The 72089-nt window shown below is 38.7% G+C and overlaps 2 protein-coding genes and 1 long non-coding RNA gene across 3 annotated transcripts; 2 read left to right on the top strand and 1 right to left on the bottom strand.

The window, feature by feature from the left end:
• The first annotated feature begins 18321 nt into the window (after window positions 1-18321).
• LOC125177590 lies at window positions 18322-27236 on the top strand. The gene is made up of 8 exons (XM_047879582.1): window positions 18322-18392; window positions 20732-20791; window positions 20970-21194; window positions 23917-23976; window positions 24152-24376; window positions 26220-26279; window positions 26455-26679; window positions 27222-27236. The coding sequence occupies exons 2-8, from the start codon at window positions 20783-20785 to the stop codon at window positions 27234-27236; spliced, it is 819 nt and encodes a 272-aa protein (XP_047735538.1). The 5' UTR covers window positions 18322-18392; window positions 20732-20782.
• LOC108667479 lies at window positions 26508-60849 on the top strand. Its single transcript, XM_018154514.2, has 17 exons — window positions 26508-26679; window positions 27365-27424; window positions 27600-27825; window positions 31892-31951; window positions 32655-32879; window positions 38190-38249; window positions 38425-38649; window positions 40524-40583; window positions 40772-40996; window positions 43462-43521; window positions 43697-43921; window positions 44955-45014; window positions 45192-45416; window positions 51335-51394; window positions 51569-51793; window positions 57255-57314; window positions 60111-60849. Exons 2-17 carry the CDS (start codon window positions 27390-27392, stop codon window positions 60258-60260), a joined length of 2181 nt encoding a protein of 726 aa, XP_018010003.2. The 5' UTR covers window positions 26508-26679; window positions 27365-27389; the 3' UTR covers window positions 60261-60849.
• A 9649-nt stretch (window positions 60850-70498) lies between these two features.
• On the bottom strand, window positions 70499-71630 carry LOC108667480. Its single transcript, XR_001930557.2, has 2 exons — window positions 71536-71630; window positions 70499-71013 (listed from the first exon to the last, which is right to left on the bottom strand). It is a non-coding gene; the product is annotated as an uncharacterized LOC108667480 (long non-coding RNA).
• Between the last annotated feature and the right edge of the window lie 459 nt (window positions 71631-72089).

The following is a 72089-nucleotide window of genomic DNA, read 5'->3' as shown; positions in this document are numbered from 1 at the left end:
TATTTTCCTAATTTTTATTTCCATGTAAATATTTAATTTTGCGTTAAGTTGAATTTCAATTTGCTAATCCAGGACGATTTACGCGGTGACCTATGACCTTACCGCCAAAAATAAAATTTCCGATCCACATGCCATTGAAGATGCTAGCTAGTGGAGTGCAGCGCCCGCATAGGATCTTTAAAGTAGCTTATGCAATTCCAACCAAATCATCGGCGCTATTTGCCTCCATCATTCACCCAAAACGCTGAATGATAACGCTGCTTCATTTCAATTTTTTAATGACGAGCTGCCTCAGCTAACCTCCCGCCTTCTGCTGCTCACTGCAACTTTGGTTTAGAGTTTTGGGCGTTGGTGTTCATAGCGGGGAGGAACAGCTGAGTTCCGTTAACATGTTACTCTTTTGAGGTACCCGTGGGTATGAAAGTATCGTACGATTGAAAGAATATTTATTACCTCGAATACCAACACGTATAATCAGCAAGACATCAAAGAACTTAGGCAACCGCAATGCTTTGGAATCACATTGGAATCTCAAATAACTTATGGAATCGCAAAAAATAAAACGAATATATTTTTTTTATTTTAAACTAAAGAATATATGTAAAGAATGATTGAAGTTACATAGCTTTACGAGAATATTTCTCAGAAAACTATTAAGTCAAATCTTATCAAAAGCTCGGCCTGCGTCGCGCTACCAGTTGAGGGCTGCGTTTGATGCCAGTATGGAGTGGCTTACCTCTACATAATATCACTGCAGAAACGTTATTTGCCGATATATACCAGAATTTTCATCACTCGTTGCAGGTTTCGAACCCCCTACCTCGCTGCTCCAATCTTGCGAATTCGGCAAATGTTATACCAAGGAGACTGCCCATTACTACTCCGTTAATTTTCTACACCAGCAAGAAATTTCGTTCGGCTTATTGAAAAAAGTCCACTTTACAGGACTTTATTTAATTATTATTTAAAAAATTATTTGCTACCATGCTTTCATAGTAATTACCGAAAACACGAAAATATTGCACATTCAGAAATTATTATTTGCATTTTAGGCGTATCAGTAACGACCACCATTCTTTTGTTGCTCGCACACCCTCTAATTGGGTTATCTGCTCCGATATTGTCATCTTCTACCTCCCCAATGCTATTGCCTTAATTGCTATTATTTTCCTGTACAATGTTAATCTACAGCTATTTATACATGTAAAGCTTCATGACAATCTAGTTTGATTACAGTAGCAGTCTATTAACTCTACAAAAAATATGTAGCTATCTAAGGTTTCATTGTTTTTATGAGAGTAGCAATACAATGCCCGAACGTGTGCTCATGATACCCTTTAATTCTCAAGATATTTGAAAATACTTCAATAACTGTGGACTAAAAAATTGACCGATGAAAGTGAATGAAGTTGAAATCATAATGAGCAAATTTTTTTCAGAGATTGAAGAACTTTTCGGGACCTATGTTCAGAAGGACAACAACATGGCGATGGACGAGGTAGGATGGAGGTCCAGATTGTACTGCACATTTGTAGGTTGCGCTGATGTTTGGACTCAAATTACGATGAACTAATCAATCTACCATGCTTAGATAAACATTCTACGAGAGCTTTCAACTATTAAATTTTGCGAGAAAAACTTACTTATAACATTTCCTTTTCATGTGATGGAGCACGTCAAAATTGATGCGACCAGCAAGAAGGCATATGAGCTTTACAAAAGTAAAATGGATTCAAAAATCAAGCCCCAGCGGAGATCTCTTGAAGATTCCCTTCTAAACATCTGGCACTCGAAGTTGAAAAGAGAGGCTATTGCAGCTTACGACAAGGACAACCAATACGCCAGAAACGACAATTCGTTTGTAATTGCTGCTGAAGTTAGGAAAAGCCTTGAAATGGTGAGTCAAAGCCAGCGAAAGAGCAATAGTGTACTCGTAATAACGCTGACCGATCACTTGTGGTATTTGGGCCGTTTATATCCGCGGCCATAATGTGGACAGTTATGATGATTGGGCTTACACAATCAAATGCATGCATTGCCTTATTAGCAGGGTTGCACTGGGTACCTGTCCGGGAAGCTGTCCATCCACCCACCCGGGTTGGGTTTTTAAACGTAAAAAACCCAGGTTTTTTGAAAAATAAAAAGTGGGTTTTAAAAAATTTAAGAATTCATCAAAATAAGACCATGTTTGAATTTCAGAATGCAATAATACTTGATAGAAGCTACAAAAAATACATCTATTAAGCCGTTTTGTGCAAATTCAGTCATCCTATATATAAATAGTGTGAGCCTCTAAAAATACTCAAGTTAAAAATCAATCTAGAAGCAAAGAGAACGCCAAGTAAATCGACCATATCTATATTGAAAATACTTCGGAGTTCAGCTCCATCGTCAGTTTGAAAATCCATAAAAAATTCATACAGTTCTTATCCTCTTGAAATTGTGAATCGTTACGCTTTTATTTTCTAGTGTTTATTCTCTGATGGTCCGCGAGTGTTTGTTTTCGATTTTAGGGTTGATTTGTCTCTTATATGTCAATTTTAGGTAATAATGTCTGACTTTGGAGTTTGAATTATAATGATTGTTTTCATTCTTTCTAGATTTTCGAATCGACAATTAAGCAAGACTCCGAAAAGTTTTCAATATAGATATGGTCAATATACTTGGCGTTCTCTTTGCTTATAAATTCTTTGTTAACTTGCGTTTTAAGCAGAATAAGGATATAAGTACTAAAAGACTCGTATCGATTAGAGTCCTAAAACATACCCAACCATTTTAAAGTTACCGAAATATTAACTGGTTCCCGTAACTTGCTCTAAAGTCATTCAAGACCTATCGCAATGACATGAAATAAAAATAAGTGACCACCAGATATCTCCTTAATATCATAGTGTATTCTGTGACTTTTGCAATTTTGTTTAATTTCGAGCTGCTTATTTAGCAATTTATGCCACACCATTGATAGACAAACTTCACACGGTTTTTTTGTAACAATTTTATATTAATTTATCTTAACTGTGGGTTTAATATCAATTTAAACTAATGTTTTAATTTAATTCATATACTTTAGTTTCTCAATGCGAAGTATAAAAAACCTACATTATTCATAAAAAAGGTTGTTTTTATAATGATAATTACATATTCACTTGTTATGCTATGTACGAACTATTACTTCATGATTGATTTTTTTTTTTTTGTGTTAACCAACTCAAAAGTCCATTAAACAAGTTGCAAGAAAAATTAGTAATTAATAAAAGCCTACAGTCTTGACTGTGGAATAAGGGGATCATAATACATTCACTTGTGACTGTTTTGTCATTTAGCCCCAAAAAAGGACTTAAATCTTGACAAATCTTGATAAATGAAGACTTGACAAATGAAAGGCTGGTGATCAAAAGAGACGATCAAATCCTCTAGGTATGTTTTATTAAAGACATAATGAGAGAGAATTTTTGTAAGAGGTTTTTTTAATATTTTGTAGAATACTAGGTTTTTTTAAGAACATGTGAATTTTTTAATTTTGCAAATTTTGCTTCCTAGATAAAAAAACTAGCAATACAATCCCGTCAATTTGTGAGCACACACAATAGTAGAAGCTTAAAGGATTAGTTCAAACTCCAAAGTGCTTAGTCTACTTATTAAATAATTATAAGGAAGAAACTGAAAATGTTTTTTTTAAGCTTGCACTATTTGAGTTTTGAGAAACAAAAACTCATCTATAAACTGAGTTAATTATATCAATACATATTTCTCCCGTTGATTCGTAGTCTCTGACAGAGATGTATCACTGTTTTATTAATATTGATACATCAAATTAATGATGCATCATTAATTAACTCACTGTTTAAAAATTGGCAATCATGGGATTAAAAGTAATGGCATTTGTAATAATAGAAGTTGGAACTCCTTAGCATCAAATTTTCAGTAATCAATATAAATGATAAATACTTTGAGAATAAGTATGAATGATAGAAGTGAAAAAAATATAAATATTACTCATTTTGCCCGGTTTTTTTAATAATACCCTGGGTTTTTTATAAAACCGGGGTGGGCTGGGGAAATTAAAAAAAACTATGGGTTTTTGAAACCCTGCTTATTAGGCCTGGAGCAATGGGCAATAATTTCCATAATTTCATATATTGGCACAACCGGTTTGAAAAAATTATTTGCTCCATAGCTTGTATTGTTATTACCAAAAAATATGAAAATAATGCACATTAAGAAATTATTATTCTTATTCGCATTTTAGGCGTATCAGTAACGACCCCCATTCTTCAGTCGCTAACACACCGTGTACTTGGGTTATCTACTCCGACATTGTCATCCTTTACCTCCACAATGCTGTCTCCTCGCCATCATTGACTTCCATAATACCGTTGCCTCGACATCATTTTCCTCTACAATGCCAAACTATAGCAGAATTATGCGTGAAAAGCTTCATGACAATCTGGTTCGATTAGGAGTCTATTAACTCTTCCATATATTTTGAGCTATCTAAATTTTCATTGTTTTCATAGAAGTAGCTTTGCAAAGCCAGAACGTGTGCCCAGGAATAATAACACTTCAATTTTCACCATATTTCAAAATATTTAAATAATTGTGAACTGCAAATTTGCTGAAGGAAATGAGTAAAACAGCAATAATTTTGAGCATTTTTTTCAGAAAATTGAAGAACTCTTCGGGACCTATGTTGAGAAGAACAACAACATGGCGATGGACGAGGTAGGATTGAGGTCCTGATTGTACCGCACATGTGGAGGTTTGGCGAATGTTTAGCGTCAATTTAAGATGAACTATTCAGATATACCATATTTAGATAAACAATTTACGTAAGATTTCTGCTGTTAAAATTCGCATGAACAACTCACATACATTTCCTTTTCATGTGATGAAGCGCCTCGAAATCGATGAGACCAGCAAGAAGGCGTATGAGTTTTACAAAAGTAAAATGAATTTAAAAATTGAATCCAAGCGAACATCTCTTGAAGATTTTTTTCTTAAAAGCTGTCTCTCGGAGTCAAAAAGACAAGCTATTGCAGCTTACGACAAGAAAAACCAATACACCAGGATCAACGCTTCGTTCGTAATTGCAGCCGAAGTTAGGAGAAGCCTTGAAAGGGTGAGTCAACGCCAGCGAAAGTGCAATCATGAACTCATAATATCGCTGACTGGACACTCTGCGTAATTGGGCTGTGTATATCCGCGGCCAGATTGTGGACCGATATGATGATTGTGCTTACACAATCAAATGCATGCATTGCCTCATTAGGCATCGAGCACAGAGGCAATAATTTTTATCAATAAATATTACTGATTTGTTTGAATGGGTGGCAGATATGGTGCTACATGGCTGTGTATATCCGCGGCCAGATTGTGGACCGATATGATGATTGTGCTTACACAATCAAATGCATGCATTGCCTCATTAGGCATCGAGCTCAGAGGCGATAATTTTTATCGATAAATATTGCCGATGTGTTTGAATAGGTGGCAGATATGTGATGCACTGGCGTTAAATGAGCATGCAGGCGCGCGTGATCGGTGATACCAGCCGACGCATAAATTGCATATACCAGGTTGCAAATCCATGATATCGAGTGATTCATGAATGTGTAGTCCACGATGTCCGACGGTGTGTAATCCATGATGTATATCGACTTTTAATCCATGAGCGATTTACGTCCTATATGTGAGATGGGCGATGAACGCGACAATCAAATATCAATGTCGAGTAGAAGACGAAAAGTCTAGTTCGTACTATAATTTAACTATTGAACGACCAAGAAATGAATGCAGATCATTACAAGTTAGATGGATTACAGATCACTACAAGTTTAATACTTCTTTTGAACTTTTACGTAAAATGTTAGTGCGGGGACTTAATACTGAAGCTCATACTTTCATAACAGTTCAGCATTAGTTTCAACGTCTTGGACAAAATGCGTTCTGAGGTAACGGGAAAGTAAATGATTAAATTCTATGTTTGCTTCTGGTATTTATACAATGAGATACAATCTAATTTGGATAATTGGTAAGTTTTCACCGACAGTCATAAAAAATAGGTGATTCACTATATGATTGCAATTTTATGATGCGCAATCTTTATAGGAAAAATGACAACTTTCTCGAAATACTGCATGTAGATGGCAGAATTTGGCAGTTTCGAATAACCAAGCATGATCTAGTGTATGTTACAATTTGTGAAATGAATATGAGAAAGTACGCAGTTGCCACATCTATGCATACACCACGCTTCTGAGTGGAATTTACTGTACGTGTAATTGAAAAAAATAATATCCGTAGAATGTCAAAACCCGAGGACGAGTTAAACTGCCCGTCCAGAAGGAATATGGTAAAATTTAAGTCTCATCAATCATCATCAATAATTCATCACATAAATATTACACATAGCATCACTGTCGTGATTATCCAAATTTTTCCTTGGTTATAGTTAAAAGATAGTTAAACCTCGGAAAGCAACGATGATATAATTTTGGATTCAAACTCTGAATCACCTTCTTCTCAGCCGATATATTGGCACAGCGCACTGAAAAAAATTATTTGCTCACATGCTTGTATTGTTAGTACCAAAAATATGAAAATAATGCCATTCAGAAATTATATATGTATTTTAGGTGTATCGGTAACGACCCCCATTCTTCTGTTGCTAACACACGTGTACTTGGGTTATCTGCTCCGACATTGTCATCCTTTACCTCCACAATGCTGTCTCCTCGCCATAATTTTCCTCTACAATGCCAATCTACAGCTAAATTTTACATAAACAGCTTCATGACAATCTAGTTTGATTAGCAGTCTATTAACTCTCTATATTTGTAGCTATATAAGGTTTCATTGTTATCATGAGAGTAGCATTGTAATGCCTGAACATGTGCACATGAATAATAACCCTTCAATTTCACGATATTTCATGATGCTTCATGAACTGCGGCCTAAAAAATTGACTGAAGGAAATGAATAAAGTTGCATTTATAACGAGCAACATTTTTTTCAGAATATTGATGAACACTTCCGGACATATTTTCAGAGGAACGACAATATGCAGGTGGATGAGATTAGGTTGAAGTCAAAATGTACTGCGCGTTGAGCTTGACAAAATTATTGCCGAAATAACATGTCTTCTAATAATTTGGGACTTAAAACTTAAATGCGATTTATGTGCATTCAATTTATGATAAACTATTGAAATATACCATGTTCAAATAAGCATTTTACGAGAGCTTTCAACTGTTAAATTTATCGGGAACAACTTACTTACAACCTCTCCTTTTTCAGAAAATGAGGCGGTACAGATGCGGTGAAGCGCGCAAGAAGGCATTTGAGCTCTACAAAAGAACGATGGATTCAAAAATCGAATCCCATGGAAGATCTCTTGACGATTCTCTTTTAAACCGCTGTCACTCAGATTCAAAAAGAGAAGCTATTGCAGCTTACAATAAAGGAAGTCAATACGTCAGAAACAACGCTTCGTTTGTTATTACAGAAGTTAGGAAAAGCCTTGAAAGGGTGAGTCAAAGCCTGTGAAATGGCAATCATGTACTCATAATATCGCTGACCGAACACTCTGAGTAATTGGGCTGTGTATATTCACGACCAGATTGTGGACATTTATGATGATTGTGCTTACAAAATCAAATGCATGCATTGCATTATTAGGCATGGTGCCCAGCAGTAATAATTTTTATCCATAAATATTATCGCTTTGTTTGCATATGTGGCAAATATGTGCTGCAATGGCGTTAAATGAGCATGCAGGCGCGCGTGATCGGTGATAACTGACGCATAAATTGTATATACCAGGTTACAAATCCAAGATATCGAATATTTCATAGATGTGTAATCCATGATGTCCAATGGTGTTTATTCCGTGATATTAGTCGACTTGTCATCCATGATGACAGACAAATTATAATCTATGATGTCATTAGATTCAAGGGTTAATAATCCAAGAGGTACATGCATAGGTTTCTATTACAAGAGCGATTCAGGTCCTGTGAGAGCTGGGCGACAATCGCGGCGATCGAACATCAATGTTGAGTAGAAGACAAAATGTCCAATTCGTACTATGATTTAAATATTGAATGCCCAAGAAGAGAATGCAGATCATTACAAGTCTAATATTCTTCAGAATTTTTACATGAAATGTTAGTACATGGACTTAATACTGAAGCACATGCTATCATAACAGTTCAGCATTAGTTTCACCATTTTGGGCAAAATGCGTTCTGAGGTCATTGAAAATGCGTTCCTTGGATCATTGAAAATTTTCCACTGACATTCATAAAAAATATAACTCAGTGCTCACTGCAGTGAATGACAGAGAGCGCATTTTCTCGTCGACGATAACGTGAAGTCACGGACAGACGGTCGGACGGACATGACGAGCACAATAGCGCCTTTTTTCCATAAATGAGAAAATGCATTAAAAATAGGTGATTAACTATGATTGGAATTGTATGATACTCAATCATGAGAGGAAAAATGACAACTTTTTCGAGACAATGTAGATGGAATAATTTAACAGTTTCAAATGACCAAGCATGATCTAGTTTCTAGTACATGCTACAACGTGTTCAACAAACATGAAAAAGTACACAGATGCCACATCCATACACCCGCGGTAGCATAACGCTATGTGAGCGAAGCTTGAATATATAGTGATCACTGTGCTTCAAAGTTGTTCTGGATTCACATTTCTAAAAAAGTACATGACAAATATTCATCAATTTGAGCAAAATAGACCAGTAACTACTATAATTTGCCGACAATGATGTGACATCGCAACTGAATCTTTAAATACCCATGAACGGTTTTAAATATCTAAATATCATCAGCATAACGCATAAACCGGTTTAACCACCAACGTCGTTTAACTACACTATAATTATTGTGTGAATTTTGACCGTCAACGCTTGTCGATGTCATTTTAGCCACTCTCTGAAACGCATTTATTAATTATTAAGATTTGTCAACAATTTGTGGTTGATCGCTGATTGGTTTAGTGAAGCTATTTACTGTTTTGATGAACTCGATGAACAGAAAGCTTCCTGTGGTTTTCATCGCACAAGCCTGCATGCAAGGTCCACGTCTAGATTCACGACAGTTCCAATTGAGGGATGATCGAACATTAATTTTTTTTAGGGCTGAAGATTTTTACGTTGAGGAATCGAATTTCATCGGATTTGGATTTATGACTTATTTTAGCCTCCCCGTAAAATTGATCGTATAACTGAACCAAATAATCTTCGTAGCATTTTAAGCCCGAGGACGAGTTAAACTGCCCGTCCAGAAATAATATGACGATACTTTAGTCTCATCAATCATCATCAAAAATTACTCGCAAAAATCTTACTCATGGCACCACTGCCGTGATTATCCTTATTTTTGTCATGGTTATAGTTAAGTGATGGGTTAAACCTCGAAAAGCAACGATGATATAATTATTTAGATTCAAACTCTGAACCACCTTCTTCTCCGCCGCATATTTTGGCACAGCCGCACTGAAAAAATTATTTGCTCTCATGCTTCTATTATTATTACCAAAAATATGAAAATAGTGCACATACAGAACCTATTATTTGCAGTTTAGGCGTATCAGTAACGACCCCATTCTTCAGTCGCTAACACACCGTGTACTTGGGTTATCTGCTCCGACATTGTCATCCTTTCCCTCCATAATGCTGTTGCCTCGCTATCATTGACCTCCATAATACCGTTGCCTCGACATCATTTTCCTCTACTATGCCAATCTACAGTAGAATTATACGTGAAAAGCTTCATGATATAATCTAGTTCGATTAGGAGTCTATTAACTCTTCCATATATATGTAGCTATCTGAGGTTTCATTGTTTATGTGAGAGTGGCATTGCAATGCCTGGACGTGCATGTGCTCATGAACAATAATCTTTCAATTTCCACGATTTTTCAAAATACTTCCCTTCAATAACTGTGGACTAAATACTTGACCGAAGGAAGCGAACGAAGTTATAATCATAATGAGCAATATTTTTTTTTTCAGAAGATTGAAGAACTCTTTAGGATCTATGCTGAGGAGAACAACAACATGGCGATGAACGAGGTAGGATGAAGGCCCAAATTGTACTACATTTTTTGGAGGTTTGGCGAATGTTTAGAATAAATTTACGAAGAACTATTCTGATATACCATATTTAGATGAACATTTAACGAGAGCTTCCAACTGTTGAAGTTGGCGAGAACAACTTACTTACAACATTTCTTTTTCATGTGATGGAGCGTGTCGAAATCGAAGATACCAGCAAGAAGGCATACAAGCTTTACAAAAGTAAAATGGATTCAAAAATCGAATCCCAGCGAAAATCTCTGGAAGATTCTTATCTAAACAGCCATAATTCAGTGACAAAAAGCGAAGCTATTGCAGCTTACGACAAGAAAATCCAATACACCAGAAACGATGCTTCGTTTGCAACAGCAGCTGAAGTTAGGAAACGCCTTGAAAGGGTGAGTCAAAGCCAGGGAAAGTGCAATCATGTAGCTACTCATAATACCGCTGACTGTACTCTATGAGTAATTGGGCTGTGTAAATTCGCGGCCAGATTGTGGACAGTTATGATGATTGTGCTTACACAATCAAACGCATGCATGACCTTATTAGGCATGGAGCAAAGAGCTAATAATTTTTATCAATGAATATTATGACTTTGTTTGAATAGATTAAAGATATGTGCTGCAATGGCGTCAAATGAGCATGCAGGCGTGCGTGATCGGTGATACCAGCCATCGCTTAAACTGTATATACCAGGTTACAAATCCATGATATTGAATGTTTCAAAGATTTGCAATCCATGATGTCTGACTGAGTGTAATACATGATGTCAGACAATTTGCAATCTGTAATGTTAAACGATTCTAGGGTTTCTAATCCTTGATATGCATGGATTTGTTCTCTACAAGAGATCCACGTCAAATGTGAGCCGGGCGAAAAACAGGGCGATCAAACATCAATGGCGAGTAGAAGACGTAAGGTACAATTTGTACTATAATTTAAAAATTGAACGGCCAAGAAGAGAATGTAGATCATTAAAAACTGGATGGCATGCAGATCATTACCTCGATTATGCCAAAGCAGTGTCCCACATGAGCGGCTGTTGCGTAAATTGAAGTCTTTGTGAATTGAGAGTAATGTACTCAAATGGATCAGAGATTTTCGAGTAGGGAGACCCGTGTCAGTATTAATGGGACCGTATCAGACTGGGCTTCATGTGCAGCGTTGTGCCACAAGGAAGCGTTCTCGGACCTGTTTCATTCGTTGCGCATTTAAACGATCTGCCAGAGGCTGTGTCTAGCGTGTGCTCAATGTATATTGACGACACAAAAGTATATACTGCAGCGAGGAATACAAAAATACAAAAATTACAGATGCAAGGTATACTTGACAGTTTTAGGTTGTCTGGGCTGATAAGTGGCAGCTGCGTTTTAATGCTGACTATGTAAAGTAATCAACCTTTGCATGAATAATGAACAGAAAGATTACAGTATGAGAAGACCTGGTTGCAACGACAGAGTGATGATGGCTAAGTCGACAATGGAAAAAGATTTAGGAGTTAATGTCGACACTGAGTTGAAATTTTCTAAGCATATTGAAGGTCAAGTTAATAAAGCCAATCAACGACTTCGACTGATCAGACGCTCTTACGAAAACATAGATGAAGAAGCGATGAAACTGTTGTTTGTCACAGTCTTGCGTCCGAACCAAGAGTTTGGAAACTCAGTGTGGTCACCAAAGCTATAAACGGACAAAAATTTAGTCGAGAGTGTTCAAAGACGTGCATCATGGATAATTCCGGGATTAAAAGGCAAGCCTTATGAAGAAAGATTAAAAATTATGAAGCTTCCAAGCCACCGTTATCGACGTCTGCGTGGTGACCTCATTGAAATATAAAAGTATACACACGGTTTATACAAGGTCCAAGAAGGATTACTGGAATTTGGAACAAGAACCAACACCAGGGGCTACGGCTATAAACTAAAAAAACTGCGTTGTAACACATCCATGCGACAACATTTCTTCTCGTTTCGAGTCACCGACATGTGGAACAGCCTTTCTGATAGCATCGTTGACGCTCCGAGTATGAATGCCTTCAAAAACAGACTAGACGAAGCTATGCAGGAGCATATGTTCAGTCTTGAAATGTCAAACACCTTACGAGCCTAGCCATAAGTCCAGCAGCTATTTCAATCATTCGTCCGTTACGGAAAGATCGGGCTCATAAGGCCGGGTCCCTTGTGGAATCATGTCACGAAAAGTACATGAATCGGCAACAGGCCATGGGACTATTTCTTCAGTGCCGACACTTCTATTCTATTACAAATTTATTACTGCTTCAGAATTTTTACATAAAATGTTCGTACGGCGACATAATATTGACGCTCAAACTATCATAACAGTTCATCAATAGTTTCACCGTCTTGGACAAAATGCGTTCAGAGTCAACCCGAAAGTAAATGATTTGATTCTAAGTTGGCTTCAGGGATTTAGACATTGAGATACAATCTAGTTTGAATCATTGGTAATTTTTCATCGACATTCATAAAATAGGTGATTAACTGTGATTTGAATTTTATGATTCTCAATCATTATAGGAAAATGACAACTTTCGAGAGACAGTGTAGATGGAAGAATTTTGCTGTTTCAAATCACCAATGTACATGTTACAATGTGTAAAACGAATGAGAGAGCACACAGATACCACATCCATACACCCGCGGATGCATAGCGCTATGTGAGCGAAGCTAGAATATATAGTGATCACTGTGCTGCAAGGTTATTCTGGATTCAAATTTCTAAAGAAAGTAGAAGATAAAATATTCATCAGGTTGAACAGAAAAAACGGTAACTACTAAAATCTGCCTACGAGGATGTGACCACGCAACTAAATCTTTAAATACTCATAACCGTTCTTAAATATCTTCAGCATCACGCAAAACCGGTCTAATTAACCACCAACGTCGTTTAACTGCACTATAATGTTGTGAATTTTCACCGTTGACGTACGCTTGCCAACTTTACTTTAGCAACTCTCAAGCATATTTAGTTATATACCTAGATTTATCAACAATTTGTAGTTGATCGCTGATTGGTTTAGTGAAGCTACTTATTGTTTTAAAGAATTCGATGGAAAAGAAAGCTTCCTGTGGTTTTCATCGTGCAAGCCTGCATGCAAGGTCCACGTCCAGATTCACGACAGTTCCAATTGAGGGATGAGTTGTAGGGCTGAACTTTTTTGCGTTAAGGAATCGAGTTTCATCGTATTTATAACTTATTTATGCCTACACGTGCCATTAATTGTCTATCAGAATCAAATAATCTCCATAGCAAGTTAAACCCAAGGACGAGTTAAACTGTCCGTCCATAAAAATATATTGTAATTTAATATATATGATTTATTATTTAATATGATAAATCATCATCAAAAATTACTCGCAAAAATCTTACTCATGGCACCACTGCCGTGATTATCCATATTTTTGTCATGGTTATAGTTAAGTGATGGGATTAAACCTCGAAAAGCAACGATGATATAATTAATGGATTTAAACTCTGAACCACCTCCTTCTCCGCCGCATATTTTGGCACAGCCGCACTGAAAAAAATTATTTGCTCACAGGCTTGTATTGTTAATACCAAAAATATCAAAATATTGCACATTCAGAAACTATTATTTGCATTTTAGGCGTATCATTAACGAGTAATTCTTCTGTTGCTAACACACCGTCTACTTGGGTTATCTGCTCCGATATTGTCATCCTTTACAGCCATAATGCTGTCTTCTCGCCATCATTGACCTCCATACCATAATACCTTTGCCTCGACATCATTTTCCTCTACAATGCCAAACTATAGCAGAATTGAACGCAAAAAGCTTCATGATATTCTAGTTCCATTAGGGATCTATTAACTCTTCCATGTATATGTAGCTGTACAGTATCTATATAAGGTTTCATTGCTTATATGGGAGTAGCATTGCAACGCCAGAACGTGTGTTCGTGAATGATAATCCTTTATTTCTCAAAATGCATGAAGTTGCAGTAATAATGGGCGACATTTTTTCAGAAAATTGAAGAACTCTTCAATACCTATGTTGAGGAGAACAACAACATGGCGATGGACGAGGTAGGATGGAGGTCCAGATTGTACTGCACATCTGGAGGTTTGGCGGATGCTTTGACTTAATTTAAAATGAACAATACAAAAAAATCATATTTGAATAAACCTTTAACGAGAGCTTTCAACTGATAAAGATTAAGAGAACAACTTACCTACAACATTTCCTTTTCATGTAATGGAGCGTGCCGAAATCAATGAGACCAGCAAGAAGGCATTTGAGCTTTACAGGAGTGAAATGGATTTAAAAATTGAATCCCAGCGAAGATCTCTTGAAGATTCTTTTCTAACCAGCTACCATTCAGTGTCAAAAAGCGAAGCTATTGCAGCTTACGACAAGAAAATCCAATACACCAGAAACGACGCTTCGTTTGCAACTGCAGCCGAAGTGAGAGAATTCCTTGAAACAGTAAGTCAAAGCCAGCGAAAGTGCAATCATGTACTCATTAAATCGCTGACCGAACACTGGGTATTTGGGCTGTGTATATTCGCGACCAGAGTGTGGACAGATATGATGATTGTGCTTACACAATCAAGTGCATGCATTGCCTCATTAGGCATGGAGCTCAGAGGCATTAATTTCTATCAATAAATATTATCGATATGTTCGAATAGGTGGCAGATATGTGCTGCAATGGCGTTAAATGAGCATGCAGGCGCGCGTGATCGGTGATACCAGCCGACGCATAGATTGTATATACCAGGTTACAAATCCATAAATCCATGATATTGAGTGATTCAAAGATTTGTAATCACTATGTCCGACGGTATTTAATCTATGATGTCACGTCATTTGTAATCCAAGATGTTAGATGATTTGTACATATATTTAAGGGTTTACAATACAGGATGTACATGGAATTCTAATTCAAGAGCGATTCAAATTTTTTGGGAGCTGGGCGATGAACGCAACGATCAAACATCAATGTCGAGTAGAAAATGAAAGGGCAATTCTTAGTACAGTCTAAATATTGAACGGTCAAGTAGAGAATGCAGATCATTACACGTTTAATTCTTTTTAGAATTTTTGCGAAAAATGTTAGAGCCGGGACTTCCTACTGGAGGTTATGCTATCATATAAATTCAGCATTAGTTTCACCATCTTGGGCAAAATGCATTCTGAGGTCACATGAAAGTAAATGATTTAATTCTAAATTGGCTTCAGGGATTTAAACTTTGAGATACACTCTGCTCTGAATCATTGGTAATTTTTTATTACGTCATTCCATTTGACATTCAAAAAATAGGTGATTAACGGTGATTGGAATTTTATGATACTCAATCATTATAGGAAAAATGACAAATTTCGAGAGATAATGTAGATGGAAGAATTTAGCAGTTTCAAATGACCAAGCATGATCTAGTACATGCTACAATGTATTCAACGAACATGAAAGAGTACACAGATGCCACATCCATACACCTGCGGCAGCATAACGCCATGTGAGCGAAGCTTGAATATATAGTGATCACTGTGCTGCAAGGTTGTTCTGGATTCACGTTTCTAAAAAAGTAGATGATAAATATTCATCAAGTTGAAGAAATAAGAGCGGTAACTACTAAAATTTGCCTACGAGGATGTGGCCACGCAACTGAATCTTTAAATACTCATTATCGTTCTTAAATTTATTCAGAATCAAGCATAACTGGGCTCCATCAACGTCGTTTAATTACACTATAATTGTGTGAATTTTGACTGTCAATGCACATTGTGCACATTGACGTTATTTTAGCCACTCTCAAACGAATTTAGGTAATTACTTTGATTTATTAACGATTTGTGGTTGATCGCCCATTGGCTTTGGTGAAGCTACTTATTGTTTTGTACAATTTGATTAAAAGAAAGCTTCCTGTGGTTTTCATCATGTGAGACTGTATGCATGGTCCGCGTCTAGATTCACGACAGTTCCAATTGAGTGATGAGTAGTAGGGCTAAACATTTTTATTGCAAGAAATCGAATTCCATTGTTTTTATGGCTGTTTTATAACTTATTACTGCTTATACATGCAGTTGATCGTATAACAGTATAACCGAATTAAATAATCTTCGTAACAAGTTAAAGCCCAGGACGATTTAAACTGCCTCTTCAGAAAAATATGTTATAATTTGAGTTTCATCAATCATCGTCAAAAATTACTAACAATAATCTTATGCATTGCATCACTGCTGTGATTTTCCATATTCTTGCCTTGGTTATAGTTAAGTAATATCCCTCACAACAGATTCCATCACCTTACAAACAACACTTGTCAGACTGACAGGGCGATAGTTGCCGGGGCTGCTTTTAATTGTCACCTTTTTTGAACAATGGTGATACTTGAGCTTCTTCCCAGTCGGACGGCAGTTTCTTCGTTCAAGGTTTTTTGAAAGAATACTGCCAATGGGCCGGCCAGAACGGTTGCTAATTCTTTGAGCAATCTGGGACGGAAGCCATCTGGTCCATATGACTTGTTGGGATTTAGAGCTACCAAGCGCTTGAGAACCTCTTCTCTGTGTATATTAAAACCCGTTAACTTCGAGCCGACTGGGCGCTCCTCAATATCTGGAATACTGTTCAAGTCCTCATCTGTGAACACACTGCTGAAGAACTGATTAAGAATGTTAGCCTTGCCCTCATAAGAGGAAAACTTTCGTTGGTCTACTTTTAAATCAGATATTCCGTCGTTTGTCTTACACTTCGAACTAGCGTACGAAAAATAGGCTATCGGATTCTTTTCTGCATTTTTAGCAATATTTTTTCGAAATTTTTCACTGCAGTGCGACAGACTTTTTTAGCTCGATTTTGAGCTCTTGCATACAGGTTATAATCAGAATCGCTGCGAGTTCGTAAATAACGCTTGTAGGCTTCTTTCTTGGTCTTTAGCTGAGTCTTAACTGCACTGGTCATCCACTGGGACTTTTGACTCCTCCAAGCGTAATCTTGGGTACACAAGCATCAACTGCAGACATATTTGTGTCTTTGAGAAACGACCATGAATCTGCCACATTATTGTCCTTAATACAGTCCGAAATATTCGCCGCATTCATTTTTTCAATGAGTTTATCATAGTCGCCTTTCGCTAAGTTCAAACGTTCACGCTTCCGAAGAGACTTTTCTGCACAGCACTTAATACTGAAAAACAATGACAGGTGGTGGCTGTTGCCCAATGGAGCCTCGTGGCGAAGCTCATCTATCATTGCTTCTTCACTAGTAAACACTAGATCTAGTATATATAGGGTTTGTTTAACCCTAAAATGGGTTGGCTTGGTGATGTTCTGGATTAAAGATGAGTCTCGCATTGACTCCAAGAACAGGGATGCTGGGTGATTCCCATCTCTTGAAGAAGATTCATCTGCCCAGTCTATTTCTGGATGGTTAAAGTTATCAACGATCAATGCTGTTGCCTTGCCATTATTTTCCTCTACGATGCCAAACTACAGCAAAATTATACGTGAAAAGATTCACGACAATCTGGTTCGATTAGGAGTCTATTACCTCTTCCATATATTTGTAGCTATCTAAAGTTTCATTTTTCATAGGAGAGTAGCATTTCAATGCCTGAACGTGGGCTCGTGAACAATAATCTTGAAATTTTCACGATTTTACAAAATACTTCAATAACTGTGGACCAAATAATTGACCGAAGAAAGTGAATGGAGTTGCAATCATAATGAGCAATATTTTTTCAGAAGATTGAAGAACTCTTTAGGATCTATGCTGAGGAGAACAACAACATGGCGATGAACGAGGTAGGATGATGGTCCAGATTGTACTACATTTTTTTAGGTTCGGCGAATGTTTAGACTAAATTTACGATGAACTATTCTATAATACCATATTTAGATGAACATTTTACGAAAGCTTTCATTTGTTAAAGTTGGAGAGAACAACTTACTAACAACATTTCCTTTTCATGTGATGGAGCGTGTCGAAATCGAAGATACCAGCAAGAAGGCATACGAGCTTTACAGAAGTAAATTGGATTCAAAAATCAAATCCCAGCGAAATTCTCTGGAAGATTCTTATCTAAACAGTTATAACTCAGTGTCAAAAAGCGAAGCTATTGCAGCTTACGACAAGAAAATCCAATACACCAGAAACGACGCTTNTGGAAGATTCTTTTCTAACCAGTTATAACTCAGTGTCAAAAAGCGAAGCTATTGCAGCTTACGACAAGAAAATCCAATACACCAGAAACGACGCTTCGTTTGCAACTGCAGCCGAAGTTAGGAAACGCCTTGAAAGGGTGAGTCACAGGCAGCGAAAGTACTACAATAACGTACTCATAACATCACTGACCGAACACTCTTAGTATTTGGACTGTGTACATTCGCGGCCAGAGTGTGGTCAGATATGATGTTTGTTGTTACAGAATCATATGCATGCATTGGCATATTAGGCATGGAGTGAAGAGGCAATTATTTCTATCAATAAATATTATCGATACGTTTGAATAGGTGGCAGATATGTGCTGCAATGGCGTCAAATCTGAGCATGCAGGCGCGCGTGATCGGTGATACCAGCCGACGCATAAATTGTATATACCAGGTTACAAATCCATGATATTGAGTGATTCAAAGACTTGTAATCCATGATGTCAGACAATTTGTAATCTATGATGTCATAAGATTAAAGAGTTTTTAATCCTTGATATACATGGATTTGTAATCCATGAGCGATTCACGTCTTGTGTGAGCTGGGCGATAAACACGGCGATCAAACATCGATGGCGAGTAGAAGACGTAAGGTACAATTCGTTCTATAGTTTAAATATTGAATGGCCAAGAAGAGAATACAGATCATTAAAATTTTAATGGTATGTAGATCAATATAAGTTCATGACTGCTTTAGAATTTGTACGTAAAATGTTAGTACGGGGACATAATATTGAAGCTCATACTGTCATTACTGTTCAGCTATAGTTTCACCGTCGTGGGCAAAATGCGTTCAGAGGTAACCGGAAAGTAAATGATTTAAGTCTAAGTTGGCTTCAGGGATTTAAACATTGAGATACGATCTAGTTAAAATCATTGGTAATTTTTCATCGACATCCATAAAAATAGGTGATTAACTGTGATTGGAATTTTACGATTCTCAATCATTATAGGAAAAATTACCCCTCCGAGAGATTGAGGAATTTAACAGTTTCAAATGACCAAGCATGATCTAGTACATGTCACAATTAGTGAAACGAACATGAGAAAGTACAAAGAATCCACATCCATACACCCGCGGCAGCATAAAGCTATGTGAGTGAAGCTTGAATATATAGGGATCACTGTGCTGCAAGGATGTTCTGGACTCGCATTTCTGAAAAAGTAGAAGATAAATATTCATCAAGTTGAGCAAAAAAGAGCGGTGACAACTAAAACTTGCCTGCGAGGATGTGACCACGCAACTGAACCTTTAAATGCTCATGATCGTTCTTAAATATCTTCAGCATCACGCATAACCCCTCTACACCACCGTCGTTTAACTACACTAGAAGATAAATATTCTATATATAACTACACTATAATTGTGTGAATTTAGACCGCCGACGCTTGCCGACGTTATTTTATTAGCTCCCAAACACATTCAGTAACATATTTTGATTCATCAACAATTTGTGGTTGATCGCTGATTGGTTTTGGTAAAATCACTTATTGTTTTGAAGAACTCGACGGAAAGAAAGCTTCCTGTGGTTTTCGTCGCGCAAGCCTGCATGCAAGGTCCACGTCCAGATTCACGACAGTTCCAATTGAGGGATGAGTTGTAGGGCTGAACATTTTTGCGTTGAGAAAAGGAATTTCATCGTATTTATAACTTATTTATGCTTACACATGCAATTTATTGTTTATCTGAACCAAATAAGCTCCATAGCAATTTAAACCCGAGAACAAATTAAAATACCTGCCCAAGAAATATGATGAAATTTAAGGCTAATGAATCATGATAAAAAATTACTCATAAAAATCTTACTGATGGCATCACTGTCGTGATTGTCCACATTTTTGCCTGGGTTATAGTTAAGTGATGATTAGACCTCGAAAGCAACGATGATATAATTATTGGATTCAAACTCTGAACCACCTTCTTCTCCCGCCTCATATTGGCACAGCCGCACTGAAAAAAATTATTTGCTCACAGGCTTGTATTGTTAATACCAAAAACATTAAAATATTGCACATTCAGAAATTATTATTTACATTTTAGGGGTATCAGTACCGCCCTCATTCTTCTGTTGCTAACACACCGTCTACTTGGGCTATCTGCTGCGACATTGTCATCATTGACCTCCACAATGCCGTTGCCTCGACATCATTTTCCTCAACAATGCCAAACTACAGCAGAATTATGCGTGAAAAGCTTCATGATAATCTATTTCGATTAGGGATGTATTAACTCTACCATATATTTGTAACTATCTAAGGCTTCATTGTTTTCATGAGGGTAGCATTGCAATGCCAGAACGTGTGCTCGGGAATGATATATACTTTTTTGTTTTCGCGATATTTCAAAATACTTCAAAAACTATGGACTGAAAAATTGACAGAAGGAAGTGAATGAAGTAGCAATCATAATGGGCAAAAATTTTTTCTTCAGAAAATTGAAGAACTCTTCGGGATCTATGCTGAGGAGAACAACAACTTGGCGATGAACGAGGTAGGATGGAGGTCCAGCTTGTTCTGCAGTTTCGGTGGTTTGGCGGTAGTTTTGCCTCAATTTAAAATGAACAATTATTCAAATAAATCATATTTAAATAAACATTTTACGAGAGCTTTCAACTGTTAAAGTTTGCTAGAACAACTTACATACAACATTTCCTTTTCATGTGATGGAGCGCGTCGAAATCAATGAGACCAGCAAGAAGGCATATGAGTTTTACAAAAATAAAATGGATTCGAAAATCGAATCCCAGCGAAGATCTCTTGAAGATTCTCTTCTAACCAGCTATCATTCAGTGTCAAAAAGCGAAGCTATTGCAGCTTACGACAAGAAAATCCAATACACCAGAAACGACGCTTCGTTTGCCACTGCAGCCGAAGTTAGGAAAAGCCTTGAAAGGGTGAGTCAAAGACAGCGAAAGTACAATCATGTACACATAATTTCGCTGACCGAACACTTTTAGTATTTGGACTGTGTATATTCGCGGCCAGATTACGGACAGATATGATGATTGTGCTTACACAATCAAGTGCATGCATTGCCTTATTAGGCATGGAGCGCAGCTACGATAATTTCTATCAATATGTATAATTGATTTGTTCGAATAGGTGGCAGATATGTGCTGCAATGGCGTTAAGTGAGCATGCAGGCGCGCGTGATCGGTGATACCAGCCGATGCATAAATTTTATATACCAGGTTACAACTCCATGATATCGAGTGATTCAAAGATGTGTAATCGATGATGTCAGGCGATTTGTAATCCGCGATGCCAGACAATTGGCGATCTATGGTGTTATTAGATTTAAGGGGAGCGTCTACCCTAAAAATTATCTCGGCTATTTACAGTCGAATCACTCTGAAACTTGGTACACATATGTCAAATGGAAAAAAACTTGCATTTTGTTCGTGTGAATTTTTCGAAAAAAATGAAAGAAAACGAAACGTGAAATTCTTAGAAAACGGCTATAAAAGGGGGTACTGTAGAAATGGATCTAGTCCTAGGATTTTCAAGCTACAACATTGAAACACATATCATTCGATGCGTGAGGTCTTCATCTACAAAATGTTCATCCCCTTTTTTTTGAAATTCCAATTTTTGTGGAAGTGAGGACATTTTTCCAAAATGTTCGGAAATTTTTCGATTTTCCCCCCGCCACCCCCCTCTTTTTGCCGAATAAAATTCAAACTATAATGAAACTAGAAAAACCGGGATGAACATTTTGTAGATAGTTTATTTGCAAATTGATTGATATATGTCTCATTGTTGTAGCTTCAAAACTCTAGGAGGAGATAGGTTTTCCGTGACAAAAAGTGTGAATGTTGAGGAGAGAGCGACAAAGTACCGAGCGCACTGCAATAGGCGCTCAATGTAGCATAGATACCAAACTAAACGTTTCTGGATATAAAAACCGAAAAAGTGAAAATTTTCAATTTTAGGGTAGACGCTCCCCTTAAGGGTTTATAATCAATGATGTTCACGGCTTTTTAATCCAGGAGAGATTCAAGTCCTTAATTTTTGAGAGCTGGCGAAAAACGCGAAGATCAAACGTCAATGTCGAGCAGAAGATGAAAGGTTCAATTGGTACTATAATTTAAATATTGAACGGCCACGAAGAGAATGCAGATCATTACAAATTAGATGGAAGGCAGATCAGTGCAAGTTTAATATCTCTTCAGATTTTTACATAAAATAGTAGTTCGGGGATTTAATAATGAAGCTCATACTATCATACCAGTTCAGCATTAGTTTCGCCGTCTTGTCAAAAAACGTTCAGAGGTAACGGGAAAGTAAATTATTAAATTCTAAGTTTGCTTCTGAGATTTAAATATTGGGGTACAATCTAGTTTGGATAATTGGTAATTTATCATCGACATTCTTGAAAAATAAGCGATTAACTGTGATTAGAATTTATGATACTTAATCATTATGAGAAAAAATTGTAACTTTGTCGAGATAATGTAGTTGGAAGAATTTGACTGTTTCAAATGATCAAGCATGATCTAGTACATGTTACAACGTGTGAAACAAACGTGAAAGAGTACACAGATGCCACATCCGTACACCTGCGGCAGCATAACGCTATGTGAGCGAAGCTTGAATATATAGTGATCATTGTGCTGCAGGGTTGTTCTGGATTCACATTTCTAAAAAAGTAGATGATAAATATTCGTCAAGTTGAGCAGAAAGGAGCACTATACTAAAATCTGTCTACGGGGATGTGAACACGCTATTGAATCTTAAAATACTCATGATCGTTCTTAACCCTCTACCGCCTGACACGAGTAACCGGTGAAATATTGTCACAAGCCTTCTTTCCAAAAAGGATACGTTCTAGTGAGGGCAAAATGACGCACTGATGGTTACTGCCAAGTACGACAACTTTAAAATGTTCTCTGTTGCGTATAAACGTCATCAGGCCGCTACACTCAATAGTTTACGTATAATTTACGTTGAAAATTATGTTCGTGGAGAGTGACGTACGGCGGTAGAGGGTTAAATTTCTTCAGAATCACGCATAACCGGTTAACTACCAATGTCATTTAACTATTGTGTGAATTTCGACCGTCAATGCCTGTCGACGTTACTTTAGTTATGCTCAAACGCATTTAGTTAGTTACTTAAATTCATCAACGATTTGCGGTTAATCGCTGATTGGTTTTGGTAAAGCTACTTATTATTTTGAAGAACTCGATGAAAAGAAAGCTTAATTCCTGTTGTTTTCATCGTGCAAGCCTGCATGCAAGGTCAACGTCCAGATTTACAACAGTTCTAATTGAGTGATGAGTAGTAGGGCTGAACATTTTTATGTTAAGAAATCGAAATTCCAACGTATTTTTAACTCCTTACTGCTTATACGTGCAACTGATCGTATAATTGAACCAAATAATCCCCAAAGCAAGTTAAACCCGTGGACGAATTAAACTGCTTGTCAAAAGGAATATGGTAAAACTTGAGTCTCAACAATCATCATCAAAAATTACTCACAAAAATCTTACTCATGGCATCACTGTCGTGATCATCCATATTTTTTCCTGGATTATAGTTGAGTGATGGTTAAACCTCAAAAAATTGACCGAAGGGATTGAATAAACTGCAATCATAATACCAACATATTTTCAGAATATTGAAGAACTCTTCGGGACCTATGTTGAGGAGAACAACAACATGGCGATGGACGAGGTAGGGTGGAAGTATAAATTTTACTGCACAGTAGGAAGTTTGGCGGATGTTTAGCCTCTATTTGAGATGAGCCATTCAGATATACCATATTCAGATAAACATTTTACGAGAGCTTTGTACTGTTAAACTTCGCGAGAACAACTTACATACAACATTTCCTTTTCATGTGATGGAGCGCTTCGAAATCGATGAGACCAGCAAGAGGGCATATGAGCATTACAAAAGTAAAATGGATTCAAAAATCGAACCCCAGCGAAGATCTCTTGAAGATTCTCTTCTAAACCACTGTCACTCAGAGTCAAAAAGAGAAGCTATTGCAGCTTACGAGAAGAAAGACCAATACACCAGAAACAACGCTTCGTTTGCGATTGCAGCTGAAGCTAGGGAACGCCTTGAAAGGGTGAGTCAACGCCAGCGAAAGTGCAATCATGTATTCACAACATCGCTGACCGAACTCTATGAGTAATAGGGCTGTGTATATTCTCGGGCATATTGTGGACAGTTATGATGATTGTGCTTGTCGAATTAAATACATGCATTGCCGTATTAGGCATAGAGCTCAGAGGCAATAATTTCTATCAATAAATATTATCAATTTGTTTGGATATGTGCCAGATATGTACTGCAATGGCGTTAAATGAGCATGCAGGCGCGCGTGATCGGTGATACCTGCTGACGCATAAATTGTATATACCAAGTTACAAATCCATGATATCGAGTGATTCAAAGATATGTATTCCATGATGCACAACGGTATGAAATACATGATGTCAGGCAATTTGCAATCCGTGACGACAGAAAATTTGTAATATATGATTTCAATAGATTCAAGAGTTTATAATTCATGATGTACATGGATTTGTAACCCAAGAGAGATTCAAGTATTTTGAGAGCTGGCGAAAAATGTGACGATCAAACGTCAATGTAGAGCAGAAGACGAAAGGTCCAATTGGTACTATAATTCAACTATTGAACGGTCAAGAAGAGAATGCAGATCATTGCTATATAGTTAGACGGAATGAAGATCATGACAAGTTTAATACTTTACCAGAATTTTTACATGAAATGTTAGTGCGTGGACATAACACGCATAAGCTCACACTATTATAACAGTTTAGCATTAGTTTCAACGTCTTGGGCAAAAATAAGCGTTCTGAGGTCACAGGGAAGTAAATGATTTAATTCTAAGGTTTCCTTCTTTGATTTAAACATTAAGATACAACCAGCTTAAATCATTGGTAATTTATCATCGACATCCATGAAAAATAAGTGATTAACTGTGATTGGAATTTATGATACTAAATCATTAAAAGAAAAATGATAACTTTTTCGAGGTAATGTAGATGAAAGAATTAGGCAGTTTCAAATGACCAAGCATGACCTAGTACATGATACTATGTGTGAAATGAACATGAGAGAGTACACAGATGCCACATCCATATACCCGCGGCAGCATATAACGCTATGTTTGTTTGGTTTGGCGTTTACGAAAGCAATGCTTCGGAGACGAGTGTGAGAGTAACTGATGACACTGCGTTTACTACCGATTGTTGTGCCGAGGCACTTAACGTCGTTGTAGATATAACGGCATGCAAGAGGCTGCGATCGAAAAATGCTACCACCTGGAGACCGCTGATGGTGAATGCGCAGGATACAGCTCAGATCGGACATGTTCTTAAATAAGGCTGCGAGAAAACTAAGTGAATTCCCAGAGTTTAATTCAGTCTTCGTTAAGAAGGATACTACCCCTTTAAAGAGAGCGAATTTTTGCAACAAATGGCAGTAGAGAATCTGGCTGAAAAGCACGGAAACTTAAGTTAACCACTCCCACAATGTCAAGACAAGACCCATATTCTTTTGCTGCTAACACACCGTCTATATACTCGGGTTATCTATACTCCGAAATTGTCATCCTTTACCTCCAAAATGCTTGTCTCCTCGCCATCATTGACCTCCATAATGCAATTGCTTAACCATTTTTTACCTCTAAAATGCCAATCAACAGCAGAACCAAACCTGCAGAGCTTCATGACAATCTGTCAGTTCTTTCATATATTTTTGGCTATCTACGGTTTAATTGTTTTTACGAGAGTAGCATTGCAACGCCTTAACATGAAAACGCTCATGAATAATAACGCTTTAGTTTCGCGATATCTCAAAATACTTCAATAACTATGGATTAAAATAATTAACCGCTGGTAGTGAATGAAGTAGCTTTCATAATGAGAAACATTTTTTTTTAGATGATTGAAGAACTCTTCGGGACCTATGCTGAGGAGAACAACAACATGGCGATGGATGAGGTAGGATGGAGGTCCAGATTGTACTGCACACTTGGAGGTTTGTCAGATGTTTAACCTCAACTTAAGATGAACTATTCAAATAAACCATGTTTAAATAAACATTTTACGCGAGCAATCAACTGTTAAAGTTTGTGAGAAAAATTTACTTACAACATTTTCTTTTCATGCAATGGAGCGTGTCGAAATCGATGAGACCAGCAGGAAGGCATATGAGCTTAACAGAAGTAAAATGGATTCAAAAATCGAATCCCAACGAAGATCTCTTGAAGATTCTCTTCTGAACAGCTGTCACTTAGAGTCAAAATGCGAAGCTATTGCAGCTTACGACAAGATAAACCAATACACCAGAGACGACGCTTCGTTTGTAATTGCCGCTGAAGCTAGGGAAAGCCTTGAAAAGGTGAGTAAAAGCCGGCGACAGTGCAATCATGTACTCATAATATCGCTGACCGAACGCTTATAATATTTCTGATAATATAGTTATTATCGCTGACCGAACCTCGAAAAGCAATGATAATATAATTACTGGATTCAAACTCCGAACCACCTTCTTTTCCCGCTTCATATACTGGCACAATAGCACTGAAAAATCATTTGCTCCCATGCTTATATTGCTATTACCATATATATGAAAATAATGCACATACAGAAATTATTACTTGCATTGTAAGTGTCCCAGTAACGGCCCCATTTTTTAGTATTAACATACAGTCTACTTGGGTTATCTGCTCCGACATGGTCAAACTTTACCTCCACAATGCTGTCTTCTCGCCATCATTGACCTCCACAATACCGTTGCCTCGACATCATTTTCCTCTACAATGCCAAACCATAGCAGAATTATGCGTGAAAAGCTTCATGAAAATCTAGTTCGATTAGGAGTCTATTAACTCTTCCATATATTTGTAGCTCTCTAAGGTTTCATTGTTTTTATGCGAGTAGCATTGTAGTGCCTGAACGTGTGCTCATCAATAATAACCCTTTCATTTTCATGATATTGCAAAATACTTCAATAACTGTGGACTAAAAATTTGACCGAAAGAAGTGAATGAGGTTGCAATCATAATGAGCCACATCTTTTTCAGAAAATTGAAGAAATCTTCGGAACCTATGTTGAGGAGAACAACAACATGGCGATGGACGAGGTAGGGTTGAGGTCCTGATAGTGCTGCACACTTGGAGGTTTGGCTGATGTTAAGCCTCAATTTAAGATGAACTATTTAGATATACCATATTCAGATAAACATTCTACATGAGTTTTCAACTTTTATATTTTGTGAGAACAACTTGCTTATAACATTTCTTTCTCATGTGATGGAGCGTGTCGAAATCGATGAGACCAGCAATTAAGAAGGCGTATGAGATTTACAAAAGTAAAATGAATTCAAAAATCTCCCAGCGAAGATCTTTTGAAGATTCTCTACTAAACAGCTATCATTTAGAGTTAAAAAGCGAAGCTATTGCAGCCTACGACAACAAAATCCAATATACCAGAAACGACGCTTCGTTTGTAATTGCTGCCGAAGTTAGAAACCGCCTTGAAAAGGTGAGTAAACGCCAGCGAAATTGCAATCATGTACTCATGATATCGCTGACCGAACACTCTCAGTATTTGGGCAGTATATATTTGCAGCCAGATTGTGGACAGATATGATGATTGTGCTTGCACAACCAAATGCATGCATTGCCTTATTACGCAGGGTGCGCTGCGGTGATAATTTCTATCAATAAATATTACCGATTTGTCCGAATAGGTGGCAGATATGTGCTGCAATGACGTTAAATGAGCATGCAGGCGCGCGTGATCGGTGATACCAGCTGACGCATAAATTTAATATACCTGATATCAAATCTATGATATTCAAATTCAAAGATATGTAATCCACGATGTCCGACGGTGTATAATTAATGATATCAGGCGATTTATAATCCAAGATGTCAGACAATTTATAATCTACGATGTCATTAGATTCAAGGGTTTGTAATAGATAATGTACATAGATTAGTAATCCATGAGCATTCTACGCCCTTTGAGAGCTGGGCGAAAAACGCGAGGATCGAACATAAATGTCGAATAGAAGACGAAATGTCCAATTCGTACCATAAACTAAATATTGAACGGCCAAGAGGAGAATACAGATCATTCCAATAAGATGGAATGCAGATCATTACAAGTTTAATACTTCTTCAGAATTTTTACATAAAATGTTGGTGCATGGACTTAATACTGAAGCTCATACTATCATAACGGTTCAGCATTAGTTTCAACGTATTGGGCCAAATGCGTTCTGAGGCAACGGGAAAGTAAATGATTTAATTCTATGTTTGCTTCTGGTATTTAAACAATGAGATACAATCTAAGTAGAATTACCGGTAAGTTTTCACCGACAGTAATAAAAAATAGGTGATTAACTATATGATTGCAATTTTATGATACTCAATCTTTATAGGAAAAATGACAACTTTGTCGTGATAATGTAGATGGTAGAATTTGGCAGTTTCGAATGACCAAGCATAATCTAGTGTATGTTACAATGTGTGTAATGAATATGAGAAAGTACACAGATGCCACATCCATACACCCGCGGCAGCATAACGCTATGTGAGCGAAGCTTGAATATATAGTGATCACTGTGATGCAAGATTGTTCTGGATTCACATTTCTAAAAAAAGTAGAAGATAAATATTCATCAAGTTGAAGAAATAAGAGCGGTAACTACTAAAATTTGCCTACGAGGATGTGACCACGCAACCTTAATCTTTAAATACTCATGATCGTTCTTAAATAGCTTCAGCATCACGCATGACCGGTCTAACCACCAATTAACGTCGTTTAACTGCACTATAATTGTGTGAATTTTGAACGTCAATGCTTATTTGACCTTATTTTAGCCGCTCTCAAACGCATTTATTCAATTACTTAGATTTGGGCAGGTTCCATTAAAGACCAGAGAATTTGTTTTATTGACGATTTTCTTATTAGTTTTTTCAACATATCAAACAATATTTTTCGTTTGCACAGGTAAATCGAAAATCAGGGTACCTATGGACATTTTTATTTCGTTGACGACGTTTCGAATATTTCAATCATTCATTATCAAGGTAAAAAGCGCATTGAGTTACGAAATTTTTGTCGACATAAATACAAAAGCATGTAAATAGGATACTACTAAAAAACAAAATTGGGTAGAAATAATGCCTTGTCACAAAAATATCAAGATGAACAAAAATCAAAACAGCAAAAATTACTCCGAAAACAGTCTCAAGGTTCTGACAAATCCAGTAGCTTGTAGGTTGATGGCTGGGGTCCTATCCTTAATGATGAGGGCTTCAGCTATCGCGAGTCGGTTGGCGTCGGGGCTTCGCATGACGACGCTGGTGCATTCTTCCAGCACCGTACGAGTGATGGTCTCGTTGTGGGCTTCTATCAGGTGGTTCCTTGGTCCACCAGACTGAAGGTGACAAGACGTTGGCTTAATGTCGTAGTTGTGAGTCCGATGTAGTCCATATTATAGGGAGAAGTCTACAACCTTCTCTATTGCAAGAAAATTTATAGACTACATTGGTCTTTTGGAAAACTCCCGTTTTTTGCAGGGGTTATTGTTCATTACGAGATTCTGCATTTTCTTGTTTTTATAATAGATCAGTAGTTTGATTTTATTGTTAGTTGTGTTCACGATGTTGTTGTGAACGATGGATTGGAGGATTCGTTCATCTGCTATATAACCGCTGGTCATTTGATTCTCGTAGTAGATGGTTGTGACGTTTGCGTCAGTCTCTGGTTCGTTGTTGCGACTGTATTGGTTCGATCGAAGTTTTGAGATTTCTGCGTCGATTGTTCTGTTGGCAAATCCATTCTTGACTTAGATTCTTGTGCAATTTCTCAGCTCCGTATTTAAGTCATTTTCAGACGAGCAGGTTTTGAGAGCTCGTTGGATGAGAGCACGTATTGCGCTTCTTTTGTAGCGCTCTGGGCATTCGCAGGCGGCGTTCAGGACTCTCCCGACTTCTGTGGGTTTCCGGCATACTTTGGCGACGAACGAATTATTTTTAGCTTGGACGACTATATCTAAAAAAGGCGGTTGTCTCCGAGCTCGTAGGTAAACTTCAAGACAGAATTCATTTCGAAGGCCATTCATAGGTTCCTCAGTTCTTCATCTCGAACAACAAATATATCATCGACATACCTGCAGTACAATTCGGGCTTGATCTGCTCATCTAAAAGTACTTGATTTTCGATTTCGCACAAATAGTACTCAGCAAAAGATAGTACTACAATCTTTGCGAAATTGAAAATCAAGTACTTTCAGATGAGCAGAATAAAATGTCCATCATATGAGAAATAAAAATGTCCATCGGTACCCTGATTTTAGATTTACCTGTCCAAACGAAAAATATTGTTCGATATGTTGAAAAAAACTAATAAGAAAATCGTCGCCAAAACAAATTCTCTGGTCTTTAATGAAACCTGCCTCAAAGGAACAAATTCAGCCAACCTATACTAATTTAATTAGATTTATTAACTAATTGTCGTTGATCGCTGATTGGTTTCGATAAAACCACTTATTGTTTCGAAGAACTCGATGAAAAAAAAAGCTTCCTGTGGCTTTCATCGTGCCAGCCTGCATGCAAGCTCCACGTCCAGATTCACAACAATTCCAATTGAGTGATGAGTAGTAGGGCTGAACATTTTACGTTACAAAATCAAATTTCATCGCATTTTTAACTTATTACTGCTCATACGTGCAGCTGATAGTATAACTGAACCGAATAATCTCCATGGCATGTTAAATCCGAGGATGAGTTAACTTTCCATGTCATGTTAAACGAGGATGAGTCCAGATGATATATGATGAAACTTGAGTCTCATCAATCATCATCTAAAACTACTCACAAAAATCTTACACATTGCATCATTGTTGTGATTGTCCATGTTTTTTCCTTGGTTATGGTTAAGTGATGGTTAAAGCTCGGAAAGCAACATTGATATAATTTTTGGATTCGCATTCTGAACCACCTTCTTTTCCCTTCTGAAAAAATTATTTGCTCTAATTATATTATTAAAATAATTATTATTATTTTTTGAAAAATTTTTGTGAAAGCACTGAAAAAATTATTTGCTCCCATGTTTATGTTGTTATTACGAAAAATATTAAAATAATGCACATTCGGAAATTATTATTTACTTTTTAGGCGTATCAGTAACGATCCTCATTCTTCTGTTGCTAACACACCGTCTACTTGGGTTATATCTACTCCGACATTGTCATCCTTTACCTCCACAATGCTGTCTCATCGCCATCATTGACTTCCATAATACCGTTGCCTCGACATCATTTTCCTCTACAATGCCAAACTATAGCAGAATTATACGTGAAAAGCTTCACGATAATCTAGTTCGTTTAGGAGTCTATCTTCTCTTCCATATATTTTAAGCCATCCAAAATTCCATTATTTTTAGGAGAGAAGCATTGCAATGCCAGAACATGTGCTCGTGAATAATAACCCTTTAGTTTTCACGATATTTCAAAATACTGCAATTACTGTGGACTAAAAAATAAAACGAAGGAAGTGAATAAAGTTGCAATCATAATGAGCAAAAATTTTTTCAGAAGATTGAAGAACTCTTCAGGACCTATGTTGAGAAGAACAACAACATGGCGATGGCCGAGGTAGGATTGAGGTCCTGCGTGATTGTACAGCACATTTGGAGGTTTGGCGGATGCTTTGCCTCAATTTACGATTGGTGTAGATTGGCAGAAGTTGTTCTTTATTGCAGGTTTCATTGAAGACCAGAGAATATTTATTATTGAAAATTTCCGTGTTGTTCTTGTCTATTCGGCAAATTAGGCTTTTTATGGGAATTAAAAACTCAAACAGGTTTACAAGGGACATTTTATTATAATTTACGACGGTTCGAATGCAACTTCTATCATTATCAAGTAGGGGATGAGCTTAGTAATTTGTCAGGACATTGAAACTCTTCACGTAATTCAAGCTTTATTTCAGTTTATATCCATAATACCCTATGTTTGTACTAACGTCATTACAAAATTTCAAATTCAAGTGTTGCAAAACTCTTCCCCTACTTGATAATGAATGAAGTTGCATTCGAATCGGCGTAAATTATAATAAAATGTCCCTTGGAGACCTGATATTTGAGTTTTCAATTCCTATCAAAAGCCTAATTCGCCGAATAGAGAAAAATAGTAAGTAAACTGTCAATAAGACGTACTTTCTGGTCGTTAATGAAACCTCAACTTAACATGTACTGTTCATATATACCTTATTCAGATAAACATTTCACGGGAGCTTTCATCTGTTAAAGTTTGCGAGAACAACTTACTTACAACGTTTCCTTTTCATGTGATGGAGCGTGTCGAAATCGATGAGACCAGCAAGAAGGCGTATGAGATTTACAGAAGTAAATTTGATTCAAAAATCAAATCCCAGCGAAGATCTCTTGAAGGTTCTCTTCTAAACAGCTATCATTCAGAGTCAAAATGCGAAGCTATTGCAACTTACGACAAGATAAACCAATACACCAGGATCAACGCTTCGTTCGCAATTGCAGCTGAAGCTAGGGAAATCCTCGAAATGGTGAGTAAAAGATAGCGAAAGTGCGATCATGTACTCATAATATCGCTGACTGAACACTATGAGTATTTGGGCTGCGCATATTCGCGGCCAGATTGTGGACAGATATGATGATTGTGCTTGCACAATCGAATGCATGCATTACCATATTAGGCGGGGTGCACAGCGGTATTAATTTCTATCAATAAATATTATCGTTTTATATGCATATGTGGCAAATATGTGCTGCAATGGCGTTAAATGGGCATGCAGGTGCGCGTGATTGGTGAAACCAACCGACGCATAAATTTTATATACATGGTTTCAAATCCATGATATCGAGTTATTCAAAGATATTTGATCAATTATGTCTAACGGTGTTTAATCTATGATATAAGGCGATTTGTAATCCATGATGTCAGACAATTTGTAATCTATTATGTCATTAGATCAAAAGGTTCATAATCCACGATGTACATGGATTTGTAATCCAGGAGCGATTAACGTCTGTGGGAGCCGGGCGAAAAACGCGACGATCAAACATCAATGTCGAGTAGTAGACGAAAAGTTCCATTCGTACTATAATTTCACTATTGAACGGCCGAAAAGAGAATACAGATCATTACAAGTAAGATGAAATGCAAATCATTACAAGTTTGGCGATATTCAGATCATCACAAGTTTGATATTTTTTTAAAATTTTACATAAAATATTAGTTCAGTAATTTAATAGTACTGAAGCTCATACTATCATAACAGTACAGCATTAGTTTCACCGTCTTGGGCAAAATGCGTTCTGAGGAAACGGGAAAGTAAATGATTTAATTCTAAGTCTGTTCCAGGGATTTAATACATTGAGATACAATCTATTAAGGAAATAGAGACCAGGGTGGCTGAACTGGGTGATCCAGCCTCCAGCCTGATAACGGGGGGCTTCAATCTCCCCAGCATCCGTTGGGCAAACCCTGGCGGCTTATATAGAGATTGATGACTGTGACAGAAGTCAAGAAGCTTAAGGAGTGAAGTTTATAATAATAATATAATAATAGTAGCGGTTTCAGCGTTTATTAGGCCGTAGGGCTGTCGCCGATTCTTAACATCGCCAAATATTCGCGGCTTGTTGCGGTCTCGAACGCGAAACTCACTGCTTCAATTTTGCTTTGCTTAACCGCCCGGCCTCCTTGCCGATTCTGACCAGAAACTGGCGCATAGAGCTGGGATGGAACCCGCACCTCTCTGCTCAAATCTTGGTACTCTGAACTTTAACCACTGGGCCACCCTTTTTTGTTTTTTTACCACTGGGCCTATTTGCTGCAGAACAGTAGCTCAGTCAGCAGTACGGCTGCCGACAAGAGAACACAATATCCTCAATGTCTTCTTTACTACTAATGAAAGAATGGTGGTGACGTTAGGGTTGATGAGACCTCACTGTCCGACCCCCGCCTGATGATGGTGGATACGACAATTGGAATTGAAACCCAACCCAGGTATATACACCAAGAGAACTGGAACCATATTTAGATAAACTTCCACACTCTATAAGAACGCAATAGGAGGCAATTTGGAAAGAACTTAACGAAATCGATTGGAGAGAAGAGTTTCTCGAGAATAATGCAGATGAAATTTACACAAAACTATGTGAGAAACTAGCACAGGTGTGCGTGTGAGCGTCATACCCCAAAAGAATCAGGCCCTAAAGTCCGCAACATTCCGGGAGACCGACGAATTCTCATGAGAAAACGCGCGCAATTAAATAGACAAATAGCTTAATCAACTAGTAGTCTGAGGAGAGCGAGACTAGTTGACTTGCACCAGGAAACTGAACTCGAGTTGCAGGACTCGCACAGCATGGAAGAACAAGCTGCTGAGGAGCGAGTAATTGAGGTCATCAGAGAACCAAAAGTATTTTTTTTTCAAATACGCCAAGTCCAAGGCTAAAATAAAGACGCAAGATGGCCTGCGGAAGGATAACGAGGTCCATGTCGAAGATGACCAGGGCATGTGTGAGTTACTGGGATCGCAGTGTGAAGCAGTGAACAGCAACCTCCGCTACTCAAGACAGGAGAATGAAATCGAAGTTCTCCAAGAGTTTCCAGGCGGAAGGGGGTTGGAGAACATCGAGTTTGGAGCAGAAGATTTAAAAATAAGTATCAAAGAACTGGCGACGCTTTTAGCACCAGGACCCGATGGAATTCCGGTAGTGCTGTTGAAAAATTGTGTTATAGAGCACTGAAAGCACCACTCACAACACTATGCTCTGGAAAGCCTATATAGATGATGGAGGGAATTATTCCTGAGGGCCTCAAAATAGGACTGCTAACGCCAATTCACAAAAGAGGTAGGAGCGACAGACCCCAAAATACCAGACCTGTGGCCTTGAACTCGCAGGTGATCAAGGTTTTCGAGAAGGTAGTGGTCAGGCAGGAAGCTCGTGCAGTATATGTAAGAGGCTGGATTATTTAATAATGGGCAACATGGGTTCCAACGAAACCGTTTCTTTTTGTCACAGTTACTAGAGCACCATCACCGACTAGTGGCCCTACTGGAGGAGGGAGCTGGCGTAGACGAGGTTTACCTGGGCTTTGCTTTAAGCTTTTGACAAAGTTGACCATGGGGTGCTCTTTAGGAAGCTGAGGCTGCTGGAGGTATGAGGAAGCCTGTTAGAATGGATACACAACTTCCTTACAGAAAGAGTCCAAGCTGTCGCAATTGGAGACTCGATATCAAAAGAACCGAGGGTTAAAAGCGGAGTGCCACATGCGCTCTGTGCTTCGGTCGATCCTCTTCTGGGACCACATCGCCGACATTGACTCAGAACTTACCCACCTATCTGTATCGTCATCTACGGACGACGCAAGAGTACTGAAGAGGATCAGAGATGACCTATACTACGAGAGGTTACAGGTTGACCTGTCGACAATCTACGATTGGGCCCTAGTGAATAACATGCAATGCAACGGCACCAAGTTCGAAGTGATGAGATACAGAGTTGGCACGGAGACCGGGTTGAAACATCGCTAATCGGCATCAGATGGCACAGAAATTGAGGAGAAGCAACTACTTCAAAACCTCTGAGTGTTAATGAGTACCAAAGCCATATTCGATGACCACATCGAGGAAATAGTCGCGCGAATCAAACAACGGGAGAACATATCGAGCGGAATGAATCTGGAGAACATATCGAGCGAGAGAAACTGCACCAATGATTACACTCTTCAGAGCACTCGTGCTCCCCAATCTTGAATACTGCTGCCAGCTTTGGGCGTCGCTCAAGGTGCGGAAACTGGAGTCAGTCCATCAGACCTTTACGTCCAGGATCAGCGGTATAAGGGAGCTGGAGCTGAACTACTGGGACAGTTTAAAACACCTGGGACTGTACTCGCTGGAGAAGAGAAGCAAGAGGTACATCATATTGTGCACTTGGAAGATAACAACCGGACTGGCTCCCAACTTTGAAAATGAGACCCCAGAATAGTGACTTATTACAACGAAAAGAGGGGGAGACTGTGCAGGTTTCCAACATTTTGTAACCGAGCCCTGGCCAGAGTGAAGACTCTTTGTGAGGGAACACTGTCCGTGGCAGGACCGAAGCTGTTTACTGCCTAGCCAAAAGTGCTGAGAGGAAAAAAGTTCACCCCTGCAACACTCAAGAGGCGACTACACAAATGGTTCAGAAAGATCCCGGATAATCCAGTTATGAAAACTACCCTCAACACATGACAAGCAACAGTATCATGCATCAGTTGGCCCTAGGAGAGCAAATAGACGGAACACGTTCAACGTTACATCCGGAATAGGAGATGGAGGATGACAAAGGCAGCGCATCAACGTGAACTTGGACTAAGAAGTTCTAAAGTCATCATTAAGTCATAAGATGCCGCTTCTATACACCAGGGGCAGCATCGCGCTATGTGAGCGAAGCTTGCATGCATAGTGATCACTGTGCTCCAAGATTGTTCTGGATTCACATTTCTAAAAAATTAGAAGATAAATATTCATTACGTTGAGCAAAAAAGAGCGGTAACTACTAAAATTCGCCTACGGGAATGTGAACTGGAACTTTAAATACTCATTATCGTTCTTAAATATCTTCAGAATCAGGCATAACCGGTCCAACCACTAACGTCGGTTATTTAAGCTATAATTATGTGACTTTCGACCGTCAATGCTTATTGACGTTATTTTAGCCGATCTCAAACACATTTTATTTATTATTTGAATTTATCAACGATTTGTGGTTGATTGCTGATTGGTTTTGGTAAAGCTACTTATTGTTTTGAAGAACTCGATGAATAGAAAGCTCCTCTTGATTTTCATCGTGCAAGCCTGTAGGCAAGATCCGCGTCCAGATTCACGACAGTTCCAATTGAGGGATGAATAGTTAGGCTGAACATTCATAAGTTAAGAAATTGAATTCCATCGTATTTGTAACTTATTACCGCTCATGCGTCCGACTGATCGTATAACAAAATCAAATAATCTCAATAGCATTTTAAACCCGAGCACGAGTAAAACTGCCCGCCCACGAAAAATATGGTGAAACTTTAACCTCATCAATCCTCATCAGAAACTACTCACAAAAATCTTACACATTGCATCACTGTCATGTTTGTTCATATTTTTGCCTTGGTTATAGTTAAGTGATAGTTAAACCTCGAAAAGCATCGATGATATAATTATTGGATTTAAACTCTGAACCACCATCTCAAGCCTCATATATTGGCACAACCTTACTGAAAAAATTATTTGCTCATATGCTTTTATTACCCAAAATGTGAAAATAATGCACATTCAGAAATTATTATTCGCATTTTAGGCGTATCAGTAACGATCCTCATTCTTCTGTTGCTAACACACCGTCTACTTGGGTTATCTGCTCCGACATTGTCATCTTTTACCTCCACAATGCTGTCTTCTCGCCATCATTGACTTCCATAATGCCATTGCCTCGACATCATTTTCCTCTACAATGCCAAACTACAGCAGAATTATGCGTGAAAAGATTCATGACAATCTAGTTCATGACAATGGCATTATGCACGCCATCATTGACCTGCATAATGCCATTGCCTTGTCAATCTAGAACAGAATTAAACTCGAAAAGCTTCATGACAATCTAGTTCGATCAAGTCCATTAACTCTTCCATATATTTGTAGCTATTCAAGGTTTCATTGTTTTTATGAGAGTAGCATTGCAATGCCAGAACGTGCGCTCATGAATAATATCCCTTTAATTTCCACGATACTTTAAAATACTTCAATTACTGTGGACCAAAAAATTGTCAGAAAGAAGTAAATGATGTTGCAATCATAATGAGCAATATTATTTTTCAGAAGATCGAAAAACTCTTCAGGACCTATGTTGAGGAGAACAACAACATGGCTATGGACGAGGTAGGATGGAGGTCCAGATTGTGCTGCACATTTGGAGGTTTGGCGTATGCTTAGCGTCAATTTAAGATGAACTATTCAGATAACCCATATTTAGATAAAGTTTTTACTAGAGCTTTCAACTGTTAAAGTTTGCAAGAACAACTTACTTACAACGTTTCCTTTTCATGTGATGGAGCGTGTCGAAATCGATGAGACCAGCAAGAAAGCGTATGAGATTTACAGAAGTAAATTTGATTCAAAAATAAAATCCCAGCGAAGATCTCTGGTAGCTGCTCCTCTAAACAGCTATCACTCAGAGTCAAAAAGTGAAGTTATTGCAGCTTACGACAAGAAGAACCAATACACCAGCAACGACGCTTCGTTTGTAATTGCCGCTGAAGCTAGGGAAAGCCTTGAAATGGTGAGTCAAAGAAAGCGAAAGAGCAATCATGTACTCATAATATCGCTGACCGAACACTTGTGGTATTTGGGCTGTGTATATTCGTGGCCAGATTTTAACAGATATGATGATTGTGCTTACACAATCAAATACATGCATTGCATTATTTTGCATTTTTATTTATATATATTTTGCACATCTATAAATATAATCGACTTGTTCGAATACATGGCAGATATGTGCTGCAATGGCGTTAAATGAGCATGCAGGCGCGCGTGATCGGTGATACCAGCCGACGCATAGATTGTATATTTGTACCAGGTTACAAATCTATGATATCGAGTGATTCAAAGATATCGAGTGATTATCAAATGCGCAGCGTTTGCAGCTTTCAAATGAATGCAAACACCATGCAATTAACAAAAATAATTATCTACAAGGACATTAAAAGTTAAAAAATCTGCATGATAATTTAGTTATAAGTTTAAACTTTTGCCAAGTTCCAAACAACTTAACGCAAAAAATATCGCAAGAACATTCATGGGGTTTGCATTATTGAACGTTCCGAGTTCGCAGCTCTCAAACGAATGCAAACACTATGGAATTAACACGAATAATGGTCTATAAATGCAGGTCAAAATCCAAAGAAATCTACATAAAATTCAGTTATAAATTGCAAGTTTATAAAAGTTCAAAACGATCTCACGAAAAAACTATGAAAGCTACCTTATTGCAGTTTCTTCGTAATCGTTTCCGCTACAAAAAAAAATATAATAACACAGAAAACGTGATTTCTCGGATTTCGGGGTACATGCTCCCCTTAAGAAATCGAATTTTATCGTATTTATAGTTCTTGTATAACTTATTACTCCTTATACGTGCAACTGATTGTATAACTGAACAAATAATCTCCATAGCATGTTGAACCCAAGGACGAGTAAAACTATAATTAATAAAATATGTAGGCGTCGCGGGGAAAATGGTTGCAAAGAAGAGAGGGGGCTCACACAATTACATTTTCAAAGAATCGTCAGTTGCGAATGCATCAGACTCTCAAAATTATACTATACTGCCAGTGGACTTGTTTGACAGTCTGTTAAATAAAATAATGCCGCTCACCCAAAAGCAGGATGATGAAATTCATATGCAATGGAATTCATTTGCGATGAAATTCATTTCACGATGGAATTGAGAGCGAAACGTATGAATTTTTTTGCGAACCTCGTCAATGGTGACTTGTACACAAGTGACTTGTACACAAAATTTATTAAAACTTCAACTAGTTTCACCAGAGCTTGTTCTTTTGCATTTCGACTCCTTTGACTGAACTCCCAATAGGCATTCATGGTCTCTACAAAAGTCAATTAGCCTCTCTACTAGAGAATGAGTCCAAACAAGGGTGGCGTTAATTGCCATAGTGAAGGACCAGCGTATGCAAACTACCTCGCTAGACCCCAGCCTGCCGACTACTCAGTATTGACTATTGAGTGTGAGTGCAGCGCGCGCTTGTGTTGCACGAGGCAGGGCGCCTGTGAATCGCTAGCTCGTCAATCGTTTCGTTGCCCACGAGAAGCGCGCACGTAGACGCTGCACAGAGGGGCGGTGAGGCGCTTGACGCCCGTGGGTTGCCCCTAGTGTGAACGGGCCTTAAAGCTTCGCGACAATCTATAGTTCGATTCGGATTCTGTCAACTCCTCCATAAACTTTATGATATATTTGTAGCTATCTAAGGTTTCATTGTTATATGAGAGTAGCATTTTAATGCCAGGACGTGTGCTCGTGAATAATAATCCTTTAATTTTCATGATATTTCAAAACACTTCAATGACTGTAGACTAAAAAATTGACAGGAGGAAGTGAATGAAGTTGCAATCATAATGAGCGACTTTTTTCAGAGGATTGAAGAACTCTTCGGGACCTATGTTCAGAAGAATAACAACATGGCGATGGACGAGGTAGGATGGAGGTCCAGATTTCACTGCAAATCCGAAGGTTTGGTATATTAATGGACTCAATTTACGTTGAACTTATCAGATACTGTATATCATATTTAGTTATCTGCTCCAACATTTTACGTGAGCTTTCAACTGTTAAAGTTAGCGGGAACAACTTACTTACAACTTTTCCTTTTCATGTGATGGAGCGTGTCGAAATCGATGAGACCAGCAAGAAGGCATATGAGCTTTACAAAAGTACAATGGATTCAACCATAAAATCTCAGCGAAGATCTCTTGAAGATTCTCTTCTAAACAGCTGTCACTCAGAGTCAAAAAGAGAAGCTATTGCAGCTTACGACAAGAAAAACCAATACACCAGAAACGACGCTTCGTTTGTAATTGCAGATGAAGTGAAGAAAAGCCTTGAAATGGTGAGTCAAAGCCAACGAAAGTGCAATTATTTACTCATAATATCGCTGACCGAACTCTCTGTGTAATTGGGCTGTGCATATTCGCGGCCAGATAGTGGACAGTTGTGATGATTGTGCTTTAAGTATCAATTGCATGCATTGCCTCATTTGGTATGGAGCTCAGAGGTAATAATTTCAGTCAATAAATATTATCGATTTGTTCGAATAGGTGGCAGATATGTGCTGCAATGGCGTTAAATGAGCATGCAGGCGCGCGTGATCGGTGATACCAGCCGACGCATAAATTGTATATACCAGGTTACAAATCCATGATATCGAGTTATTCAAAAATATGTAATCCATGATGTACATGGATTTGATTCCAAGAGCGATTCAAGTCCTTTGAGAGCTGGGCGAACAGCGCGATGATCAAACTTCAATGTCCAGTAGGAGACGAAAGCTCCAATTAGTATTATAATATAACTATTGAACGGCCAAGAAGAGAATAAAATGAAATGCAGATCATAACAAGTTTGATAAAATGCAGATCATTCCAAGTTTAATACTTCTACAGAATTTTTATATAAAATGTTAGTTCGATGACTTAATACTAAAGCTCATACTATCATAACAGTTCGGCATTAGTTTCACCATCTTGGGCAAAATGCGTTCTGAGGTAACGTGTAGATAAATGATTTAATTATATGTTATCTTCAGGGATTTAAACATCGAGATAGAATCTAGTTTTGATCATTAGTAATTTTTCACCGAAACTCATGAAAAATAGTTGATTAACTGTGAAGGCAATTTTAAGATAATTATTATAGGAAAACGGACAATTTGCTAGAGATAACGTATATGGAAGAATTTGGCAGTTTTAAATGACCAAGCATGATCTAGTACAAGTACCAATGCGTGAAACGAATATGACAGAGTACACAGATGCCACAAATTGCCACATCCATATCCACCCGCGGCAACATAACGCTACGTGAGCGAAGTTTGAATATATAGTGATAACTGTGCTCCAAGGTTGTTCTGGATTCACATTTTTAAAAAAGTAGAAGTTATATAATATATTGGTCAAGATGAGCAAATAAGACCAGTAACTACTAAAATTCGCCTACGAGGATGTAACCAGCCAACTGAATCTTTAAATACTCATTATCGTTCTTACATATCTTCAGAATCAGGCATAACCGGTCTAACCACCAACGTCGTTTAACCGCACTATAATTGTGTGAATTTCGACCGTCAATGCTTACAGACGTTATTTTAGTCACTCTCCAACGCATTTAGTTAATTACTTAGATTTATCAACGATTTGTGGGGAATCGCTAGTTGGTTTTGGTAAAGCTACTTCTTGTTTTGAAGAACTCGACGGAAAGAAAGCTTCCCGTGGTTTTCATCGTGCAATCCTACATGCAAAGTCCATGTCTAGATTCTCGACGAATCCACTGGAGTGATGAGTAGTTAGAACTCGACGGAAAGAAAGCTTCACGTGGTTTTCATCGCGCAATCCTACATGCAAGGTCCATGTCTAGATTCACGACAAATCCACTGGAGTGATTAAGGGCCACGTCCAGATCCACGACTGTTCCAATTGAGTGATGAGTAGTTAGGATGAACATTTTCCCCTTACGGAATTGTATTCCATCTTATTTATAACTTATTACTGCTTATACGTGCAACTGATCGTATAAATAACTGACCCAAATAAACTCTTTAGCATATTAATCACGAAGACGGGTTAAACTGCCCGCCCAGAAAAACTGGGGTGAAACTTGAGTCAATCAATCAATCATCATCAAAAACTACTCGCAAAAATCTTACACATTGCATCACTGTAGTGATTGTCCATATTTTTGCCATGGTTATAGTTGTTATGTGTTGATTAAACCACGAAAAGCAACGATTTATAATTATTGGATTCAAGCTCTGAACCACCTACTCCCGCCGCATATTTTCACAACCGCGCCGGAAAAATTATTTGCTCCCATGCTTGTATTGTTATTACCAAAAACATGAAAATAATGCACATACAGAAACTATTATTTGCATTTTAGGCGTATCATTAACGAGTAATTCTTCTGTTGCTAACACACTGTCTACTTGGGTTATCTGCTCCGACATTGTCATCCTTTACCTCCACAATGCTGTCTCCTCGCTATCATTGACCTCCATAATACCGTTGCCTCGACATCATTTTCCTCTCCTCTACAATGCCAATTTATTGCAGAATTATACGTGAAAAGCTTCGTGACAATCTAGTTCGATTACGAGTCTAGTAGCTCTCCCATTTATTTGTAACTATCTATAAGGTTTCATTGTTTTTTAAGAGTAGCATTGCAATGCCAGAACGTGTGCTCTTGAATGATAACCTTTTAATATTCACGATATTTCCAAATAATTCCATAATTGTGGACTAAAAAATTGGTCGAAGAAAGTGAATGAAGTTGTAATTTTAATTAGCAAAATTTTTTCAGAAAATTCAAGAACTCTTCGGGATCTATGTTCTGAAGAACAACAACTTGGCGATGGACGAGGTAGGATGGAGGTCCAGGTTGTACCGCACATTTGGAGGTTTGGCGGATGTTTAACTTCAATTTAAGATGAACTATTCAGATAAACAATATTAAGATACACATTTTACGAGAGCTTTCAACTGTTAAAGTTTGCAAGAGCAACTTACTTACAACATTTCCTTTTCATGTGATGGAGCGCGTCGAAATCGATGAGACCAGCAAGAAGGCGTATGAGCTTTACAAAAGTAAATTGGATTCAAAAATCGAATCCCAGCGAAGATCTCGTCAAGAAATTCTACTAAACCACTGTCACTCAGAGTCAAAAAGAGAAGCTATTGCAGCTTACGAGAAGAAAAACCAATACACCAGAAACGACGCTTCATTTGTAATTGCCGCTGAAGCTAGGGAAAGCCTTGAAACGGTGAGTCAAAGCCAGCGAAAGTGCAATCATGTACTCATAATATCGCTCACTGAAGACTATGAGTAATTGGGCTGTGTATATTCGCGGCCAGAGTGTGGACAGTTATGATGATTGTGCTTACACAATCAAGTGCATGCATTGCCTTATTAGGCATGGAGCTCAGGGGCGATAATTTTTATCAATAAATATTACCGATGTGTTTGAATAGGTGGCAGATATGTGCTGCAATGGCTTTAAATGAGCATGCAGGCGCGCGTGATCGGTGATACCAGCAGACGCATAAATTGTATATACTAGGTTACAAACCAATGATATTGAGTGATTCTAATATGTGTAATCCAGGTCCGACGGTGTGTAATCCATGATGTCAGGCGATTTGTAATCCATACTATCAGACGATATTTAATCCATGATATCAGAAGTTTCAAGGGTTTGTCATCAATGATGCACATCGATTTATATTCCAAGAGTGATTCAAGTCCTTTGAGAGCTGGGCGAAAAATGCGACGATTAAATATCAATGTCGAGTAGAAGACGAAATGTCCAATTCTTACAATAATTTAACTATTGAACGGCTAAGAAGAGAATTCAGATCATTACAAGTTTAATACTTCCTAAGAATTTTCATATAAAATGTTAGTGCTGGGTCTTAATACTGGAGATCATATTTTCATAACAGTTCAGCATTAGTTTCAACGTATGGGGGCAAAATGCGTTCTGAGGTAACGTGTAAATAAATGATTTGTTTTCAAATTTGCTTCATGAATTTAATCATTGAGAAACGAACTAGTTTTGATCATTGGTTTTGTTTCACAGAAATTCATTACAGCATATAAGCTCTTCCGTATATTTTTAGCTATCCAAAGTTTCACTGTTGTTATGGGAGTAGCACTGTAAGGCCTGACCGTGTGCTCTCGAATAATATCCCTTTAACTTTTTCACGATATTTCAAAATACTTCAATAACTGTGGTCTGCAAAATTGACCGAAGAAAGTAAATGAAGTTGAAATCATAATTAACATCATTTTCTCAGATGATCGAAGAACTTTTCGGGACATATGTTCAGAAGAACAACAACATGGCGATGGACGAGGTAGGATTTAGGTCCAGATTGTACAGCACATCAGAAGGTTTGGTATATATTTGGGCTCAATTTATGTTGTATCCTATTCATATATACCATATTTAGATAAACATTTTACAGGAACTTTCCAATGTTAAAGTTTGCGAGAACAACTTACTTATAACATTTCCTTTTCATGTGATGGAGCGTGTCGAAATCGATGAGACCAGCAAGAAAGCATATGAGCTTTACAAATGTACAATGGATTCAAAAATCAAATCCCAACGAAGTTCTCTTGGAGATTCTCTTCTAAACAGCTATCATTCAGAGTCAGAAAGCGAGGCTATTGCAGCTTACGACAAGATAAACCAATACTCCAGAAAAGATGCTTCGTTCGTAATTGCAACCGAAGCTAGGAAAAGCCTTGAAACGGTGAGTCAAAGCCAGCGAAAGTGCAATCATGTATTCATAATATCGCTGACCGAAACTCTTGGCATTTGGGCTGTGTATATTCGTGGCCAGATTGTGGACATATATGATGACTGTGCTTACACAAGGAAATGCATGCATTGCCTTATTTTGCATGGAGCGCAAAGTTAATAATTTCCATCCATAAATATCATCGATTGATTTGAATAGGAGGCAGATATGTGCTGCAATGGCGTCAAATTAGCATGCAGGCGCGTGATCGGTGATACCCGTATCCTGTGTCTTTAGTATATGTTTCGAAAGTAGAAGTTTCAGGCCACGATGGATCACCGCCTCTGACTATCGGGTAGTCGCCCTCATATAGGCCAGCTGATGCACGATGCTGTTGCTTGCTTCTCGGCGCTGGTGGTGGTGCTAGGTAGGGTGGTCGATCAGGGAATAAGCAAATGAACACGTCCAGTAGTCTTTTGAAAGTCTCCAAGGTGAACACTCTCTCTCTCTAAGATCCTTTGGTAGGACGTTATACCGCCTGCGGCCCTCCATGGAAAAAGACCTCCCGCAAGGGATTGAAATCTGGATGCAGATCTGCTACGTCGCGGGGGGGGGGGTCCTGCACAGTTTCCCCTTCTTTCGTTGTGGTATGTCTAGTTTGGTGCCATAAGTTAAGTTATGGCACCAAAGTTTGGTGCCATAGTAAGTTTGGTGCCATTCCCTTCATCATTTTCCATGTGTTCTGAATGACATATCTCCCGGTACTTCTGCAGTGAGTACAGGCGCCCCAACCTCTCACAGTAGTTCAACTCTTCCATCCCTCTGATCCTGGAAGTGAATATTCGCTGTACCCCATCCAGTTCCCAGACCCCATCCCAGTTTGTGACCACCAAACTTGACCTGAGTATTCATCACCACTCCTAGATCGCGAACGAGTCGCTTCTCTCCGATTTCCAAGCCGTCAGGTGCCAGGTAGCTGTGCTCCCTACCAGATCTTCCGCTACTTCTGTATCTCAGAACATCAAACTTGGTCCCGTTGAACTGCAGGTTGTTCACTAAGGCCCAGTCATATATTGCAGCGAGGTCTTTTGCAACCTCTCGCAGCCCATCCTGCCCGTAATAGTCATTAGTATTCTGGTGTCATCGGCGAATGACGATCCAGAGGCGTTGTCCACTGCAACATCCATGTTGGCGATGTGAATGAGGAAGATTGGGCCGAGTACCGTTACCTGTGGCACTCCACTCTTCTGCATAGTCTCTTGCTCGATCTCGAGACTCCAACAACGACAGCGTGTAGTCTTTCAGTTAGGAAGTTATGGATCCATGCAAACAATTCATCTCCAACCCCCATTAGTCGTAATTTTCTAAGGAACTCTCCATGGTCAATGTTGTCAAACTCTTTCGCGAAGTCTCAATACACCACGTCAACCCCGGCCCCCACCACCAGTATGGCAACTTGGCAAGGGCTTGGTGGTGATACTTCAGTAATTGAGACAATCAGAAGAAATTAATTCTAAAACTGTGTTGTCTTCATTAGAACAGGCCAGCTTCCTCTATGTACTGTACCAACCTTCTGGCCACGACTTTCTCCAATACCTTGATTACCTGTGATATTAATGTAACCGGCCTGTAATTTTGTGGTTTGTCTCTCGCACCTCCTTTATAGATTGGGGTTATTAGCCCTAATTTTAGGTAACTAGGAACGTTTCCTTCACTCAATGAGGTTTTTTGGAGCAAAGTCGGAGGGACCTTTAGTGCACTGAAACATTTCTTCAGTAACACTGCAGGGACCCCCATCTGGCCCAGTAACCGAGTGAGTCCATAATTCTTGGATACTCCTCTCTGCATTCGGTGTTTCAAATTCAATGTTCAGCAGCACCCACCCTCTTGGTAGTTCCTGGAAAACTAAAGTTGTGTTCTTCTGTCTCGAGTTTCGGGGTTTGCTGAATACTTTCTCAAACTGCGCTACTAGCAGGTCACACATGCCCTGCTCGTCTCCAATAAAGACATCGTTACTTTTCAGAGGCCCCACTGTGGTCCTGACTTTCGCCTTTGACTGAGAATATTTGTATAAATATTTGGGATTCTCCCGTAAGGCAGCCACCTCTTGCGCCCCTGCAACTTGTTGCTCAGCCTCGTATGATAACTGCAACAATCGGTCCGTGTCCTCAATTTTCTCCTTTGAATGCTCCACCCTCCGACGCTCCATATTCCTGGGGGCGGTCGTTATCTGGTTGTTCAAAAGCACTCGATTTCTCATGATGACCCGCCTGTCCCTTAGAATTATGTGCCGTTTGGGGATTGTTCTTCCCGGCGATTGTTCTTCCCACAGCTTGTTGTACATAGCTCCGGCGTTTAACTCCAGGAACTTGGATCTCCAGTCAAATTCGAAGAGTTCGTTCCCAATGGCCTCCCATTCTGTTATTCGATGATGAAAATGTAGTCCGGCCAGGACCTCTCAAGGTGTAGGTCTGAGCTGGTCCCAAATGTTGATTCGACTACCTCTAGTCGATTGTCTGACAGTGTGGTCTGCTCATCCCGAACATCAACAACTAGTTCTTTATTGCTGGTGAAGAATAAATCGAGGATACTGCGTTTTTTTGTTGGCACCTGCACCTGCTGACTTAGCAAGTGCTCTCTAGCGAATCGAAGTAGTTGTGTTGCCTGGATTTTGTCCTGTTCTCTGCGCTGCCTTTAATAATCTAAGTGTGACTATTGTGTGCGTGGTAGGTTGAAGTCTCCCGCAACCACAATATTTGGGGAAGGTTCACCCAAATTGGCCACCTGCTTCTATTCTTTCGAGAGTTTCATTGCATTTTTCATGCAGGCAGTCAGGCGGTCGGTATACGATTGCTATGTACAGTTAGAGATGCGAAATGTGTAATATAACATGCTCCATATATCCATTGTAACCTAAATGCAGGGTACTGTTTTGGCTCGAGGAAGTTTCTAAAGTAGACTATAATGCCTCCCTTTCTTCCTCGCGTCCGTTCTGTCTGCTCGGCAATGTTGAAAGCCTTTCATTTCGATTTTTCCATCTTGGATCTCCACTTTTAGGTGTGACTCGGTTGAGGCAGGCATAATTATTCCTTCTGTTTCAGCAATTTCTCTACGTACGATGATCTTGTGGCGTTTTCTTCTTGGGAAGAGCCCCTCGATGTTGGCTATCATGATGCCAGGCTCTTCTTTTCCATGCGTTCTTAGTGCTGCAACACTGCATTGTCAGAAGTCTCTGGCTGAGCAGCTATTGCATTTGTTGCTGAAATTGTTACTGCTGTTCATGCCATTTCGGAAGCTGCAGCATTTGTTGATGAATCTGATCTACTTGCCTCCGCAGGCCTAAAAAATTACTGCGTTTGATATCGCGTAGAATCCGTCCTGCTATTCCTCTGATTTCGATAAATTCACACTTCCCAGAACGTATTTTTATAACAATTGCATTTTCTCTGAAGCTCTGAGTATGGGAGTAGAATCTATCCGGTGTTCCAGGAATGAAGTATCGGAGTTCCGTCTCCCCTCAACGTCACCTCCCTCCTGCAAGCTGAGTCCAAGGTGATGAAGCCAACAGTTATCTCGTTTGCAAGCTACATTTTTTATAGTACCTAGTCTAGGAGCGGATGATAGTATTGGCAGTCTTTCCCATTTTTCAATCCACATTAGTTTTTCCTTCCAGATATTGAAAATTTGTGACAGATCGCAGGGTGATAATAATTGCATTTCATTTCTTTATCCTCCCAATCTCATTTCCCCTAAAGATATCTCAGGCAAAGGCGTTTCTCAACAGTTAAATGCCTCTTACCCGCATTTACTCGTAAATCGGAGAGGGGTAGGATAACATTTATGTCAGGAATTAGGGTGGAGGCCGAGCCGACGCATAAATAGTGTATACCTGTTTTCAAATCCACGCTATCGAGTGATTCAAAAATGTGTAATTCATGATGTTCGATGATGTGCAAGTCATGATGTCAGATAATTTGTAATCCGTGATGTCAGGCGATTCAAGGACTCATAATTCGTGATGTACATGGCTTTGCAATCCATGAGCGATTCACGTCCTTTGAGAGCTGGGCGAAAAACGCGACGATCAAACATCAATGTCGAGTAGAAGACGTATGGTACAATTCGTACTATAATTTAAATATTGAACGGCCAAGAAGAGAATGGAGATCATTACAAGTTAGATGGCATGAAAATCATTACAAGTTTAATGCTTATTTAAAATTTTTCATAAAATGTTAGTGCGGGGACTTGATAACGAAGCTCATACTATCATAACAGTTCAGCATTAGTTTCATCGACTTGGGCAAATTGCTTCTGAGATAACGGAAAATTAAGGATTTAATTCTAAATTTTCTCCAGAGATATAAACATTGAGTTACAACCTAGTTTGGATCATTGGAAATTTTCCACCGAAATTCATGAAAAATAGTTTATTAACTATGAGTGGAATTTTATGATAAATACTAAAGGAAAAATGACAATTTACTAGAGATAATGTAGGCGGAAGAATTTAGCAGTTTAAAATGACCAAGCATGATCTAGTAGATGTTACAATGTGTGAAACAAACGTGAAAAAGTACACAGATGCCACATCCATACACCGGCGGCAGCATAACGCCATGTGAGCGAAGATTGAATATATAGTGATCACAGTGCTGCAAAGTGGTTCTGGATTTACATTTCTAAAAAAGTAGAAAATAAATATTCATCAAGTATAGCACAAAAAACGGTAACTACTAAAAAATTGCCTACGAAGATGTGACCACGCAACTAAAATTTTAAATACTCATGATCGTTCTTAAATAGCTTCTGCATCACGCATGACCGGTCTAACCACCAACGTCGTTTAACTACACTATAATTGTGTGAATTTTGACCGCCAATGCTTGCCGACGATATTTTAGCCACTGTCATGCGCATTTAGTTAATTACTTAGATTTATCAACGATTTGTGGTTGATCGCTGATTGGTTTAGTGAAGCTATTTACTGTTTTGAAGAACTCGATGAAAAGAAATCTTCCTGTGGTTTTCATCGTGCAAGCCTCCATGCAAGGGCCACGTCCAGATTCACGACAGTCCTAATGAGTGATGAGTTGTAGGGCTGAAAACTTTTACATTAAGAAATTGAATTCCATCGTATTCTTACCTTATTACTATATAAACGTGTAACTGATCGTATAACTGAACCAAATAATCTCCTTAGCATATTGAACCCAAGGACGAGTTATACGTACTGCCCGGCTAGAAACGAATATGGTGAAACTTGAGTCTCATCAATCATCATCAAAACTACTCGCCAAAATCTTACGCATTGCATCACTGTCGTGCTTGTCCATATTTTTGCCTTGTTTATAGTTAAGAGATGGTTAAACTTTGGAAAGCGATGATGATATAATTATTGCATTCAAACTCTGAATCACCTTCTTCTCCCGCCGCATATTTTGGCACAATCGCACTGAAAAAATTATTTACTCTCATGCTTCTATTATTATTACCAAAAATATGAATAATCAACATTCAGAAATTATTTTAACATATTAGGCGTATCGGTAACGACCAACACTTTTTTGTTGATAACACACAGTCTACTCGGGTTATCTGCTCCGACATTGTCATCCTTTACCTCCACAATGCTGTCTCATCGCCATCATTGACCTCTTCAATGCCAATCTACAGCAGAAATATTCGTGAATAGCTTCATGACAATCTAGTTTGATTAGGAGTCTATAAACTCTACCAAATATTTGTAGCTATCTAAGGTTTCATTGTTTTTATGCGAGCAGCATTGCAATGCCTGAACGTGTGCTCATGAATGCATGATATCCCTTTAATTTTCACGATATTTCAAAATATTTCAAAGACTGAGTATTAAAAATTGGCTGAAGGAAGTGGATGAAGTTGCAATCATAATGAGCAACATTTTTTTTCAGAAAATTGAAGAACTCTTCGGGACCTATGTTCAGAAGAACAACAACATGGCGATGGGCGAGGTAGGATGGAGGTCCAGATTGTACTGCACATTTGAAGGTTTGATGGATGTTTAGCCTCGATTATGATGAACTATTCAGACATACCATATTTAGATAAATACTTTACGAGAGCTTTCAACTGTTGAAGTTCGCGAGAGCAACTTACTAACAACATTTCCTTTTCATGCGATGGAGCGTGTCGAAATCGAAGAGACCAGCAAGAAGGCATATAAGCTTTACAGAAGTAAAATGGATTCAAAAACCAAATCCCAGCGAAGATCTCTTGAAGATTTTCATCTACATAGCTATCATTCAGAGTCAGAAAGCGAAGCTATTGCAGCTTACGACAAGAAAATCCAATACACCAGAAACGACGCTTCGTTTGCAATAGCATCCGAAGTCAGGGAAGGCCTTGAAACGGTGAGTCAAAGCAGGCAAAAGTGGAATCATGTACTCACAATATCGCTGATCGAACACGTTCAGTATTTGGGTTCTATATATTCGCGGCCAGAATGTGGACAGATATGATGACTGTGCTTACGCAAGCAAATGCATGCATTGCCTTATTTTGCGTGGAGCGCAGAGGCAATAATTTCTATCAATAAATATCATTGATTTGTTTGATTAGTTGGCAGATATGTCCTGCAGTGGCGCTAAATGAGCATGGAGGCTCGCGTGATCGGCGATTCCCGGTTCCTTTGTCCCTAGCATATGTTTCGGACGTAGCTAGCAATTCCAGTTCACGATGGATCGCCGCTCCTGACTATCGCACATCCGCCCTCATTTGGCCTGCAGATGCACTATGTTTTTGCTTGCTTCTCGTCGGTGGTAGCGGTGCAAGGGTGGTCGATCAGGGATTATGCCCAGGAATATTTCCAGTTGTCTCTTGAAGGTCTCCAAGGTGAACTCTCCCTCTCTTGGATCCTTTGGTAAGACGTTAAGAAGCATGGGCGCCGCCACGGAAAAAGATCCTTCGCGCAGGGATTGAAATTTGGCCGCAAATCTGTTACTTAGTGTGGGGATCCTGCACAGTCTCCCCATTCTTTCGATATAGTTAGTTTCAATCCTGAATGTCTCGTTTTCGAAGTTTGGTGCCATTCCCGTTATGGTTTTCCATGCTTTTTAAATTACATACCTCTCCCGCCTCCTCTGCTGTGAGTACAGACCCAGGCGCTCCAACCTGTTCCAGTAGTTCAACTAATCCATTTCTCTGATCCTTAAAGTGAGGGTTCATGGGACCCCATCCAGTTGCCGCACTGCGCCGAGAATGCAGATACGTGGTTCACTTCCACATCTATTTCAGCGATGTGATTGAGGAACAGGATTGGGCCGAGTACCGTTCCCTGTGGTACAGTGGCACACCACTATTCACCCTAGCCTCACTCGATCTCGATATTCCAATAACGGCATCTTGTAGTCTTTCAGTCAGGAAGTTGTGGATCCATGATAAAAAAACACTTCCAACCCCCATTACTCGCAATTTTCTAAGGAGCTCTCCATGGTCAATTTTGTCAAACTCTTTCGCGAAGTCTAAATACACCACGGCAACCCCGGCCGCCTCCACCAGTATGGCAAGGATTTGGTGGTGATGTTCCAGTAACAGAGACAAACAGAAACGATTTCGTATAAAACCGTGTGGTCTTCCGTAGAATAGGCCGGCTTCCTCCATGTACCGTACCAACCTCTGGCCACGACCTTCGCAAATACCTTGATTACCTATTATGTTAATGTAACCGGCCTGTAATTTTGTGGTTTGTCTCTCGCACCCTTTTGTAGATTGGGGTTATTAGCCTTAATTTTAGGTAGCTAGGAACGTTTTCTTCTCTCAATGAGGTTTTCCACAGCAAAGTCAAAATGGCCTTTAGTGCACCGACGCATTTTTTCAATAACACTGCAGGTACCCCCATCTGGCCCTGTAACCGAGTAAGCCGATAATTCTTGGATACACCTTTCTAGATTCGGTGTTTCAAACTCAATGTTCATGAGCACCTGCCCTCCTGGTAGTTCCTGAAGGACTACAATTTCGTTCTTCTGTCTTGAGTATCGGGGTTGGCTGAATACTTTTTCGAACTGCGCTCCCAGCACTTCGCACATGCCCTGATCGTCTCCAATAAGGACACCGTTACTTTTCAGAGACTCTACTGTGGTCCTGACTTACGCCTTTGACTGGGTATATTTGTAGAAGTATTTGGGATTCTCTCGAATGGTAGCCACAGCTCAAGACCTCCGCAACTTGTAGCTCAGCCTCGTGTGAGTCCTGCAACCGTCGTTCAGTATTCTCAATTTTCTCCTTTAGATGTTCCAGCCACCGCTTCTCCATATTCCTGGAGGCGGCCATTATCTAGTTGTTCAAACTTACTCGCTTTTCATGCTCTTTTTCTTTCATGATCCGCCTGTCCTTTGGGATTATTTGCCGTTTGGGTATTGTTCTTCCCGGCGTGTGACGCGCGCATACCTGCAGTATTAATTTTCACAGCTCATTGTACACTGCTTCGGCATTTAACTCCAGGAACTTGGATCTCCAGTCGATTTCATGGCGTTCGTTCCCAATAGCCTCCCAGTCCGTTTTTCGACGGTTAAAATTCAGCCCAGCCAGGCCCCCTCGAGATGGAGGTCGCTGGTTCCAATTCAAATTGTTGTCTCGACCATCACTAGTCGATGGTCTGATAGTGTGGTCTCCTCAAACCGAACATCAGCTACCAGTTCTTTCTTGTCGGTGAAGAATAGACTCAGGATATTGCGTTCTCTTGTTGGCACCAGCACCTGTTGACTTAGCAGGCTCCCTATTGAATCGAAGTAGTTGTGTTGCCTTGGTTCTGTCCTGATCTCTGCGCCGCCCTAAATAGTCAAAATGTGACCATCGTATGCGTGATAGGTTGAAGTCTCCCGCAACCACAATATTTGAGGAAGGTTCACCCAATTTAGCCATCTCTGTTTCCAATCTCTCTTGAGTTTCATTGAATTTTTCCGGCTGGCAGTCTGGCGGTCGGTATATAATAGCAATGCACAGTAGTAGATGGGAAATGTGTAATATAACATGCTTCATATATCCATTGGAGCAGGGGCATTGTTTTTTCAATGCAGGGGCATTGTTTTTTCTGCGAGGAATTTTCTGAATTAGACTATAACGCCTCTTTTTTCCTAACTGCTTTTCGGTCTGCTGGGTAACGTTGAAAGCCTTTCGTTTCGATTTCTCCATCTTGTTTATCCAGTCTTGGACGTAACTCGGTTAAGACAAGCATGATTATTCCTTCTGTCTCAGCAATTACTCTAAGCAAGACGATCTTGTGTCGTTTCTTCTTGGGAAGATCCCCTCGATGTTGGCTATCATGATGCCAGACTCTTTTTTTCCATGCGTTCTTTGTTGGAGGGGGGGGTCTCTGGCTCAGCAACTGTTTAATTTTATGCTGTTTTTGCTCCTCTTCTTGCAATGCCAACAGCTGCTGCATTTGTTGACGAATCTGATCTATATACTTGCCTCCGTAGGCCTAAAAAATTACTGCCACTGATATCGAGTCCTCTTTGTTGTTGTTCTCCACTCCGGTACGTTGCGGTGACCAGGGTGATAATTATTAGAACCAGCTTATTGTTCCTCTGATTTCAATAAATTCGCCCCTCCAGTAACGTATTTTGACAACAAATGCATTTTTACGAAGTTTTGAGTGTTGGAGTAGAATCTATCCGGTGTTTCGGGAATGAAGTATATATCAGAGTCACTTCTATCCTCAACGTCCCATCCCACCTGCAGGCTGAATCAAATGTGATGAAACCGGCAGTTATCTCGTTTTCAAGCTACATTTTTTATAGTATTTCAGCATTGGAGTGTATGATAGTATGCGCAATCTTTCCCATTTTTCCATCCACGTTAGTTTTTGCTTCCAAATGTTGAAATTTTGTGTCAAATCTTAGGGTGATGATGATTACATTTCAATTCTTTATCCTCACAATTGCATGTGCCCCGAAGATATCTCTGGCAAACGCGTTTTCAACAGTTAAATGCCTCATACCCGCATTTAAATGGAAAAGGGGTAGGGCAACGTTTCGATCAGGGATTGGGGTAGGAGGAGGACCAGCCGACGTATAAATTGTACATACCGGTTTCAAATCTATGATATCGAGTGATTCAAAGATGTGTAATCCATGATGTCCGATGGTGTGAAATCCATGAAGTCAGGTGATTCAATGATTTATAGTTCTTGAATACATGGATGTGTAATCCATGAGCGATTCAAGTTCTTTGAGAGGTGGGCGAAAAACGCGACGATCAAACATCAATGTCGAGTAGAACACGAGAGGTCCAATTCGTACTATATAAATTAAATAATGAACGACCAAGAAGAGAATGCCGATCATTGCAACTTAGATGGGATGCAGATTATTACAAATTTAATACTTATTCAAAATTTTTACATTAAATGTTAATGCGGGGACTAAATACTGAAACTCATACTTTCATAACAGTTCAGCATTAGTTACAACGTCTAGGGCAAAATGCATTCTGCGGTAAAGGTTAAATAAATTATTTAAATCTAAATTTGCTTCCTGAATTTAATCATTGAGAAGTTTTGATCTTTAGTAATTTTTCTCATAAATTTACTACAAATAATGATTAGTTGTGATTGGAATTTTTTGATAATTATCATGTGAAATAAAATACTTGAAAAAACTTTTTAAAAAACACGTTTTTCTTGTGGACTAAAAAGTAGAAAATAAATTATGGCTCGCCCCAAAAAACGTGTGTCGGGCAGATTTATGATTAAAGCGAAAAGCACACAACAAACTTTTAAGTATTTTATTTTCTCCTTTTTAGTCCTTTGCTACACATGAAAAACATTGTTGTGAGCCAATTTACTTGACTCAGCGCCTGCTCGTCTATAATAGCTCGTCGCTATGGTCTCAGTCCAGTCTCGATCCTTCCGAATCAGTCCCGTAGTGTAAACGGGCCTTAACGTGAGCGCCCGCACGTCATACTATATATATACTATAATATATACTTTACTCAATTAAGCTAATTTAGGTCTCTAATTGCTAGTTTTTATGATTGTATCTGAAATTGTTAGGCGAAAATAGCCTGCATGCCGAATTTCAGAACTCTTGAGCAATCAGAAGTGGGCTAAATTTCGTTGTCAATGTTAACAACAAACAAACGCGAAGCTGAGTAAAGAAAAACGTTTTTATAAAATAACAATATACTAACGATAATGTATAGTAGATGCAAGAGTTAGGCAGCTTAATATGACCTAGCATGATCTAGTTATTCTTGTACATGTTACAATGTTTGAAACGAACATGAAAAGAGTACACAGATGCCACATTCATACACCTGCAGCAGCATATAACGCTATGTGAGCGAAGCTTGAATATATAGTGATCACAGTGCTGCAAGGTTGTTCGTAATTAACATGCTCATATTGTTATTACCAAACATTTATTACATTTAGAAATTACTTTTTGCATTTAGGCGCATCAGTAATAATCCCCAGTTTTTGTGGCTTACACACCGTCTACTTGGGTTATCTGCTCCGACATTGTCATTATCTGCGTTACCTCCACAATGCTGTCTCCTCGCCATCATTGACCTCCATAATGCGATTTCTTCGCTATAATTTCCCTATACAATGCCAATCTACAGCAGAATTACGCGTGAAAAGCTTCATGACAATCTAGTTCGATTCGTCTATTAACTCTTTCATTATATACCTGTAGCTATCAAAGGTTTAATTGTTTTCATGAGAGGAGCATTGCTATGCCAGAACGTGTGCTCATGAATAACAACCCTTTAATGTTCACGGTATTTCAAAATACTTCAATAACTGTGGTCCAAAAAATTGACCGCAGGAAGTGAATGAAGTTCCAATTATAATGAGCCGCTTTTTTTCAGAAGGTGGAAGAACTCTACAAGACCTATGTTCAGAAGAACAACAACATGGCGATGGATGAGGTAGGATGGAGGTCCAGATTGTGCTGCACATTTGGAGGTTTGGCGTATGCTTAGCTTCAATTTAAGATTAACTATTAAGATAGACCATAATTAGATAAACTTTTTAAGGGAACTTTCAACTGTTGAAGTTTAAGAGAACAACTTACCTACAACATTTCCGTTTCCTGTAATGGAGCGTGTCGAAATCGACGAGTCCAGCAAGAATTGGCATATGAGCTTCACAAAAGTAAAATGGACTCAAAATCGAATCCCAGCGAAGATCTCTTATAATGATTCTTTTCTACAGGTATCATTCACAGTAAAAAAGCGAGGCTATTAGAGCTTACGACAAAAAGAACCAATACACCCGAAACGTTCATTTGTAATTTCAGCTGAAGCTGATAAGCCATGAAATGGTGAATCAAATCCAGTGAAAGTGCAATCATGTACTCAAATTATCGCTGAGCGAACACTATGAGTATTAGGGCTGTGTATATTCTCGGCCAGATTGTGGACAGTTATGATGATTGTGCTTACACAATCAAGTGCATGCATTGCCTTAAATTAGGCATGGAGCTCAGGGGCAATAATTTCTATCAATAAATATTACCGATGTGTTTGAATAGGTGGCAATTATGTGCTGCAATGGCGTCAAATGAGCATGCAGGCGCGCGTGATCGGTGATACCAGCCGACGCATAGATTGTATATACCAGGTTACAAATCCATGATATCGAGTGATCGAAAGATGTGCAATCCACGATGTTCTACGGTGTGTAATCCATGATGTCAGACAATTTTTACCGGCTGGTGTCGTCAGATTAAAGGATTTACAATCCATAATGTACGTACATGGATTTATAATACAAGAGCGATTAAAGTCCTTTGAGAGCTGGGCGTTCAATGCGACGATATTACATCAAGGTCGAGTAGAAGACGAAAGGTCCAGTTCGTTCCATAATTTGTATACTGAACAGCCAAGAAGAGATACAGATCTTTACAAATAAAATGGAATGCAGATCGCTACAAGTTTGATGAAATGCAAATCGTTACAAGTTTAATTCTTCTTCAGAATTTTTACAGAAAATTTTAGTTCGGGGACTTATTACTGAAGACCATACTATCATAACAGTTCAGCATTAGTTTCACCATCTTGGGCAAAATGCGTTCTGAGGTCGCGTGAAAGAAAATGATTTAATTGTAAGTTTGCTTCAGGGATTCAAACTTTGAGATACGAACTAGGTTTGATCATTGGTAATTTTTCACCGACATTCATAAAAAAATAAGGTATTAACTGTCATTGAAATTTTATCATACTCGATCTTTATAGGAAAAATCACGACTTTCGATAGATAATGTAGTTTGAAGAGTTTAGCAGTTTCAAATGACCAAGCATGATCTATTACATGTAATAATGTGTGAAACGAACATGAGAGAGCACACAGATGCCACATCACATCTTCGCTATGTGAGCGAAGTTTGAATATATAGTGATCACTGTGCTGCAAGGTTATCCTGGATTCACGTTTCTAAAAAAATAGAGGTTAAATATTCACTAAGCTGAGCAAAATAGAGCGGTAACTACCAAAACTGGTCTACGAGGATGTGACCACGCAACTGAATCTTTAAATACCCATGACAGTTCTTAAATATCTTCAGCATCACGCATAACCGGTCCAACCAACAACGTACGTAGTTTAAGTACACTATAATTGTGTGAATTTGGACCGTCAACGCTTGCCGACGTTATTTTAGCCACTCTGAAACGTATTTAATTTATTACTTAAATATGTCAACGATTTACGGTTGATTGCTGATTGGTTTTGGTGAAGCTACTTATTGTTTTGAATAAATCAATTAAAAGAAGCTTCCTGTGGATGGCATCGTGCCAGCCTGCATGCAAGGCCCACGTCCAGATTCACGACTGTTCCAATTGAGTGATGAGTAGTAGGGCTGAACTTTTTCATGCTAAGAAATTCAATTTCATCTTATTTATTACCTATTACTGATTGAACGTGCAACTGATCGGATACTTGAACCAAATAATCTCCCTAGCATGTTAAACCAGAGGACGAGTTAACCTACCCGTCCAGAAGAAATATGGTTAAACTTGAGTCTCATCAATCATCATCAGAAACTACTAACACAAATCTTACGCATTACATCACTGTCGTGATTGTCCATATTTTTTCCTTGATAGTAGTTGAGTGATGGTTAAACCTCGGAAAGCGACGATGATTTAATTATTGGATTCAAACTCTGAACCACCCTCTTCTCCCGCCTCATATATATTGGCACAGCCGCACTGAAAAATCAATTGCTCCCATGCTTGTATTGTTATATCCAAAAATATGAAAATAATGCACATTCAGAAATTATTATTTGCAGTTAAGGCGTATCAGTAACGACCCCATTCTTCAGTCGCTAACACACCGTGTACTTGGGTTATCTACTCCGACATTGTCATCTTTTACCTCCACAATGCTGTCTTCTCGCCATCATTGACCTCCATAATACCGTTGCCTCGACATCATTTTCCTCTATAATGCCAAACTACAGCAGAATTATCCGTGAAAGGCTTCGCCACAATCTATTTCGATTACGAGTCTGTCAACTCCTTCATATAAACGTATATAAATGTAGCTATCTAAGGTTTTATTGTTGTATGAAAGAAGCATTGTAATGCCAGAGTGTGTGCTCATGAATAACAACCCTTTAATTTTCACAATATTTCAAAATACTTCAATAACTGTGGTCCAAAAAATTGACCGAAGGAAGTGAATGAAGTTACAATCATAATGAGCAACATTTTTTCCAGAAGGTGAAAGAACGCGCAAAGGTGGCCAAGGTTGAAGAGAAGTCTACATTCGGCAAACTTAAGGAAGTTGCCGGAAACGTAGCAGAAATTGCCCTCGGGCCCACAGCCGGAAATATCGTTAAGGAAGTTGGAGAGGCTATACCGCTTTAGCGGACAAAATTTCCCCTACAGCTTCGCAACGCGGGCTTTCGCTGTAGTTCCCATGATCGCAATGAGAGGTCACGCCCGTTATTTGCCAAGCAAGCGAGAAAAGTAATAACAGGAAAAAACAGTGACAACCTCATTTGAAAGATTTATTTCGTCGGATGAAATGAAACAAGGTGGGATCAATATTCTGCAAATGACACTTTAATGCAAAGTTCGACTTTCTCTTAATTTATGAAGATTAAGAGAGATGAAGATTAGAAGATTTGATTCTTCTGGAAGACTCACCAGGTGTAAAAAGTGATGATTCAGGTTTATTTTACTTTTCTTATGTAAGAGAGTTACATGCAAGCGATCCAAATCAGTTGTTCTCAACTTCTCAACAAAATATTCATTCAGCACAATATCATGCGAGCATCAAAAATCAAGCTGATCTTGAACCCTTGTATGCTTCTATCACTCATCAACTTGGTAAGATTTACGGACATCATCACTCTTTCAGAGTGAATAAATAAACGCCTTGATTTGGCATACTGCATTTTAATCACTGATTTGATTTGATTTCGTTGGTTTGATTTCGTTGGTTTGATTTCGTTGTCAGGGTTTTGTTAATCCCACTTTTGGTTTCTATGATCAATGAGGATGAGAAGTCCGCCTTGCTCGGAAACATTGGATAATTACGAGTTGTATATATTGAAACTTGCATTGGATTCTGAAACATGTTCAAAATACTGGGGATGGAATTGTATAGTTCCAACTTATTCATTTCGACACCTTCTATAAAAATATCTCTTTTCCATTGAATCACGTGGGTTCGTATTTACATCAGGAATACAAAAGAGAAAATAAAGTTCTATGTACTCTCTTCATTTATATTCATTTTGCTTTTGTGTGTGTTTTTTACGATGACATTTTTACCATCATAGCATATTAGACCATGAGGCCTTTTTGCCGATTCTTGTCATGACAGAGCCTTTCACAGCTTTTTGCGGGTCTTGAACACGCAACTCACTGCTCCAATATCCACTATGCTCACAGTACGGCCACCTCGCCGATTTCGACCAGAACTGCCACAGGAAGCTGAGATGGTGGTGATACAAACTCGTAATGATAGTAATAGCAATGATGATGATGCTGCCAGTAAGAATGCAAATACGAGGGTGAGTCAATCGAGATTCAGAAAGTAGGTAAATACGTACATTTTTTTGGTGGAGTCAAGTCGTTAATCGTATTTGCTGAACGCCTGTCTTGGTACGTTCCATCAGTACCACAGCGCTGAATTACTACACCTAAATGTGATATTTGGAAACTGGCATCTACAGACAGCCGGCACTTCATGTAGGCGGTGTAACTTTAGTGTGTTGGTCACTGCACCGAGTTCTGCAACTGTTGTGGGTGGGAAGTCTACTGGGTGCAGTCGGTATAAGGTTGTCGTTGCTGTAAGGATATTTGATTTGAATGTTGTTTCCTTGTGAGGACCTGTACACTGTCTGTACATTGAGGATACGTTCAGTTTCAAAGTCGTCTTTGTCTCCGTCATTTCGCAATATTTTCTTGTATTTGTGTTATGTGTTTTCGGGATGTTTGAAATTAGATAGCCAACGTGAGCCAAAACTCCAGCCAAACTCTATGACGTCTCACGATCATATCAAACTTAAATAAAAATGTAATTTTAGGGAGTGTGATTAAATTATAAAATTATTAACAAACAATAATTATTAGAATTATATATTATTTATTCTTTATATTATGATTACAATGATTAACAAGCAATTGTATTAAATTATACATTTCATGCGAATATACCCGGACCTCCGAGTCACCTGATAACAAAGTTATATTAAATTAGTTGATCCTTATTAAATAAATTGTGATTGAATTTCCATTTTTATCATTAAAACAGAGTTGAAACATCAGTCGTAGGAAAATTTCAGGTCCGGCATCTTTGTTGTAATTATCTCTGCGATGTAGCGGTCGATTTTGGCTACATTTTTTTCCGTGATGTCTTCCAACCGCGAGCTGCTCTCTTTTGGAAAACAATAAATATATCAGTATAAAAAAATATATTTGAACAGGATGGCCCAGTGGTTATAGTTAAGAGTTTATACCAAGGGTGAGGTAGAGAGGTGAGGGTTCGATCCCAGCTCTGTGCGCCAGATTCTGGTCGGAATCGGCGAGGAGTCCGGCAGTTAAGCAAAGCAAACTTGAAGCATTAATTGAGTTGCGTGTTCGAGACCGCTACAAGCTGTGAATTTTCTGCAATGTTAAGAATCGGCGACATTTATAACAACCTAATAAACGCTGAAACCGCTATTATTATCTACACATATTGTGTATTAGTGTAAGTTTGGAGATCGGAATAACCTTGCCGATCTCAACTAGAACTATCACAACTGCTTGAAGGTTGTGAACCCACAACTCGTTGCTCAAATTTTGCTGATCTTAACAGCTCGACCGTCTCTAAGCTACCACAAGACCTGAATTTGAACATCATTTTCTCTAGTTTAACTGGAAATTTTTATATATTTTCTCTGTAACGGTATAATTATTTCATTTTTTATAAAGAGTCAAATGTTAAAATACAACTATAATGTTCCAGAGATTCATCCTAACATTTTCAATATATTGGCACATTTTCCATGCGAACACTGAAGCGAACCTATTTTGGAAGCCCTGGTCAAAAGGTCAGTTTTTAGATCTCCTCTGAACAAAAGTGACGCAAAGTAAACGAATTGGCAACAGGTCATGGGCCTATTTCTTCAGCGCCGACACTTTTTCTATTCTATCAAATTATTTTATAAAACATTATATTATATTATATTATATTTTACCAGCAAACCTAGTTAGCTACTAGTCCACTGTGTCACTGAGAGCTTCCTCAGACACTGTGTTAACAGCTTATACGTACAGCGCATGTGTCACGATGACAAGAACCCGGTGAACGGAGGTATACGAAGTCCATAAATGTGCTGGGAACCTTACTAAGGCCCCCAGAAGCTAAGTACGCCGCAATGTAACTATAGCGTTAGAGCTACCCTGACCTACCGGTAGACACCTTACTCAGGTTCAGGTAGAAATACTATATGCGAAGTCTGGAAGGGCGTAAACGTGCCTCCAGGACAAATGCGTTGTTTTGAAGTAATTAATGTTTCACTATTCGTGTAACTGTCGTCCGTAGTTATGTTCCGATAATTTCAATACAAGTTATAAGATTTTTGAACTGTGACTGATCAAAGTGAAAGTATTAACTCTGGCTAAGCAACAATACTTTTCTTATTTACATTTATTATTTTTGTGATTTTAGAATCCAAATCTGTTCTTTAGTTCAGTTTAAATCATTTAATTGAATACGAGCCATTCGATCAATGTTTTTTTCTCCTTTTAATGCCTAATCTGCCTCTTAATTATTCGTCAGGTGATCGATATCAGTAATAAAATTTTAAAAATAAAAAAACTCAGTTTTCTGTTCGGTAAAAGTTTAGGTGGCCTTCTTAGACTGAATTCTAATGGCTTACTGAATTTGAAATGTAGGCTAAACACTCAGAGAAACGAGGACATTTTGTCCAAATAGCCATGCACCTGTTGCTTTTGTATGGGTTATCCTGACACAGGTTGGCCCGGCATAACGGTATATCAGTGCTACGTCCAGAAAGTGTTTCACCATTTAGGCAATACGAGCCATTTATTCTTCGGAGTCTGCGGAGACACAACGGGATTTTGCAGTCATCGCTGAGACACCTCATTGCCGAAAAGAATCATTGTTTACTGTAAAATTATTCATTTATATTTGTATTGTGACTAAATAATTTGCTTCAATCCTCATTTATGGGGTGAGTTGACGGGTAATCACAATGAAAGGATTGAAAATGTAAAGTAACTACGAGGTTACGATATTTTTCAGGTAAAAATATTGAAAATTAATCACAATTTTGGTCTATTAAATTCGCGAGACGATTCCGAAACAACATCTAGCAGTCGATGAGACATTTTTCGGTGCTGCATTGAACGCGAAGAGTTTTTTCTTTAACGAAGCCAGCCGCTAGAAACGAGCAAACTTCAATTGCTGTCGAACGGACAATTTTGCCGTGAAAAACAGGGGTCCCTCTATCAAAACTTGCTTTCCTGTAGCAGCTCAAAAGTACATGTAGCAGCTCAAATACACGTAGCGGCCTAAGTACATTTAGCAGCTTAAGTACACCTAGCGGTCTAAGTACATGTAGCAGCTCAAGTACACGTAGCGGCCTAAGTACATTTAGCGGCCTAAGTACACGTAGCGGTCTAAGTACATGAAGCAGCTCAGGTACACGTAGCGGCCTAAGCACACGTAGCGGCTAAATTGCACGTAACAGCCCAAGTACACGTAGTGGCCAAAATACACGTAGCGGCCGAATTTTTTTTGTCCGTGATTAGTGGGTTTAGCATAAAAAGCCGTAAGTGATAGGCTGACGAATTTATGAACTCGTAAATATCTTTAAAAGTATGCCCGGTCGGAACAAACTGGAACTACTGCAGTGTTTGTACTGCTTTAATAAAATAAATTCCTCTCTAGAGACTAGGTCTTCTTACGGTTGATACCTTATAAGAAACTTCTTTCTGCAAAATTGTCCACGAAATACCCAACTTCCGCTTATACGAGACCGTCGTCAACATGACAGAAAAACTCAATACCATGCCGAGCTGACGGGTGTTCACAAACAAGTTACATGTGCTTACACCTAGAAACTAATAATAGTTCAACGAACATCCCTAAAGCGCAAGTTCGTCTTCAGAACAATTTGAAACTAGGGAACGTCAACATAACCACTGGGCAGGGTGGCCCAGTGGTTACAGTTCAGAGTACCAAGATTGACGCACAAGAGAGGCGCGGGTTCGATCCCAGCTCTATGCGTCAGTTTTTGGTCAGAATCGGCAAGGAGGCCGGGCGGTTAAGCACAGCAGAATTGTAGCAGTGCGTTGCGAGTTCGAAACCTCAAAATGCTGTGAATGTTCTGCGATGTTAAGAATCGGCGACAGGCCTACGGCCTAATAAACGCTGAAACCGCTATTATTATTATTAAATCTGCGCTCTCGTTGGGCATGAACCTCCATCTTTGATCACCTCATGAGAATAAATATAACAACTAAAAGTCGAATGTCATCATTGCTTTCAATGAAGAGGTATTCTCATTGAAAATTATTTGTATTTGGAAATACTTTATAACTTAAATTCCTATTCAATTTCAACTTGCAATCGATTTTCTGTGATGGACATGAATCTTAATTTCGTATTCACGTGGCGCATGTCGGAATTTGTTTATCATTGAATTTTGATTTATGACAGGGCGTGATATTGCTTTGTTCAGGTTAGCTTATACTTTTTTATATTGCAGTAAATTCATACTGATGGATCACTTGAGTTCTCTGAGCGCTATGCAGCATGTAAGTGAGTTTCAAATTTTAAAAACTATCAGTCGGGCGGTCCTTGATAACGAGAGTGCTTTTGAAAATTGTCTAGAAGCAATTTCGATGAAGTTGCAATCATTCATGCACATTAGCTAGACATTTTAAAACTTATCATCTATCAATACGCTAATAACGCAATGATAACGAATCAGCACAGCCAAATGAGATAGGATTACAAGTACTACCTAATTACAGCACTAAGTTGGGATAGGTAATAGCTGTGGGGTTATGAAACCACACAGATAAGGTGTGGAAAACACCACGATAGTACTCATGCAGGTTAGTATTCCTGAGTATCATACGACGAATATGGAGGGGTTGGTAACGTCGCTAGTAACTGTTGTGTCAACAAGCCTATTAGGTTATTGTGTCCGATGTTACACATGTACAATGAATTTCTTAGCGGTTAATCTTGTATTAGTTCAATCATGGATATACTCCATATCTCGATGATGATAGCCTCCCAATTGACGAGAGTACAAAAACTGCCACGCCAATAGCAAAAAAGGCTCGGATTTCAAAATTTACGAAAGTTCAAAGTGCAATAGACAAACTCCAACAAATTGCTTCAACAAATAGCTCCAACAAGTAGACCATCGACTTCACAAAAAGTATTGGATGAATACGATGTACAGTATATGCCCAACATATTGCTAATGCAAGAGCACTTCCGGTCAGAAACTATACGATATTGAAAGAACAATTTCAGAGCCTTATCACAAAAGAAAAGCTGGAAACCTTGCCGCCACATGCACCTATCACTATCATTCCCTCAACACCATACGGAAATACATCTTCGCACCTGTCAAGTGAAGAGGAACGTGTCATGAAGTCTGTCCATCGGGGCTCGTTTCACTCTTTCGGATACTTCAAACATTTAGGAACACCAACAATTTCATAGAATAAAGCAAGAAGCAAAATTTACATTAAGAGATAACGCCATACAATAAACTATCTAGCACATTAGCTGTTCAGTCTACAGATTAACAGGCGACATCTGTGAATTCCTTAAACATGATAATCTGCTTCGCTTCTCTGATCCCCGAAGTAAAAAGTCGGTTCACGTGGTGGACATTGAGCACGAAAAGCTTCAAAGACAAGCTTGGGGACTGGGGGAGTGTATACCACCCCGAGTCCAGTCCACGCGAGATCCGCAACCCTACACATTGAAAATAATAAAAATAATAAAAATTAATTGACTGAGACTAATCATTTAAGCACGTTAATTATGGAATCGCAATATTATCACTAAATAGCAACTGAATATGAAATAGATGCAGCATATTTCATTGTCTACACAATTTGGTTAGACGGAACATCTTACCAATAAAGGCAGGGTAGGTTGATTGGAGCCAAAGCAAGTAAAGGCGCAATGACTATCGTCAACCATGCCTAGAAAAGCGTTGTTCACAGGACTGCTGGGTAACGACTAGTCGAAGGTCTGGTCAATCACTCTTGTCGAATGTTTCCAACCGGTGCCTTCTAGAATTTAATTTACAGCCTTGCAGGACGCCCTACCAGTTGTCTTTACGATCGATGACACCATAAATCTTCAGTAACATCTCAAGCAATAAAAATGACCGAAGATTTGCACAACGTATCGTCCCGATAGTATCGAACTTTTTCTAAGGTATAATACCAGAGGAAAATTTGATCGATTTTTGTATACCGTTAATCGGAATGAATAAAATAATGTTTTTATTTGCTTATTGCTAGTAATAGAAAAATGTTTCTATGAACATAATTATCGAATAACTTTGTTTCATTTATAGTACTCATAAACTTATGTACCAAAAAAGGATTTACAGCAGGTCGCAAAATCTATCGAACGTTGTTTAAAGTTTAATATCAGGGGAAAATTTCATTAAATTTTGTATGCCATTCATCGGAATGAATCAAAATACAGTTTTTATTAGCTCATTGAAAGTAATAGAAAAAAATATTTCTATGAACATAGTTATACAATAAATTTGTTTCGTTTATCGTACATACAATTTTATTTACCAAAGAATGATGTATTTCATTAATCTGTAATTCACTTTTAAATAAATTTACTATCATGACGATGCAAGATAAAGTTATGGCATGACAAGTTTTATATGTATGTCAATGTATTCAGCAGCCCGCGGTTAAAAGTTACCTTCAAGTAGCGTTGCAATCCACTTATGATTGCTCCGAGAACTTCAGGAATGAATCTTGAAATTGTGGTTGTTGGAATTCGAAACAACAATTCTAGGGACTGAAAACTGTCACCAGTCGCTAAATACCGCAAGGTAACCTCTAGTTTATCTTTGGGAGGTTGTGCATTTCTCATTGGAGTATCTTCTTTGGTTATCTTGGGCTCAATTATGCTCAAAAGCTCATTAAATTGATCAACAGTCATTCTCATGTGTCGCCTATATGCTGGAGGATCTTCTGCCGAAAGTTCACGAAACAAAGTGGATGATGCTCCTAAATTATTTCCTCGTCTAACCCAGTCCTTCACACAAACTCTACGTTGAATGGCATTGTTTTGCACCTCCTCACATAAAGCTGGAACGATTTCATCACTGGATCCATCAAAAGCCGCTTCAAACTCGTCCTCACTTTCCATTCTCACGGATCTCACTAGACGGCTTCTAACGACGCACTGGCGTCTGGCGAGCGCGATTGCGCGAAGTGAGTGACCCATCTCGCAACATCTCGTTCGCGCGCGCGAACGAGAAGATATCAGCACCTTACACTGTCCTCGTGTACAAGCTTACTTGCCGGATAGTCAGCAAGCGGCCGATATTTGCCAGATCTACTTGCCACCGGCACTGTCCCCGTGTGCAAGCACCTTTAGGGTTGAATGCTGGTAAAGTAGTGGCAGCAGACGACAGGCTGGCTAGAGATCACAAAAACTTAAGAGCGTAATAACTGCAGGAAACGAAACAAGGCAGCGCCATGCAATAACTAATTTTGTATAATGAGTCATAACTCATTTGTGTATTTTTATGAAACGTTCTTACAATTTTTACTTAAATAGCCATTATGTCCTTAAAAAATGAATGCGACAGATAGATTTCGCATTAAACTCTTGTCCAGTTTGTATGGAACTCTTCTCTGTCCTCAAGGAATAAGCTTACAAGTTCCGATTCGGTACGTGTATCTCGCCACGCCTACCTCTTCTACATTGCGAAGTCCAACAACATTCATCAGCTGAATCGACTTAGGCAGGTGCACCAAAGTGTCGTTATCATAATGTCTTCTTAGTAAATTCAACGCAGTTCGTCTACAAATCCAATATCTTGAAAAAAAATTGATATACACAATTTCGCATCTAACAAACAACCTTAGATTCATGCTTAGCATCGATTTGGGGATCTAAATTATGAAGTTTTGTTGATGAATTCAATACTGCGCATCCAAGCTTCATCGTTATTCTCCTCACGACTTCTGCCGCTCAGCATCGGAATTCGTCTGTGCGACGAGCAATATTTTTGAAAAGTTATTAATTCGAGAGCCGTGCGTACTTACGTAATAAAAACGCTGATGCACTGGTTTATCTACCATTATTGAAGTGCCTTGATTGCCAATGATGTATATAAAGGTTTTATGATTTGCAGCTTAAAAATTATTTGGTGAGCTCTGAGTCGCAATTAGTGACTTCTCCAGTTGACTTCGTTTCAAGTATACCCGTCGAATATGCTGTCTCGGCTGCCAGAACCTTCTAATTTGCTCATTACTCTCAAAAGACCTAAAATCCTTCAGGCATTTTGATTCCTAAATTTAAAGCTCTTGCAAGCATTGGATTCGCATTTCTCAACTGAGAAACTCTCATTTATATTGCTGGTTATGTCTCTAGCGATGATATCGTTGTGCGGCATATTCATCGTTCACGGGTAAAATGGGTACTTCTACTCTACTCTACGTACATTCAACGCAACCAGCCTTACCAGTACATCAAGCAGACAACTTCATCACAACGCAACCAGCCTTACCAGTCCAACAAGCAGACAACTTCCTCAAGGGCGATAGTACGTTCTTAAAAGTGGTCACAGACGCCACGTGTTTGTGACTCCGTTGTATCACCGACGTCGCATACTGCATGTTGTATTAGGCATAGGACGCATTATTGCAGAGCATCGTAACGAGGCAAGTCACTGTTATGTGTCGCAATCGCACTTTAATTAATTAATTTCCCTCCTTTGAAGTATAGCTATTCTCGCTGGTTAACTTTATTTGTACCCAAATTTCTGACTGGATCTACTTTGGACCAGTCCAAATTGGTCAATGCTGTGAAAAATATCGTTGGATGCTAAAATATTTTAATGACGAGCTCACCAGTTCTAAACTAGAGGAGGAAAATTAAATGACTTTATTACTCATAATTACAATTCTGGCTGAGGCCCACGATAAATAATAATTTTTTTGCAAAATGACAAAAGCACCGAAAAATGTGATGCGATGCAGACACTCGTATGAGATACTTAAGAACTACATCCACAGCATGAAGATGTTCGATAGTTATAGCAGTTACATAGATATAGTATATAGATGTTCGTTATAGTAGTTCGTTATAGCAGTTAGCCAAACCAGCGTGGCGATTAACCCTTGAAGCAGCTTTTAACTTGACGGAGGAAATGAAAAGCGTCCTTCGTCCTCGTCTTTGACGTGGGCGAAGCGTTGATAGAGCAGAGGAATGGAATAGTTTAATTCTTATATTTTCGGGGTGTGTTCCAGTCAATAACTGAATGTTCAGAGACGTTGTTTAATTGAAAAGTCTAATGCTTGAAGAACAGGTAGCAATGATAATAAATGAATTGATGTTAAGAAAATCAACCATAGTACAATAATATATTTGGTTGCAGAAAATTTCCCACACTCCAGATTCTTGTGTCCGTCTACAGCTGAAATTACTATAGTAAAGTAAACAGATCAATCTTATAAGATATTGTGACGATAAATTCATATAACCAACACAATCATATTAACGTTTTGGTTGACTAGGAACGTTCTCGCTACAAATGCCGAACAGCTGCACGCAAGCGGTTGATCAACCGGTTGCGTGCATTGCAACCCTTTGTTAACGAGGTCCCCATAACCTATACAATTTTGCCCCAGTTCGTCGGTCGCAGCAGACAGTCACATGGCAACGAGAACCATCGCAGTGTACGATGGATTACAGTTAACGACACCTCCTACAGCGTCCACGCCTCCAACAATGACGTCGGGGACACTGTGGGCGGAAGGGGCCAACGGGACCGGGTCTACCAAACTGGGGCGCAGGGTTGGGGTCGGCGACGGGCTCGGCGGCTGTCAGGACCACGGCGCTCAGTACCAGCAGGAGGACCAGCTGAAAGTGGGTGGGAGGGGCTTGAAGGTAAATATATACATCATTATATGATACTACGGAAAAGCTTCATAAATTACTACGTACTAAGTTTCCTTTGTATAATTCACGTATCTATTCCACATATTATGAACATATTTCCGCCCATTTGAGTCTAGAACTCAATTTAAATGTTCACTTTGTTCGCATTAATAACTAAAGCAATGAATAATAACAGGAATAATAATAAATAATAACAGAATAATAATAACAGAATACATGAATAATTGCGTTTGTTATGCACTTATTGATTACAGTTAAATAACAAGAGGAAAATGATGCAAAACAATATTTAGCATCATTTTCCATCGATGCAAAATTGAAATTTGCATCAGTAACTATCCTTCTTTTTACATATGTTACAAAATCTTGTATTAACACAGATAACTAAATTCAAAGTCTAATAGCGGTTCGGAATCGTAAACCGCGATAAAAGAAATGATGAACTATATTACATTGTCTTCAGAAAAAAAATAAAAGACTTACCACCAGTCCTGTTCTCATTTTGCCCAGCGCGTTGAAGGGTTTCGTAGGAGTCGTGGCAGAGCGACGATGAGCTGCAGATCCACTCTGAGAATCCACAAGCACGAATCTGGGAGAAACGCTTCACACTTCCCCTTTATATACCTTAATAATTTTAATATATTCTAATTAATAAGGGGAATTCCAGTGAACGACTAAGCCATAAGCGTACAAATATATCGGAGACTTCCTGATGGAGTAACATAAAGAAGTTGCGCTCGATTGTTAAATCGACAAACTGCATTGACATGGGTCATTAGGGTACGGATGTGAGCACCCGAACAAACTTCCTGGAGTTACATTTGAAAACTAATTGGTGTGTCGTAATATTTTCTCATTGATAACGTTTTGATTGTAGGTTATAGGGACTTTACCTGAGCCACAATTCGAACAAAAACACGATCTTTTGAAACAGTACAACACAGCTACGTAAACATGAAGTCAATTCATTCTCATGAGAAGTGTCATTTGTAGCAAAACACCGAAGAATACTCACATAAATAAATAATAATGTACAC

This window comes from Hyalella azteca, unplaced genomic scaffold (assembly GCF_000764305.2).
Source record: "Hyalella azteca isolate HAZT.00-mixed unplaced genomic scaffold, Hazt_2.0.2 contig3356, whole genome shotgun sequence".
NCBI lineage: Eukaryota > Metazoa > Arthropoda > Malacostraca > Amphipoda > Hyalellidae > Hyalella > Hyalella azteca.
The sequence above is the reverse complement of the archived record's forward strand: the minus strand, read 5'-3'. Positions and strand labels throughout refer to the sequence as shown.

What these genes read in the sequence shown, in the direction of transcription:
- LOC125177590 (XM_047879582.1), top strand. An exon ending in TTAGGAAAAGCCTTGAAAGG is followed by an intron (nt 21,195 to 23,916) that starts GTGAGTCAAAGA and finishes ACATATTTTCAG; the next exon opens with AATATTGAAGAACTCTTCGG. An exon ending in ACAACATGGCGATGGACGAG is followed by an intron (nt 23,977 to 24,151) that starts GTAGGGTGGAAG and finishes CATGTGATGGAG; the next exon opens with CGCTTCGAAATCGATGAGAC.
- LOC108667479 (XM_018154514.2), top strand. Translation starts at nt 27,390, where the DNA reads ATGTTGAGGAGAACAACAACATGGCGATGGACGAG. An exon ending in TGAAGAAAAGCCTTGAAATG is followed by an intron (nt 40,997 to 43,461) that starts GTGAGTCAAAGC and finishes AAATTTTTTCAG; the next exon opens with AAAATTCAAGAACTCTTCGG. An exon ending in CTAGGGAAAGCCTTGAAACG is followed by an intron (nt 43,922 to 44,954) that starts GTGAGTCAAAGC and finishes TCATTTTCTCAG; the next exon opens with ATGATCGAAGAACTTTTCGG.